The following is a 72,089-nucleotide window of genomic DNA, read 5'->3' as shown; positions in this document are numbered from 1 at the left end:
ACTCCATAAATATATACAATGATTAGATACCCATAATAATTAAAAATTTAAAAAATGCAAAATGTAAAACATATCCTTTGCTAAGTGGCTGCACAAAAAGAGGCTGAGTTTGAAATCTAGGTCCAGCCTGCCTATCCTTGCTCTAAAGTATTACACACTCTAAGTCAAGGTCAATTAGGAAAAAGAATAATCAATTTGTTTATAAAAGGTAAAGTCTCTGAAGATGTTTCCTTACCTCTTCCAATTCACTTCATTCCATCAGCCATCAAAGAAAATTTATATAGGTAATTTTTCTTTCAGAAATACTAAAAGTTTCTACTATAGATGATTAAGGCAGCTCCTCAAGAATACTTTCTATCCCTATATAGCATGTTCCTAAAGGATAAAATACAATAAGGATCCATGCAGCATCTCCTAGAAATAATGAGTGATCAGTCAATGATGTCCATGTAGTGTCCAGATGTGAATAGGAAAGAGTGTGTTGGTATCTAGGAAAGAAGTCAGGTGTTAGAGAGCTGTGCTTGAGCTTGGTAGGGAAAGAGAAAGAGGGATACCAAGAAAGTAGGGATGCTATGGAGTTATCTTGAGCCAAACTCCTGCATGGAAAGACCAGGCTCTTTTCTGCATTCTCCTTTTTACTCAGAGGCGATTCTCTGACAGCTTAATTAAGCTAGATAATTTGGTGCCCTTTAAGATGTTCCTTTTAAAATAATGAGTCTCCAAAGAGGAGGAATCCCCCTAACGGATTTTCCTAAGCCAAGTCCAACTAAAAACATATTTGGGAAAAATTTCCTGGGTTGGTAAACTGTGACAAAGTTAATGGGAAACTTTTCAGGTGATGATCATAGACTACTGCCATCTGGGACCATAGTAGATTCCCTCCCTATTATGTAGTTTTGTGGTTTCCTGATTCTAATGAGGTCTTATATTAGGAGTCCATGTTTTTATGGATATTGTATCTATAATGGAATATTATGTTTGCATTTATATTTATAATTTCAGGCCCCATGAAGTGGATGGCTTAATTTAATTATTATTCATTTGAGTGCATTTGCTTGCTGCCTTTGACATGAGCAAGCACATTATTTCTGGATACATTCCAGGTAAGTTGACAGAGAACCTTCAGCTTCTATTATAGTCAGGTTATAAGTCCAGTCACCAGTTTCTTGTGGGGATCCTAGTTTCTGTCTCCTGCCACTACTGGGGATGTTAACTCCTCATTCTCCTCAGGGATTGAAATCCTTAGCCCCACTGACTATTTTTGTTTTCAATACTGGATAGTCTTCTGATTTTAGTCATCAGTAATCACTGCAGCTTCAATTCCAGTCATCAGAAATTTTAATGTTATTATTATTTTTATTTCAGCATAATAAGGGGGTACAAATGTTAAGATTACATACATTGTTATTGCCTTCCCTCCCCCCTTGAGTCAGAGCTTCAAGTGTGTCTATGCCCCCGACAATGCACAATGAATTTATAATGTATATATAATGTATATATAAACCCATCCCCTCCCCCCCACCTGCCCAAAATGGTTTGTTTTTTAATAGCATTTTGGTTAGATTTTATAATTTGGCCTTTACATAGCAAAGGTTAGAGGTATGCCCTTTCCCTCCACACTGTTCGGTGCATCTCTCAGATGTGGATCTATCCCCCTACTCCCCAAATCTCTGGTGAACACCACCCTCTTTTGAGCACCATATTGAAAAACAGTCAGTACCAATGTGATGATGAGTACGTATGGAGCCCATCCCTCTGATCTTGTGTCACCTCAGTGTGGATAATGGGCTTAAGCTCAATCCAGGATAATATAAGCAGTGTTAGCTAGCTGTCATTTCTTAGAATTGAGTAATATTCCATTGTAAACATATACCAAATTTTAATTATCCAGTCATGAATTGATGGGCACTTGGGTTATTTCCATGTCCTTACAATAGTGAATTGTGCTGCTATAAACATTCAGGTGTAGATGTAGATGTCTTTATTATAGAATGTCTTATGCTCTTTGGGTAGATGTCTAATAATGCTATTGCTGGGTTGAATGATATTTCTATTTTTAGCTTTTTGAGGTATCTCCAAATTCTTTTCCACAATGGTTGCACTAATTTGCAGTCCCACCAGCAGTTTAAGAGTGTTCCTGTCTCTCTGCATTCTCGCCAGCATTTATTGCTTTGAGATTTCTTGATACGGGCCAATTTCACTGGAGTTAGATGATATCTCATTGTGGTTTTGATTTGCATTTCTCTGATGATTAGAGATGTTGAGCATTTTTTTAATGTTTGCTGGCCATTATTATGTCTTCTTTGAAAAGTGTCTGTTCATTTCCACTGCCCGTTTCTTGATGGGGTTGTTTGATTTTTTCTTGTTAAATCTTTTGAGTTCTAGATAGATTCTTGTTATCAGACAGACCTTTATCAGAGGAGTAGAGAGCAAATATTTTCTCCCATTCTGTAGGTTGTCTAGTCACTCTAATGATAATTTCTTAAGTTGAGCAGAAGCTTCTTAGTTTGATCAGATCCCATTTGTTTATTTTTGTTGCTGTGGTGATAGCTTTGGGGGTCTTCTTCAAAAATTCTTTGCCTAGACCAATGTCGGAGAGGGTTTTCCCAACATCTTCTTCTAGTATTCTTAGGGTTTCATGCCTTAGGTTTAAGGCTGTTATCCATCTTGAGTAAATTTTTGTGAGAGGTGAAAGGTAGGGATCCTGATTCATTCTTCTGCATGTAGATATCCAGTTTTCCCAGCACCATTTATTGAAGATAGATTCTTCTCCCCATTGTATATTTCTGTCTGCTTTATCAAAGATTAGGTTACCATATGCAGATGGTTTTATCTCTGGAATCTCAGACCAATTCCAAACATCAATGCTTCTGTTCTTATGCCAGTACCAAGATGATTTAATTATTATTTCTTTATAGTACAGCTTGAAGTCAGGAAGACTGATGCCTCCCAGTTTGTTCTTTTTCCTTAAGATTGCTTTGGCTATACACAGTTTTTCTGGTTCCATACAAAGTGAAGAATTATTTTTTCTAGATCTGTGAAGAATGATGGTAGTATTTTGATGGGGATTGCATTAATTCTGTAGATGACTTTAGGTGATACTGACATTTTAACAATATTGATTCTCCCAATCCATGAACAAGGTATGTTTTTCCATCTGTTTACATCTTATATAATTTCTTTTTTTAGCATTTCTTAGTTATCCTTGTATAAGTCTTTTGTATCTTTCATTAGATATATTCCTAGATATTTAATTTTCTTTGGGGCTATAGTAAAAGGAATTGCATTATTGATTTGAGCTTTGGCTTGACAGTTCTTGGCATATATAAATGCCTCTGATTTGTGTATATTGATTTTGTAACCTGAGACTTTACCAAATTTATTTATCAAATCTAGGAATCTCTTGGAGGAATCCATGGGGTTTAATGGATATTAATCTAGGTATGATATCATATCATCTGCGAAAAGCGAGAATTTGATCTCATCTGCACCCACTTGGATGCCCTTAATATCCCTTTCTTGCCTGATTGCTATAGCTAAGACGTTGAGGACTATGTTGAATAAAAGAGGAGATAGTGGGCCTCTTTGTCTAGTTCTGGTTTGAAGTGGGAATGGTTTCAATTTTTCCCCATTCAGTATGATATTGGCCATAGGTTTGTCATAAATGGATTTGATAATTTTAAGATAAGAATTGCCTATACCTATTTTGTTCAGAGTTTTTATCATAAAGTTGTGTTGGACTTTGTCAAATGCTTTTTCTGCATCTATTGAATGAATCATATCTTCTTTGTTCTTGTTTTTATTTATAAGGTGAATTGCATTTATGGATTTGCAAATGTTGAACCAACCTTGCATCCCTGGGAAAAAGCCCACCTGGTCATGGTGAATTATTTGTTTGATGTGCTGCTGAATTCTGTTTGCTAGAATTTTGTTGAGGATTTTTGCATCTATGTTCATGAGGGATATTGGTCTGTAATTTTCTTTTTTTATTGTGTCCTTTCCTGGTTTTGGTATCAAGGTAATATTGGCTTCGTAGAATGAGTTAGGAAGGCTACCATCTTTCTCAATGTGGTGGAATAATTTCTGTAGTATAGGTATGAGTTCATCTTTGTATGTTTGATAGAACTCTGAAGTGTAGCCATCTGGTCTGGGACTTTTCCGTTTGGGGAGGTTGTTAATTACTACTCCAATTTCTGCACTTGAGATTGGTCTATTCAGGAATTCTGTTACCTCCTGGGTGAACTTAGGGAGGTTGTATGAATCCAAGAATTTGTCCATTTTTTCCTCGTTATGTAGTTTTTGGGTATATAGATTTCTATAGAGGTCAAACATTATGTTTTGTATTTCTGTGGTGTCTGTTGTGACCGCTCCTTTTTTGTGTCTTATTGAGTTTATTAGAGTCCTTTCCCTTTGAGTTCTTGTTATTCTTGCCAGAGGGCTATCAATTTTGTTATCTTTTTGAAAAACCAGCTTCTGGTTTTGTTGATCTTCCATATAATTCTCTGTTCTCCATTTCATTTAGTTGTGCTTTGATCTTAGTTATTTATTTTCTTCTTCTAGGATTGGAATTGGTTTGCTCTTCTTTTTCTAATTCCTCGAGTCTATTTATTAAGTTGTCAGTATCTAATCTTCCTGTTTTTTGGATGTGAGCATTTATTGCTATTAGTTTTCCTCTCAGATATGCTTTTGCTATATCCCACAGGTTTTTATTTATTTTATTTATTTTTATTTCATCATATTACGGAGGTATAAATATTGTTAGGGTTACAAATATTGCTCGTGCCCCCTCCCTCCCCCCAAAATGTCCAATCCCCTGGTGGTGTGCATCGCACACATTATAGAAACATACATCCCTTTCCTCCTCCCCACTCCTGCCTGCCCACCACCTGCTAAAAAGTTTTGTTGTTTTTTTTTAACATTTTGATTACATTGTATATCTTTGCCGCTCCCTAAGAAGGGTTAGAGTTATGCCCTCCCCCTCCTGAATGTTCGTCCCATCCCTAAGATTGGGTCCCCCTCCCCACTGAATCTCTGGTGGGTATTGCCACCATTTGAAAATCGAAGTTTAAATCAGTCAGTACCAATTTGATGGTGAGTAGATGTGGAGCCCATTTTCCATGTCTTGTGTTGCCTCACTTTGGATAACAGGCTTAAGCTTAATCCAGGATAGCATAAATGGTGCTAGCTCATATACCACCCTGAATGCGCCTGATCTCATCTGATCCCACAGGTTTTGATAACATGTGGCTCCATTGTCATTTTGTTCAAAGAAACTTTTGATTTCCCTCTGAATTTCTTCCTTGACCCAATAGTTATTCAACAGTAAATTGTTTAGTTTCCATGACTTTGTGAAGTGGTGTGTATTTCTATTAGAATTAAACTCTAATTTTATACCAATATGATCAGAGGAGACACATGGTATTACTTTTATTTTCTTGAATTTTTTGAGATCTACTTTGTGGCCTAGTTTATGATCAATTTTGGAGAAGGATCCATGGGCTGCTGAGAAGAATGTAAATTCAACTTTATTTGGGTGGAATGTTCTGTAGAGATCTGTCAGTCCTTTATGTTCAAGAGCTTTGTTTAAGTCCCTTATTTCTTTACTTAATTTCTGTTTGGAGGATCTATCCAGTTCATTTAGTGGCATGTTGACATCCCCTGCTACTATGGCAGTATTGTTTAACGTGGTATTTAGTTCAGACAATGTTTGCTTCATGTAATTGGGTGCTCCTGCATTGGGTGCATAAATATTAAGAATTTTTAAATCTTCTTGTTGGATCTTCCCTTTCACCTTTATAAAGTGGCCATCTTTATCCTTTTTTACTTTTGCTATTTTAAAACTTATGTTGTCTGAGAGTAGTATAGATACCCCTGCTTTCTATTGACTTCCGTTTGCCTGGATGATAGTTTTCCATCCCTTGATCTTAGGACAGGAGGCATCTTTCTGGGTTAGATGTGTTTCCTGTAGACAGCAGGTACTAGGCTTGTGGAATTTTATCCACTCTGCCAATCTGTGCCTCTTTAGAGGACAGTTTAATCCATTTACATTTATTGAGAGGATTGAAGTTGGAGGAAGATTTCCATTCATATTGTTGGGTGAAGTCCTGTTGTTTTGTCTTAGTCCTTGAGCCATCATGAAGTTTGAGGTCTATTCTTTAATTCTTTGAGGATTTTACTTTGAGGAGTGTCTATTGCCTGTTCACTATGGAAGGCAGGTCTGAGAATTTCCTTTAGAGCTGGTCTGGTCTTTGCAAATTCCTTCAGTGATTGCTTACCTGAGAAGGACTTTATTTCACCCTCATAGATGAAGCTTAATTTTTCCAGATAAAGAATTTTAGGTTGGGTTTTATTCTGTTTTAGAAGATTAAGGATAGGCACCCATTCCCTCCTGGCTTGTAAGGTTTCAGATGAGAAGTCTGCTGTTAGTCTGATAGGCTTTGCTTTATAGGTTATTTGTTGTTTTTGCCTTGCTGTATGGAGGATTGCTTCTTTCACATTTACTTTGGTCAGCTTAATAACCACATGATAAGGTGATTGCCTATTCACATTGAGTCTCCCAGGAGTTCTGTGCACTTCTTGTATTTGGATATCAAGATTTTTGGCCAGGCCCGGCATATTTTCCTCCTGTATGCCATAAAATAAGTTTTCCAACCCTTGTGAATGTTCCTCTTCCCCATTCTGGAATCCCAATCAATCTGAGATTTTCCTTTTTTACATAATCCCACACTTATTGTAAGCTTTGGTCTTGTCTCTTGTTTCTGTGCTCCTTTTCTTCCTCTGATTTGTTTAACCCTTTGCACTCAGATGTCAAGTGTGACTCGACACAGTTAGCATCAGTTATAGAGATTAAAATTACCCTTGGAATGTATCAATAATTTGAAATATTAAAAAATCCAAATATATAAGTTTGTATGAAAAGAAACTCCAGTTTTTTATTCTACTGATGTGCTTTGTAAAATCTGGGGTATTTAAAAAATTAAATCCCGAGTAGAACAAAGGAATTGAGAAAAAAAGCAAGCAAGTGCAAAGGGTTAACATTACAGGCATAATCATTTATGCCTTTAACATTATAGGCATAATCTTCAAGCTCTGAGATTCTTTCCTCTGCATGATCTATCCTGTTTTTGAGGTTTTCCGCTATATTATGGAGTTCCTTGAATGTTTCCTTCATTGCCAGAATTTCTGATTGGTTTTTCTGAATTACTTTGATTTCTTTGGAGAGTTTTTCATTCATTTCCTGGATTGTTCTTGTGGTTTCTTTATGTTTCCTGGATTGTTTTTGTGGTTTCTTTCTATTTTCTCTTCAATTCCATTGAGTTTTCTAACAATCCATAGTAAGAATTCTTCCTCTGTTAGTTTAATCATATCATATAAGTTGGTGTCAGTTGATGGAGAATGAGTATTTTCTTTTGGAGGTGACTTTTCTCTCTGATCCTTCATGATTCCTGTTATCTTTTGCTGGTTCTTCCTCATCTGGATACTTTGTTGAGTACCAGAGGTGCTGGAACTCGATTATGAGCTGTGTTCTGGGGTTCCAAAGGAATGATCCTTGGAAAAGTTGAGGAATATATACTCTGGTCCTGTGTCATCTTAGAGGAGTTTGAGCCTTTTGGGTTATCTTTGACCTGATGTCTTCACCTTCTGTCCACAGAGTTTAGTGTGTTTGAGCCCCTTGTTAAGACACCCAGGCATTCATTCACTCTAATGAGATGGAGACTGGTTTCCACCACTAGGTTGAAATAGGAGGTACTATGTTAGGTTCTGAGTTTGCTCTTTCTTTTGTTATCTGTGGTTTGTGAGAAGGAGTCAGTTATCAATGTATCCTTGGATCTTTGTATTGCACTCTAAGCCTCCAAATACAGGTATCTCAGTCTAAAGAGAATGTCTTGCTACTCTCAAGGGTTCCTAGAATCTTCAGGAATAGCTGCCTCCTTTGCAATTCCACCTTGCTAAGACAGGCTGTGCTCTCTGGGCACATATCCCAAACAGCTGAATGCAACAGGAAACCACCAGGTTCAATCTTGCGAGACAGCCGCTGAACAAAACACTACTCTCCCCTTTCTGCCCCTTTAAACTCAGCCTCCAAGGCCAACAGCTGGGTTAGGGCAAAGGGGAGGTCTGAGACCACTTCCAGAGAAGGCCTCTGCAGTGTTTCCAAGCTACGGGGTGGTGGTGGCACACCCTGCCAGCGCTGACACAGAGGGTCCCCTGTTCGGTGGAAGACTGAGTTGGGTTTGGCCGGCTGGCTCCAAACATCCACTGCACTCCCTAATTTCCCTGCCCACAGAGACCCAGTAGTTTATGTGTGGGGATCTGCCCTCTGTCTACCCACCGCCAGCCAAAGCCTCAGTGATATCCAAGGCCAAGTCTCCTTTAAGGTAGAATTCCACCTTCCTGGACCTGGAAGCATCCTGATGTGAAATGCCAGATTCAGCACTCGTTTTTGTGGTATGGGGAGGCAGCCGCTGGGTTCGGGTTCTCCCCCACCCAGGACTGCCTCTGTAGAACACTGAAGAGAGTTCAAAATGTTGCCTTCTACCAGAAGCCTGATCAGTTCAGCCGGTTTAGGGTAGAGGGGATGCCTGATACTACTTCCAGCGTGGCCCACTGCAGCGTTTCCGAGCTATGGAGCAGTGGCAGTGATGTTGGGAAGCGGCTACTGGGGTCGGACCTTCCCCCACCCGCAACTGCTTCAGCGGAGCACTGTGGAGAATTCAAAATGCTGCCTGATCCAGACTCTACTCCACACCACTCATCTGCCCATGTTACCACTTCCCACCACTTCAGGCACTTCCCTACCTGCGTGGGTGTGGGGTTTGGTGGGGGGAGGGATCATCTCCCTGTGCAAGGCAGCAGCAATGCCTCCTCCGGCCAGCCCTTGGGGGTGGCAGATGCACAAACGTGCTCCCTCCCTATTGTATATTTTTGACTCCCCAAGTTTTGTGGAAGATTCTTTGGTTCACCTTTGATTATTATTTATGTTTTCCATATCCTGGTGTCTCTGCAGTCCTGTGAAGCTGATCCAGTGTAAGTGCAGATCACTCGTATGTGGCTGTCTGCCTTCTTCACTTCTCACTCCGAGAGCAGAGAGCCAGGAAGTCAGCCCTACTCCACCATTTTTCTCAATTTTCAGAAATGTTAATATTATTTTTGACTCAGGTGTTAAATAAAGTTTAAATTTTTCCCTATTGTTGCAGTGTGTTTAGAATGGAATTTGGAAGTTTTTATGTATGTTCATATTTTCCTGATAGAAGAAACTGATGCTAGAATCTTTCACTTCTGAAAAAAAATCATTAAATTAAATATTTTTCCCCAAAGAACATTGAGAAGTCTAACATATGCTTAAGTCTCCTCTCTCTCAAGAATATATTTGTTCAGTTTATCTTTCCGGCGATAATCTCAACTAAAACACTGCTACTCAAAATATGGCCCAAGGATGAGTGTTAATCTGGAAAATGTTTGTTGCTGCTTTGATAAAAGATATGCACAGAAATTGAGAATAAGTGTTTCAAAAGTTTTAGAGCAATTTGACATTCTTGTGCCACTCACACAGTGCTTTTCACACTCACGTTGTTGAATGGAATATAAACTAGTTCTGGTGTGGCTACACTTGGGTGTGATGAATCTCATTTAGCATGAGTTGTAAAGTAGTAATGAGTAGTAGAACACGTTAAGTTGTGTGATATTTTAAGGTTTGTCAAATATAATTCGAAATTATATGAATATGTAATAAAAAGGCATTTAAAAATTTTTATAATTTGTTTTTATAGTAACTTAATTTTTAACCAAACTTGCCTTTAAAAATTTATATTTTAACATTACACCTAAATTAGGAAAACAAAATCTAAAAAAAAATGTTTTTAACTTCTAAAACTGAAGTATAATTTACATACGGTAAAATGCAGTGTGTATTTCAATCACATTTGACAATTGCATAGACTCATGTAACCCACATCAAGCTTTCATTACCCTAGAAGGTTCCCCTGTGTCTCTTTCCAGCCAATACCTTTCTTGGAACCCAATACTTTTTTCTTTCTTTGTTTCTTTTCTTTTTTTAAAAATTGTGTGTTAGCTTTGATGGCTACTGAAATTCATGTAGATTGAATCCTATTGTATATACTCTTTTGTGTCTGGCTTCTTTCATTAAATTCATCCACATTATTGGGTACATCATCAGTTCACTCTTTCCATTGCTGAGCAGTATTTCATTGTACAAATAGACTGAAAATTCTTATCTGTTATTTTGTTGAAAAAAATTTGTTCTGACTAAACACTTAGGAGTCAAACTTTTGTGTTATAGAATTGATGTGTTTTTAACTTTATAAAAAATACTTAATTGTTTTCCAAAGTGGTTGCACCATTTTATACTCCTGAAATTTTTCATATGTTATTCTGAAATATAAAATTTTCAAAATATACTGAAAATGCCAAGAGCATAGTAGCTTGCTTCAGTTGACATATTGCCTTCTGCCTACATAGTTAAGTCTCCCTCTAGCTTCTTCTTTTAAGAACACTTGTGGCTATAAATGGCCCAACTGGATAACCCAGGACAATCTCCCAATATTAAAATTCTTAGTTTAATCACATCTTCAAAGTCCCTTGCAGGTTCCAGGTATTAGGACCTGTATATCTTTGGGGACTGTTATTCAACCTGCCACATTAGAGATACATTATGCAAACATTGATGTTGATACACATTTAAAAGTCATTTATAACTGGAATACTATTTGTCTCATAAGAGCTGACTTAAATTCATTAATATTCTTGTGATTAATGATATTTAGGATTTACGTCCAAAAAATGATTTTATGTTTTCTATCTGCCATGATTTTTAATTTACTAATTTTTCTACTTTCCATTTTTTAGATGTTACTATGGAATTTTTAGCCTGCTAGAAATTTCATGTGATCAATAAACAATATCCTTTTATTTCTTTCCTGAATTTATAACCAACTGACAAATATGTTACAGAGTTCAGAAAGGTGGAGATCAAAATCAGCCTTCTTATTAATAAAGCTAATTAATAAAGGAATAAGTAATTATAATACTTATTACTAATAAAGACATTTCACTAACTTAGCTTGGATCTGTAAGCAGATGTGCTTGGTAGTATTTTTTCCTCTGAATTTATACTCCTGTAACAGATACTGTTGGCATTTTACTCACATCCTCTTAGCGCACATTATCTCTGTGCATGCTAATACTTATTGATGAAATAATATGCACTCTTGGCCTGAGGGATGATTGTGGTTGAAAAAGCACTCTTAGTCCATGGGTAAACCAAACCAGGAATGCTGGGAGTTAGTTGTTCTGGTGACACAATCAATAAAGAACAGAGGGAAGATGAGAGGTAAATACTATAGATTTCTCACCCCTCAGGTGGTATTACTCTGAAATCCGTTTTATATAGTCTTTCATGAAATTCAGCAAGATAGATCTCCTGTTCTTGATTGATATAATCTACTATATAATTCAACACTATTGGTTTTCTGCTCTTCTCTGTCTCACTATCCCACACCCCTAACAGTTATTTCTGATATTACCTTTAAAATAAACCACTTTAGCTCAAACTCTTAACTCTGGGATTATTTATGAGGGAATGCAGTATAATTCACATTCCCAGGTTATAGGTTTCCCCTTTGCAGAAGCTGATTCTTCTATTTTATTGCTTCCATATAAAGAGAACATAACAGAAGTTACCCTTGCTGCAGATAATGAGAGCAAAAAGAGAAAAAGAAAATCATATGAACCAAGAATGCTCCATTCTCTTTTCCCAACTTCCCAATCAGATTTGTACTTCAGCACCTGTGAATAGTAAATTAACTTTCAATTCTTGTATATTTGAAGATGTCCCCATTTTGTCATCACAGTGTAACGATAGTTTATCTGGGTAGAGATATATGGATGGATATTTAATTTCCCTCAGATATTTGAAAGATATCAATCCACTCTCTGTTGACTTCATTGGTTTTTATGATAAGTCTGCTGTCAGTCTGATTATTACCACTTTGTATATTTCTCTCCAACATCTCAAAATATTTCCTTTTTCTTGATTTTCCAATTTCACAATATGATCAAATAAAGATTTTAAAAATGTGTCCTTCTCAGAAATTGGTGTGGTCCTTCAAGCAGAGGACTTATAAATTTCTTCAATTTACCAACCTCTTAGTCATTTTCAATTTTGATATTTATTTTCTTTTGTTCATGCTGTTCTTTCTTTCTGAAATTCTTGGTAGGTCTATATAAAAGCTTTACAATCTGTTTTGCTTGTTTCTTAAATTGTCTCATATTTTCCATCTCTTTTCTCTATATGGTATTTTTGAATATTTTTTTTTTTTTTTTTTTTTTTGAGACAGAGTCTCACTTTGTTGTCCAGGCTAGAGTGAGTGCCGTGGCGTCAGCCTAGCTCACAGCAACCTCAAACTCCTGGGCTTGAGTGATCCTTCTGCCTCAGCCTCCCGAGTAGCTGGGACTACAGGCATGTGCCACCATGCCCGGCTAATTTTATATATATATATCAGTTGGCCAATTAATTTCTTTCTATTTATAGTAGAGACGGGGTCTCGCTCTTGCTCAGGCTGGTTTTGAACTCCTGACCTTGAGCAATCCGCCCGCCTCGGCCTCCCAAGAGCTAGGATTACAGGCGTGAGCCACAGCGCCCGGCCTATTTTTGAATATTTTTAAAGTTTTAACATCTACATGCTAATTCTGAAATCACTTTTGTCTTATGATAACATATATCCAATTCGTTGAAAGATTTTGTGAAATTTTTGACAATATATGCTTTATTTTCAAGACATTTTAATTGTTTCCTTTTTATATTTCTTGTGCTAATTCATAACCAATTATTTTTTTTTCATTTATTTTCTTCTCTGGTTTTATTTTTTTCATAACTTATGATTATTTTAAACTTGTTTATTTTAAAGTTTTGTATTGCACTATGATTTATTTTCTCTTTGCATGCAATATTAATCTTCTGATTTAGTTCAGGGTCTGATTTATTCTGTTTATTGATTTTATTAGTTGTGTTTCATGGATAAGATTTCCTCATATTTAACATACCCCTATTTCTTTGAGAGCTCATCTCATTTTGGTGTTTTTGTTTTCTCTTCATTGGATAAGCCCTCTCTGTCAAGTTGTTTTGTGTTTTCAATGGCCAACATTTCTGATAGTCACAGATTATAAATTAATAAGTCAGAGTTTTATCAGCAGTGGTTTGACCTTGTTCTTTATCAAGTCAAGTGAAGGATTATTTCTCTTCTTTACTATAGGCATGAGGACTTGTTATGGGGACAAACCAAATGAATATTTAGAGATTTAATTTAGCTACATTCATGAGAAAGAATCATGTAGATTTTCTGTTTTTTTGCAGGGACTCTATCTCTGGCACTCACTGAAAATGCTTGTTCTTGTTTGCCCAGGGGCTCAATAGTTTGTTTTATTCCCAGAGCTCAGTGGGTTATAGGATCATCTCTCACTCACAATTGTGGTTTCCTGCACTTTTTGGACCATGGATATTTGTATATATAATTTGAGTCCAAGTGTGTGTTTTTAAATATATGGTACATAATTTCCATATGTTTAGAGCAGTGAAAGAAGATTTTTTTCTTACTTTCTTTTCAGATGATTAATGACCAACTTACTGATAGAATTTAATTTGGCTCTTATAGAAAATATTGAAATATCTCACAACAGATTACCTTGAATGGGTTCCAAATGTTCTAACTTCCCAATCAATAAGGTTTAACCTAATCAATAAGTTCAGAAGTGTTTGCTTGTACAATAATGCTGACATATGCATCCATGATTGAACTTGGATTGGAATAAACTCTACTTGATGGAGTCATTAAAAAATTTATGGAAATGATTTGGTATCATAAAAAGCAAATACTCTCATGATATAACTAGAATATTCTCACATGCCCACCTGTTTGCAATATCTTCTCTGCATTTTCCCGTCTCTGCTTTTTCACCCACCAGCTAATTTCTCAACAAATGATAGTCCCTTGAGAAAGCCACTGATAAAATGTGCATATGCTATTGCAAAGCAAGTCTGGCTCTTTCCTAAAACATTAGTGAGAACTAAAGAGGTAAAAACATTATATGGCATATATGTGTGTTTTGAAGACAAGTGTCATGAGAATATCACTAATTTCATTACTATTGAAAGATTTTTAAATTTGTACTTTAGTACTGCTGATGAGAAGGGCATGAAAGCCTTTCATTCTCAACATATTTCCTGGACATCGCAGAGAAGAATGAGAGGATTCTGTGGCCAAGGCCACAATTTTAAACATGGTTTGACAGACTGGATTAAACAAAGTCAGACAGATAAATCAGTCCTTGTTGCAGTTTCTCCATAAGATCTGTGGTTCAAAAAGGTGGTCCTAGGAAGTTGCATATGAATGCAGATTCAGGTAAAGAAGTTCAAGAATATTAAGAAGTAGAGAAAAAAAAGGGAGGCAGTTCTGGAGTGAGAGCGAGGCAGAGAGATGAGATGGTCCAGTTCACTCTCTATTACTTTTGCGAAATATATAATAAAAACACTTTATATTTATTTTTTTATAGTAGGCTAAGCATTGTACTAAGTGTCTAAAATTTACTATCTCATTAAATATCACCCCATCCCTATTAAGTAAGTACTATTATTATGCACATTTCACAGGCAGAGTAAATGAGGCACAGAGAGATTGATAGTTTGAACCCATATTGTCTCACACTGAGGCCTTTGATCTTAATCAATGCATTAGCACAATTTAAAAATACTTCTTCAGAGTGGATAATTCATGACTTAATTTTATTATAATTAGGGTATTATAATTTTAATCTTAAAATAGAGATGGCATTCTATTTCTGATTAAAAAGGCATCCAAAATTTTCTCTAACCTATTCATATTCCAAACACATGAATAGAACAGGCTTCGTGTGTGAAGGAGCTGCTCAGAGGAGTTAAAGACTAGAAATAATTAAAATTAAAAAATATTCTTAGACACTGGAGAGCCAATGAAATTTTGACATGGTCTGCAACCAATTTATAATTAATAGGCTAAGCACAATGAAGACTTCACTTTTCCAACAACCTTTTTGAATGCATTCTTGACTTCTTTGTTCCTCAGGCTGTAGACCAGAGGGTTCAGCATGGGAATGATCATGGTGTAGAACACAGATGTGATTTTGTCTGTGTCCATGGAGTGGATGGAATTTGGCTGTAAGTACATAAAGATGATTGTCACATAGAAGATAAACACAGTAGTAAGGTGAGATGCGCAGGTAGAGAAGGCCTTCTTCTGTCCCTCAGCTGAATGCATCCTCAAGATGGCAACAAAAATAAAAAGATAAGAGTTCAGGATAACCAAGAGAGTGAAAAAGACATTGAACGCTGCCAATGTGAAGAGGACAATCTCATTTGTGTAAATATCAGAGCAAGAAAGAGCCAAGAGTGGGGGAATGTCGCAGAAGAAGTGATTGACCACATTGGAATGACAGAAGGAGAGATGGAAAGTGAAGGAAACATGGATGGAAGATTGAAAGAGTCCACAAATGTAGGAGCCAGTGACTAGTACAACACACATAGTATTTGTCATGGTTGTGGTGTAATGCAGGGGTTTACACACTGCTGTATGACGGTCAAAAGCCATTGAGGCCAGGAGGAAACTTTCAATAGTGACAAAGGCTGCAAAGAAGAACATCTGGGCAGCACATGCATTGTACGATATGATCTTATCCCCTGGGAGAAACCCCACCATCACCTTGGGAGTGACAGCCGAGGCATAAACACAGTCCACCAGGGAGAGGTTACTGAGGAAAAAGTACATGGGAGTGTGGAGCCGGGAGTCCAGCAGAATCAACACAATGATCCCAAGGTTCCCAGCCAGAGTGATTAAATAAATGAGAGTGAAGATTATAAATAAAGGAACTTGAAGCTCTACGGCATCTGTTAACCCCACAAGAAGGAATTCTTTCACCTCTGAAATATTCTCCATCAAAGTTGGTTGGGATTTATCATGAGAGGTACCTATGACAAGATGAGAAAGCACACAATTATGATACTTGAACACTATCATGGGAACCGAAATGTGGCCAAGGTCCCTTGCTCGTGTGTCAGTTTCCTATCCAGTGCAAGAGTCTGTGTGCGAGAAGCTATCCAAATGCTGGGTGGCAGTGGGCTGTGTGAGGTCGTTCATCTGGAGGCGGTATGTTTGGGCACTGGAATATCTCTGCTGACCGTGACTGGGGCACATTTCAGCTTGCCTGGTGTGCAGTATATTATTCTATGACACTAAACCACACAGGGCTCTTTTTCCCTACTTGCCATATCTTGCAAACACTCTTGCTAAAATATACATAAAAAGTGTAATCAACAGAAAGCAAAATATAGGAAACATTTGATCATTCCTTGGCACGTGATGCCGACAAGATGTGTCACACGCATTTCCCGTCTCTGATAGACTCATCCCCAACCTGTTCTTAGTAGCTAACAATATGTGATGATTCAGGACTCTGCTCTGGGGACACCGATGCTTTTCTCTCTAATTTGTGAGGACCCTTAATTGGGTGCTTCCCTTTAAACATTGGCCTCAAGGAAAACACGTGATCTGTGGAGCACATTCTTACTGTTATTTTTATGTCTTTCGGTAACTCAAAAACTAAAGGAGCAGTTTTTCAAAATACTGAAACAAAGCTTTGGGTTTTTTTTTCTCCTTTTCACATCTTTTCTTTATTTTTCTCACAGGCTGATATTTTCACCTCTCCCCACCACTTATGTCTTTGCTTTATTTGTGGGGAGGGTGAATGGGAGAAGAGTTATTTTTGGCCTCCCCTAGAGAGAGAATCTGTGCCTTCAACCAAGCTGCAGACAGCCTGTCATACCTCAGGGTGTGACTGGTTGTGCTCATTGCCAGTGGTGGCTCCGGTGACAGCTGCCGTGGTTACAGTATGAGAAGCTCTCTCATATGACTCTCCATCTCCCTCATAGTCTATCCTACTCTTATGTGACAAGGAACTGAAAGTTTTCTGAAAACCATAAACCATACTAACATTTTAAAATTAGGCAATCTGAACCATTACGTTTCATAGACCACCTCGTCTCTTCTTGGTTGCTGCAGAATATTCAGCCAATAATATCCAATGTCCAAACTTTGATGTCCCTAAAATAAATAGCCTAACATGTGAGATCCCCAATAGATGTTGAAAGTGTTACAATCCCTGAAGTTCAGAAAAGGAGATACGATCTTTGCACTGCTACTCCTACAGCATATTCACAATAAAAGAAAATTAGGAAACATGGTCTCCCTTTTGAAAATGATCATCACCCCAACCACTTAGACAAGACATCTGATGGTAATAAACATGGAAATCTGTGTGCTGTAGAGCAACTTAGCAGAGTGAAGAAAGCAGTGAACAAGAAATCAGAAGACGACTGGCCAACAGTTTGTGGCATCACTCAGGGCTTTATTTTCCTTCTTTTAATTTGCATTTGCAAAATAAAAAAATCACTGGACCTTCTAGCACCCCTTCCAATTCTAACTGGCTATGATTGTATGTTTTCTTGATACTTACTTGTGTCCTAGGAGCAGACAAGTGAGGGTACAAAGAAGTGGGTATGGAAAAGCTTCGTGGCCAGACCATTGACCAAAAGTCCACATCCACACATCGAGGAAAGCATCACGCTGGGGAAACTCCTTCCCCATCTGTGGAGTTTTATGTTGTGGAACAGAGTCTGTGCTTGTGCTCTTGCAAGTATCAAGGCAGAGACAGAGACACGTCTCTGGGGAACCATGTAACATTACGCATGAGTGGATATCTCAGGAGGCTTCTGATTCCAGGTTGGTCCTCCCAGTCTGACCCTGATTGGAGACAGCAGAAGATAATGTTTGCATTTTGGCTGAGAGTGCATATGAAGATGTGGAGGAATGGAAGCTTGGAGGAAAGAACCTCTAGTCATCAAATCAGCAGTGCCACAGCCACGTTAGGCAACAAACAGAAAACCTCATGAAAATCTCTGGACTTCATGCAAGCTTTCTCATATCTAGCTTTTTTTTTTTTAGAAGGTCTAGAGATTTCCTCAGCAATATTTTTTCTTTCTGTTTTTCTAATTTTTTTAAAAATAAAATACCTGTTTGTCTTACCACCGTAGAACTGGTCTGAGGGTCTTTCCTCTTAGTTTGGAAGTAAAGGAATGGATTCATTCTTTCCTCTGCATAGACGCCTGGTCCCAAACTGCAAGGCAGGATTATGTCTTTTTTTAAATCAATGCAGTCAAGTGCTGCATGATCATGTGGCCTAGCTTCAGTCCTAGTCCTGCCACCTATTACAGTGTGACCTTGGATAAATTATTTAATCTCTTTAAACTTTAGTATATCATCTATAAAAAAGATTAATAATAATTGTGTATCTCTTATAGGAGAATCGTAAAGATTAAATGTGATAATGCATATCATATGACTAGCACATATTAAAAGCTCAATAAATTTAAATACTACTACTTCATTATAAGTAAAAAATTGATATGTGAAACAATAATAGGAGTGCTCAAACATGACATCTGCTCCCTCTATTTCCTTGTCTCCTTTCAGCTAGTTAGAACCACGAACTAGCTCTATACAGTGTACTGGTGAAGAAGCAGTATGTGTCATTTGGGGGTTGAAGTATAACAAAGGCCACGCATAACCATTCGTTTGCCTCTCCTCCTGATATGGTAACCAAAAAGGCTGCATGTTCTAGAGGACTTAGGTACAGGAGCAAAATCTCCATTGGCCTGGGTATTTGAGTGACCATGAGGAGAGAGACCTCCCCTTTCTTAGACAACCCATTATGCACACTCATTAGCAGAAATATGAAATAAATCTCTGTTATCTTAAATCATTGGAATTTTGTATTGATTTATTATGGCAATTTAACCTGGTCTACCTTGTCTAATCTAAACCAATGTATAATCAGCTATGTATATTTTGTTGACTATTTGTCTTTTTTTTCCTTTATTTCATTTCAGCATATTATGGGGGTACAAATGTTAAGGTTATGTACATTGCCCTTTCCCCTTTCCCCCCTCAAGTCAGAGCTTTAAGTGTGACCATCTCCCAGACAGTGCGCCTTGCACTCATTATGTATGTATATACCCATCATCTCCTCCCCCCCGACCTGCCCAACACCCGATAAATGTTATTCCTGTATACTCACTTAGGTATTGATCAGTTAATACCAATTTGCTGGTGAGTACATGTGGTGATTGTTTTTCCATTCTTGGGATACTTCCCTTAATAGAATGGGTTCCAGCTCTATCCAGGAAAACATAAAAGGTGCTATATCACCATTGTTTCTTATAGCCGAATAGTACTCCATGGTATACATATACCACATTTTATTAATCCACTCATGTATTGATGGGCACTTGGGGTGTTTCCACAACTTTGCAATTATGAAATTATGCTGCTATAAACATTCGTGTGCAGTTGTCTTTTTTATAGAGTGTCTTTTGTTCTTTTGTGTAGATGACCTGTAATGGGATTGCTGGTTGTCTATTCACTCTAATGATAATTTCTTTGGCTATGTAGGAGCTTTTTAATTTGATCAGGTCCTATTTATTTATTTTTGTTATTGTCATGATTGCCTTTGAGTTTTTCTTCATAAATTCTTTGCCTAGGCCAATGTCTATAAGAGTTTTTCCAAAATTTTCTTCTAGAATTCTTACAGTTTCATGCCTTAGATTTAAATCTGTTATCCACCATGAGTTGATTTTTGTGAGAGACAAAAGAGGTGTGGATCCTGTTTCAGTCTTCTACATGTGGCTATCCAATTTTCCCAGCACCATTTATTGAATAAGGGTTCTTTTCCCTGATGTATGTTTTGCCTACTTTGTCAAAGATTAGACAGCTATATGAGGATGGTTTTATATCTGGGTTCTCAGTTTTGTTCCATTGGTCTATGTCTCTGTTCTTGTGCCTGTCACATGCTGTTTTAGTCACTATAGCCTTGTAGTATAGCTTGAAGTTTGGTAAATTGATGCCTCCCAATTTGTTCTTTTTGCTTAAGATTGCTTTTGCTATATGGGATCTTCTCTGGTTCTATACAAAGATTTTTCTATATCTGTGAAAAATGATGTTGGTATTTTAACAGCGATTTCATTGAATCCATAGATCATTTTTGGGTAGTATAAACATTTTAACAATGTTGATTCTGCCAATTCAAGAGTATGGTATGATTTTCCACCTGTTTATGTCCTCTGCTATTTCTTTCCTCAATGTGTCATAGTTTTCCATGTAGAGGTTTTTCACTTCCTTAGCTAAACAGATTCCTAGCTATGTTTTTTGTTGTTGCCTATAGACTAAATACCCTATTGTGAAGGGTATTTAGTCTTTGATCTGGTTCTCAGTGAGACTGTTGTTGGCATATAGGAATGCTACTGATTTCTGTACATTGATTTTTTATCCTGAGACTTTGCTGAATTTGTTTATCAATTCCAGTAGATGCATGGTAGAATCTTTGGAATTTTTCTAGACATAAAATCATATTGTCAGCAAAAAGTGATAGTTTGACCTCTTTTACCCCCATTTGGATGCCCTTGATTTGCTTCTCTTGGCTGATTGCACTGGCTAGGACTTCCAGCACTATGTTGAATAGAAGCAGTGATAGAAGGCAACCATGTCTGGTTCTAGCTCTAAGTGGAAATGCTTTCAATTTTTCTCCATTCATTATCATGTTGGCTGTGGGTTTGTCATATATGATTCATATCATTTTTAGGTAAGTCTGTCTATGCCTATTTTGTTAAGTGTTCTTACATAAAAGGGTGTTGAATTTTGTCAAATGCTTTTTCTGCATCTATTGAGAGGATCATATGGTCTTTGTTTTTGCTTTTATTTATGCGGTGAATTACATATATAGATTTCTGTATGTTGAACCATCCCTGCATCTCTGTAATGAAGCCCACTTGGTTGTGATGGTTGTTTTTTTGATAAGCACCTGAATTCAGTTTGCTAGGATTTTGTTGAGAATTGTTGTATCTATATTCATAATGGATATTAGTCTGTAGTTTTCTTTTTTTGTTGCGTCCTTTCCTGGTTTTGGTATCAGGGTTATGTTGGCTTCATAAAATGTGTTGGGGAGGATTCCTTCCTTCTTGGTGTTGTGGAATAATTTCTACAGGATAGGCACCAGTTCTTCTTTGTAAGTCTGGTAAAATTGTAGTGTGAAACCATCTGGTTTGGAACTTTTCTTTTTGGGAAGGTTTTTTATTGCTGCTTCAATTTTGGTACCTAATGTTGGTATATTAAGGAAATCTATTTCTTTTTGATTGAGCCTAGGGAGGCTGTGAGTTTCTGAGAATTTGTCCATTTCCTGCACATTTTCAAGGTTACATGCATAAAGGTTTTTATAGTAGTCATAGATAATCTTTTGTATTTCTTTGGCATCAGTTGTAATTTCTCCTTTTTCATTCCTGATGGAGTTTATTAGAGTCCTTGCTGTCTGCTTCTCATTAATCTAGCAAGAGGCATGTCAATTTTGTTTATTTTTTCAATGAACCAACTTTTTGTTTTGTTAATCTTTTGTATAGTTTTTTTGTTGTTGTTGTTATCAATTTCATTTAGGTCTGCTCTGATCTTTGTTATTTCTTTTCTTCTGCTAGGTTTGGGGTCAGTTTGCTCATCCTTTTCCAGTTCTTTGAGATGATTCTTTGATTATATCATTTATTTGTGATATTTCTGTCTTTTGAAGGTAGGCATTTATGGATATAAATTTTCCTCTTAGCACTACTTTAGCTGTGCCCCACAGATTTTGATAACTTGTGTCTCCTCTATCATTTAGTTCAAGTATCTTTTGATTTCCATCATGATTTCCTCTTTAACCCAATAATTGTTCAGCAGAAGGTTGTTTAGTTTCCATGACTTTGTGTAGAGATGAGAGTTTCTGTTAGAATTGATTTCTAATTTTATTCCTCTGTGGTCTTAGAAGCTGCATGGTATAATTTCGATTTCTGAAATTTTTTAGATATGATTTGTGGCCTAGGATATAGTCAATCTTAGAGAATGTCCCATGAGCTGATGTGAAAAATGTATATTCAGTGGTTTTTGGGTAGAATATTCTATAAATGTCAGTCAGGCCCATTTGTTCTAGAGTTCTGTTTAAGACCATTGTTTCTTTCTTTATTTTCTTTTTGGAGGATCTGTTCTTTTCTGTCAGAGGGGTGTTGAAGTCTCCAGCTATTATGGTGCTGCTGTTTATCATTTTGTTTAGATCAAGTAGAATTTGCTTTATGAATTTGGGTGCACTTGAGTTAGGTGCATCAATATTTAGAATTGCTATGTCTTCTTGTTGAATTATACCCTTCACCATTATATAGTGACCATCTTTGTCTTTCATTATTTTTGTTGATTTGAAGACTAAGTTATCTGAAATCAGAACCACCATGACAGCTTTCTTTTGGCTTCTGTTTGCTTGAAATATTGTTTTCCAGCATTTCACCCTGAGTCTGAATGCATCCTTGTGGGTTAGATGTGTTTTCTAAAGACAGCAGACACTTGGCTTATGTATATGTATCCTTTTGGCTAGCCTATGTCTCTTTAGTGGGCAGTTCAAGCAATTCACATTTTGTGAGAGAATTGATAAGTGGGGCAGATTTCTGCTCATCCTATTGAGTTGAACTTTGTTGCTTTGTTTTCTCTCTTGAGCCATTGTGATATCTGGCCTTTGACATTTAGCTTTTGGGTGATTTTACATTGGTGAGTGTTTATGGTGGTGATCCATGTGTAACACTGTTTTGATTACTTCTTAGAGAGCAGGTCTTTTCTTGATGAATTCCTTCAGTCTTTGGTTGTCGAGAAAGTTTTTCTTTCTCCTTCATATATGAAGCTTAGTTTTGCAGGGTACAAGATTTTAGGTTGGGCATTATTCTGTTTCGGAAGAGTGAGAATGGGGCCCCAGTCTCTTCTTGCTTGTAAGATTTCAGGTGAGAAACATGCCATTATTCTTATGGGTTTTCCTTTATAGGTTACCTGCTTTTTTCACCTTACAACTCATAGGAGGGACTCTCTGGTGATTATTTTGGTCAGTCTGATGAATGCGTGTCATGGTGTCTTCCTGTCATTGATAAATCTCCCAGGAGTCCTTTGAGATTCTTGTAACTAGATATCTAGATTTTTAGCAAGGCCTGGGAAATTTTCCTCTATTATATGCTCAGATAGCATATCCAACTCTTGTGTATATTCTTTTTTCACCCTCATAGGATGCCTATGATTATCACATTAGGCCTTCTTACATAATTCCACATTCCTTGTAGGCTTTGCCCTCTTCTCTTATTTCTCTGCTCTATCTCTGCAGACTGACTAATTTAATTGAAAGGTATCGTCTTCAATCCCTGAGATTCTTTCTTATGTTTGATCTACCCCCACAATAACCTGGAAAATCAAAACCACAATGAGATATCACTTACCTCCAGTGAGAATGGCCTTTATCAAAATGTCCCCAAAACAATAATGTTGTCATGGATGTGGAGAGATAGGAACACTCCTACATTGCTGGTGGGACTGCAAACTAGTTTAGCCTCTGTGGAAAGCAATATGGAGATAACTGAAAGTGATATAAGTGGATCTACCATTTGATCCAGCAATCCCATTACTGGGCATCTACTCAAAAGAACAAAAGTCACTTTATGAAAAAGACACCTGTACTCGAGTGTTTATAGCAGCACAATTCACAATTGCAAAGATGTGGAAACAACCAAAGTGCCCATCAATACATGAGTGGATTAATAAAATGTGGCACATGTATACCATGGAGTACTATTTAGCTTTAAGAAACAATGGTGATATAGCACCTCTTGTATTTTCCTGGCTAGAGCTGGAACCCATTCCATTAAGTGAAGTATCCCAAGAATGGAAAAATAAGCACCACATGTACTCACCAGCAAATTGGTATTAACTGATCAACACCTAAGTAAACATATAGGAATAACATTTATCGGGTGTCAGGCAGGTGGAGGGGATGGGTGTATACATACATAATGAATGCGATGCGCACCATCTGGGGGATGGACACACTTGAAGCTCTGACTAGAGGGGGGCAAGGGAAATGTATGTAACCTTAACATTTGTACCCCCACAATATGCTGGAAAAAAGAAAAAGAAAACAAAGCCAATACAACTTAGGTAGATGGGCCAATAATAGCAAGGATGAGATTGTGTGATTATGGAGAAAAAGTTAAAATGAAGTTCAGATCTTGCTAATTCATTGAGGTCTCTTTGTAGTTTAAAGAAGGGTCATTTCACTCTCTCATTATTTTTATTTTTGTAATCTCCAGTGAGAAAGCAAGAGATAGTGAACACAATGAAATTATCATCTGATCAAGCAGAGCATCACCTATACTATATTTTGGAATATTATTTTTAGAAAGCTGTATGCTGATGTTTCATAAATATTGCTAAACCCTTTACTGTTGGAATTTTAGAGTGCCCCATCTTCACTTCAGTGTTTTAGAAAAATATTCAAACCTTCTATTTATATGCTCAAATAACTTATAGTAGGCATAGCTGCCCCACTATTTTTTCATGAATTACACTTTTCATTAAAAGTGTACATGGAATATGGAAACTTACCTTGCCTCTTGAAAACAAGTGACAGTTAATCCTGACTAGTGTGTTTGAAATCAGAAATTCCTCCATGGAATAATGCCAAAATGTGGTTGGAGAAGCTCTCCTGCAGGCAGTGAGTGGTCAAAAGATCATGAGAACTCTAAGGCAGGGAAAGATGGAGAAAAAGACACTAATACACATTTAGGTCATGTATCTACCATGTCTTCTTTCTGTGTCCTTGGAGGAGTCACTTACCACCTTCTTATTTGTGAAATAAAAATTATAAAATTATCTCTCCCACATAATTCATGGAATTATGCTTATAGGTAGCAAATAAAGAAGGTCTACTAAACAACTTGCTAAGAGGTTATTATTTTAAAGTCACTCACTATAATATCAGTCTTGGGGTGTTTTCCTAACCATGGTTGCAGACACATAGCAAATCTGTAGGTCAAAAGGACTTTTATACTAATAATTATTAACACCCAGGTGAATAAATGATGACCAAATAGGCCCAGCACATAGTTTGGTCACTCTAAAATAAAGTCACCTGAAGTCACATTGGATGCAAGAGGCTAATTTCAGAGGCTAATGTTAATGAAGCAACAGTGAATTAAGGAAACACTGAGTTCTCTGGGGATGTATTCCATAAGGACATCTATGACTTCTCTCATCCCACTTTTCTAGAGAAAAATCAATTTAACCACCTGTGGGGACTAAGCTGGGTATTTTTTTTAAGACACAGTCTTGCTCTGCTGCCTGGGCTAGAGTGCTGTGGCATCAGCCTAGCTCACAGCAACCTCCAACTCCTGGGCTCAAGCAATCCTTCTGCCTCAGCCTTCCTAGTAGCTGGGACTACAGGCATGCACCACCATATCCAGCTAATTTTTTCTATATATTTTTAGTTGGCTGATTATTTATTTTTCTATTTTTAGTAGAGGCAGCGTCTCACTCTTGCTCAGGCTGGTTTCAAACTCCTGACCTTGAGCAATCCTCCCGCCTTGGCCTCCCAGAGTGCTAGGATTATAGGCGTAAGCCACCGCACCCAACCTAAGCTGGGTATTTTGAGTGTGCTGTTTGTTTGTGTTGTTACTTTTTTTGTTTTTAAATTTTTAATTAATACATACTTTACAAGCAGTAATATGTACACTTTTTAGTGTCTAGCTCTAAAAATGTGGCCAAATATGTGTTCATATAACCATTCTAAACTCTTTTTGTCCATATAATTGTATCTTTTCAAAAATTTCCTTAACTAGAATCCTAGAATATGTAGTATTATGTTCTGGCACATTCACTTAGTATAATCTATTTGATGCCCATTCATATTGTTACCTGCATCAGTCCTGGCGTCTACCTTTTAAATGACAAATTATATTGAATAGATGTACATATTTATGAGATACAAAGTGGTGTTATAAAGTTTGAATACAACGTAAAACAGTTAAGTAAAACTAATTAATATATTCATCACCTCAACTATTTGACATTTTTTGTGATAAGATCATTTTAATTTTATACTTTCAAGTTTAAATGTACAGTACAAAAATATTAGCTATATTCACCACGCCACACACACACACACACACACACACACACACACACATGCACAACATTAGTTATGCATTCATTCCTTCATGGACACTTAGGTTGACTCCCTTACTTGACTATTGTCCACAGTACTGCAATGGACATGGGAGAGCAGAAATCTCTCTGGGAACTATGTCAAAGATTTTAAATCTTGGGGGTAAATACTCAGAAGTGGGATTCCTGGGTATATGGGTAATTCTATTTTTAGTTTTTTGAGGAAACTTCATACTGTTTTCTATAATGATTGTACTAATTTACATTGCTACCAGCAGTGTACAGGGTTTCTTTTTTGTCAATCCTTGCCAGCATTTATCTTTTGTGGGTTGATTTTTTCCAGTAGCCATTCTAACAGGTGTGAAGTAACATCTCAATGTGTTTTAACCTACATCTCTCTAATGATTCGTAATGTTGAACATTTTTTTTTCATTTTCTGTTAGCCATTGTATGTCTTCTTTTGAGAAATGCTATTAAGGTCTCTTATCCATTTCTTTTTTTTATTTCAGAATTTTATGGGGGTACATACATTTTAGTTACATAATTTGCTTTTGTACAGTTTGACTAGAAGTTGTAAATATGCTCTTCAGTCAGAGCAAAAATATGCTCTTACTATGCATTATACCTGTTAGGTGTGAATTTACCCATCCCCCCTTCCCCACTTGATTTCCCTTGAATTTTGCTTCCATATGTGCATATAAATGTTGATCAGTGAGTTCCAATTTAGTATTGAATATATGGTGTGTTTGTTTTTCCATTCTTTTTGTTTTTTAGAAGAAAGCATGGGTGATATTTTATTACTTGGAAATAGAGAAAACTCTTTCTTGACTTAAAATTCAGAAGTGATAAGCAAAAAGAGATAAATTTGTTCACATAAAAATAGAATTTTTTTTACATAAAAAATAAGTAAAGTCAAAAGACAAACACAAACTGGGGCATTATATGGCGATATTTGAAACTTAAATCACTTATAAAGTGTTACTATCCCTAATAGGTAGAGAGCCCTTAGAAATTTTTTTCAATTCTTGCAATACTTCACTTAGAAGAATGGTCTCTAGTTCTATCCAAGTTAATACAAGAGGATTAGTTCACCATTATTTTTTATGGCTGAGTAGTGCTCCATGATATACATATATCACATTTTATTAATCCACTCATGTATCATTGGGCACCTGGTTGTTTCCATATCTTTGGGCTCATTTATGCCCCTGTTTTACATGTGTGTTTCTACTGATATGTGGTAGAAGAAGTGCATGTAGAATGAGTAAAGGAATCAAACATGCTCAACTAGGTTTTTGACAAGTAAGACCCAAGAAATCTTATGATTCACCTTAGCCGTCTCAAATGGGTATTCTATTTCTAGATATAACGTTTTATTTTTCCCAGACAACATGCTTTTGAAGAGGTAAGAGTATCACTCTGGGAACTTAACTTCCATGTGGGCCTTAAAATGTGATTCAGGCCATGGAGACTATCTCAGGGGACTGAAACTAGGTTATTATGGTTACTACATTAAATTCACAATCCTAGAAATAACTCTGCCTTCTCAACCACCTTCATGAATGCATTCTTCACCTCCTTATTTCTCAGGCTATAAATCAAAGGGTTTAGCATGGGGATGACCATAGTGTAGAACACAGATGCCATTTTGTCTATGTCCATGGAATGACTGGAGCTGGGCTGTAAGTACATGAAGATAATAGTCCCATAGAAGATGGAGACTGCAGTGAGGTGAGAAGCACAGGTAGACAAAGCCTTCTGGTATCGTGCAGCTGAGTGCCCCTTTAGGATGGTGACAAATATGAATAGGTAGGATATCAAGATAACTAGGAGGGCAAAAGAGACATTGAAGCTGGCTACATAAACAAGAACCAGCTCATTCAGATGTCTATCAAAGTAAGACAGAGCCATGACTGCTGGTATATCACAGAAAAAGTGATGGACCACATTGGACTTACAGAAAGAGAGAGTGAATGTTTCCCCAATGTGGATGGAGGCATTCAGGAAACCACAGACATAGCGGCCTTTGACCAAACATGCACACACACTCGTTGTCATGGTGGAGGCGTAATGTAGGGGTTTACACACTACTGCATAGTGGTCGTAGGCCATTGCGGTCAAGAGTAAATTTTCCACACTGGCCAAAGGCTGCAAAAAAGAACATCTGAGCAGCACATGCGTTGTAGGAGATGACCTTGTCTCCTATAGGAAGCCCAGCCATGACTGTGGGAGTGACAGCTGAAGAGTAACAAAAGTCCACCAGAGACAGGTTACCAAGGAAAAAGTACATGGGAGTGTGGAGACAAGAGTCCCAGAGAGCCAAAATAACCATGCCCCGGTTTCCAGAAACACTGATGAAGTAGATGAGAGTGAACATGATCAAGAAGGGGACCTGTAGTTCTTGGGCATTGCTTAGTCCTAGAAGGATGAACTGTGTCACTTCTGTACCGTTCTCCGTCAGTGTCACTCAGGCATCAGAAGACATCCTGTAGCAACGAGAATGAAAGGACAAGAGTGTTAATAGAGGCTGTAGGATAGATATTGCACTGAAATAGAAATGTTCATATATCATGTGCATTATTTCATTATATTAATAATACATATTCAGGATTCTCCATATCCAAACTTGAGCTTAACCGCAAAATTTAGTGCAATAAGTATCTATAGAGTTACAAAAGTTAAATTAGAAAGATCTTCATGGATTATCTCACCAGTTTTTAAATTTTTATAATTGTAAACTGACATTTGGAAAATTTTATAAATTTGATTTTTCTGGGATTATGTCAATTCACATGACTTTTCTGGGATTATGTCAATTCAGTTTTTCCTGTCTTAGCGAAAGCTTATACTTCTGTTTCTCATCTGGGAGGATTCATCTAGATACTTTACATCTATTTTCATTGATTCCTATCAATAATATTTTGAGTTTGATTGGTTGATACTTTCATTCACAAGAGGCTGAGTAAATTATTCACGTTTACACAAGTGTTAATGGCAAGCTAAGCTTTGTACCCAAGCACAGTGGTTCCCAAGCATGGAGGTCATAATGGTTCATTAATCAAATTGTTTTAGCTCAATTTACAGTTGCTCATTGTCTCCATTGGCCCAAACTCAGTGCTGGGGGTTTCATAGTGAAGTAACTGAGAGATGTATGCACAGCAGATGTCTTAGGACAACTGGAGCAGTAGGAACACGTACAAACCACAAAGGCACTTCTGATATAGAGCTTGGGCTCTGGGAATAGCTGCATATTGGCCCTACCGTTCACTACCTTGGAGGCATTGGTCCTAACCTAACTCCCCTGAAGTTCATTTTATCCATCTGTAAAATGAAGATAGCAATGATATTTAACTCAAGATATTATTGAGAGAATTAAATGTGAACATGAATAAAAACACAATGGATAAATGCTGGATGATTAGCCAACCTGAGAAAGGTTAGCTATAATATTATTACTAAGATGGAATGATGGATTCTATCTTGATTTAGCAAATGTGTGTGGTGACAAGCGAAACTTCAGGTGTAGGTAAGTTTTGAAGTCTTGCAGCCTCCTTCTTCAATTTGCCTTTTCTCATGCAGTAGAATCACTGTAACTTTTTGTGCCCTCCAGTAATTCTTTCTCTGTTGTTGCTCTACCCACAACACTGGCTGCTCTAGCCCTACGTTGTTTTTTAATATGAAGCCTTTGGAAGGGTATCCATCCAATGCTAACTGCTAGTTCCTCCCATCTTCCTCATTAACCTTCAGCAACTTCACTTTACAAGCCAACCCCTTAAAGGCTTTATGTTTGCCAAGCTTAACCCACATGACCACTTTTAGCATACACTATGCTAACCCAATGTTAAGCATATACCATAACCAATGTTCAGAGCTTTATACATAAATGGATGTGCTTGTGTTATGTATTTGTGTGTAGCATAAGTTAGGTAGTAATATTATTTTTATTTTACTATTAAGGCAAATGGGGACTTCTGAATTTTTTGATGCTTTACAATTACACGGCTAGTATGAGGAAGATTAAAAATTAAAAGCCAGTTTAGACCTACTTGTCAGCCTGTGCTTTTAGCCATACCACTGTTAATGTGTACAGACGTGCTAGAAATAATAAGGATGAAATTATGGGAAACTTGTTAAAAAGAAGTTTAGAGTTTGCTAATTCTCTTTGGTACCTTTTGTAGATTAAGGAAGAGCCACTATACCCTTCCGTTTGTTCTTTACCTCCAACAAGAAGCTAATATATAGTGAACAAGATAAAGTTGCTGCATAATCACTTATACTATTTTTTGACTAATATTTTTTAAGGAGAGCAGCATAATGATGTTTCATACATATCAGCTAACTCCCTACTGATACTGATGGAAGTTTTGAAGTTTACACTCCCAGCTCCACTTCATTCTTTTAGAAAAATGTTGAAAACATCTATTTCTGTGCTCAAAAATAATAGTAGGTATAGCTGTGCCACTGCTTTTGCATGGATTAGTTTTCACTAAAAATGTATATTGAATATAGAAGCTTACCTTGCTCCTTGAAAACAAGAGACAGTCAACCATGAACAGTAAGTTTGATAGCAGAAATTATTTCCTGCACAAATTCTGTTAGAGAAGTTCTCTCTCAAGTAGTGGCCAATGGTTCCAAGGTCTCTAAACCAGGGAAAGATGGAGGAAAAGACACTAACACATGTTCAGATAATGAGTCTACCATGCATTCTTTCTGTATCCTTGGAAGAGTCAATTACCTCCTTCTTTAGTATATTATAAAATAAATAATAAAACTACCTCTCCCATATAATCCATGGAGTTGTGCTTGTTTTATTTATTTTTTATTTTTTAAAATTTTTAATTATTATGGTTATATAATAGTTGTATGTATTTATAGGGTACACATGATATTTTGATATAGGCACACAACGTGAATCACATCAGAGTAATTGTGGTATCTATCATCTCAAGCATTTACCATTTCTTTGTGTTAGGAACATTCCAATTCCACTCTTTTAGTTATTTTAAAGTATACTCTAACTTATTGTTGATTATAGCCACTTTGTTGTGCTATCAAATATTGTTCATTCTATCTAACTGTCAAACTATATTTTTGTACCCATTAACCATCCCTACACTAGCAAGTGAAAGAGTGCCTATAAAACAATTCATTTAGGAGTTATCATTTTCAAGTCATGCAATATAATTTTTAACTTGGGATGCTACCCTAGGTATGGCTGCAGGCTCACAGGAAATCCTAATATCTGGAGAGGGCCTGTGTATACAAATAACTGTTAACATTCAGATGAATAAAAATCGATCCAATGAGCTAGGATCAAAGTCGGGTACCTCTAAAAGGAAGTCACCTGGAGTCATGGTGGATTTCTGAAGCTAATGCATAGAGCCAGGAGTGAATTAAAGAGATATGGCACCCTCAGGGGATGTCCTCCATGAGAGCATCTACCACTCTTCTTCTTACTTTCCTTGAGAAGACACAATTAAATTGCCTGTGAGGACCAAATTGGCCATCGCAAGTGTGCACGTATGTTTTTCTATTACTTGTTATTTTGTATTTATTTTTCACTTTTAATTAATGTATAAGTTGCAAATAATATTAGGCACACATTTTGATATCTATTTCTAAGAATTTTGTTAAATATATAGTTGTGTAACCACTACCACAATCACCTAGTCTAATTTCATGAGCTTAAATTTGATCAACCCCTTCTCCCATCCACTGCTCTGGAAATTACTAGACTGTTTTTGTACAGACAATTTTGCCTTTGCAAGACTGTCCTTAACTAGAATCCTAAAACATACAGTCTTCTTTTCTGCCATTTTTTTACTTGATGTAATTCAGTTGAGGTCCTATAATTTTGTTACCTGCGTCATAGTGGAATTTTTTAAGTTGTGGGATGTCTCATAATGGGAACTTTACACATTGTGTTTTTTTTATTCCCAAGTTGAAGACCATTTGTGTCATTTCTAGTGTTTAGTGACTGTGAATAAAGCTGATATAAACATTGGCTAACATTTTTGTGTTAATACAGATTTTTATTTCATTTGGCCAAGTACCTGGAAGTTGGATTGTTTGGTCACATGGTAAATATGCTTGATTTGATGGAAATTCTCAAACTGTTTATGAAAGTAGCTCTATAATTTTTCTTTTTTTGAATGTGTATATATATATATATATATAGAATATATATATTGAATATATATATATATATATATATTGAATTTGTTATTGAAATATGGGGAAAAGTACACTTGTCCTAAGTATACCACTCCAGTTTTCACAAAGTGAACACACCTGAGAATGAGCACTCAGGTAAAGAAACACTGCCAACATTCCAGAAAATTCCTTCTCACCCCTTTGTCATCATTACTCATCCCCAACTCCCATCCCCACTAAGAGTGATCACTAGTTTTACCCAGTTTTAAGCTTTACATAAATGGAATCCAACAATGTATATGTGCTGTTGAATTCAGTTTGGTAGTATTTTGTTGAGGAATTTTGCATCTATGTTCTTAAGGAATTTTGGTCTATAGTCTTCTTTTTTGTTGTATCCTTTCCTGGCATTTGTATTAAGGTGATACTGGTTTCTTAGAATGAATTAGAATAATTCCTCCTTCTTGATTTTATGGAAATAGTTTCTGTGTAAGAAAGGTCCAAGTTCTTCCTTGTAGATCTGGTAGAACTTGGCTGCAAATCCTTCTGGGCCAGGCCTTTTTTTTGTTGTTGGTAGATTTTTTATTATTCCTTTAATGTTGCTGCTTGTTATTATTCTGTTCAGGATTTCTATTTGTTCCTTATTCAGGCTTGGGAGGTTGTGTGTTCCCAGGAATTCACCCATTTCCTCTACATTTTCTAATTTGTGTGCATAGATGTTTTCATAGCACTCACGGATGATATTTTATATTTCTGTGGTATCCGTTGTAATGTCTCCGTTTTCATTTCTGATTGAGATGATCGGAGTCTTTTCTCTTCTATTTCTGGTTTATCTGGCTGGTGGCCTTTGGATTTTGTTTATCTTTTCAAATAACCAACTTATTGTTTCATTGACCTTTTAATTTGGTTTTAGTTCCATTTTGTTTAGATCAGCTATAAACTTTGATCTCTCTTTTCTCCTGCTAGCTTTGGGTTTGATTTGTTCTTTTTCTAGTTCCTTGAGATGTGACATTAGGTTGTTATTCTATGATTTTTCTGTCTTTTTGATTAGACATTTAAAGCTATGAACTTTCCTTTTGATGTTCCCATAGATTTTTGAAAGCTTGTGTCCCCTTTGTCAATCAGTTCAAGGAATCTTTTGATTTCTATCTTAATTTCATCATTTACAGATGGATCGTTCAGCAGCAGATTGTTTAATTTCCATGACTTTGTGTATCTTTGAGTGTTTCTCTAGGAACTGATTTCTAGTTTTATTCTACTGTGGTCTGAGAAAATACATGGCATGATTTCAAATTTTTTTAATTTGATGAGAGCTGGTTTGTGGCCTAAGATATGATCAGTCTTGGAAAATGTCTCATGTGCTAATCAGAAAACTATATATTCAATACTTTTAAGGTAGAATGTTTTGTGAATGTCTGTTAGGTTTGTTTATTCTAGAGTCCTGTTTAATTCCAGTGTTCCTTTATTGATTTTCTGCTTCCGTGATCTGTCTAGTTCTGTCAGTGGGCTGGTTAAAGTCTCTGGCAATTATGATGTTACTATTCATTTCTTTGCTTAGATCTAGTATAATTTGATTTATTAATCTGGGAGCTCCTGTGTTAGGCACATATGTACTTAGAGATGTTCTTTTTGTTGAATTGCTCTCTTTGCCATTATAAAATGACCATCTTTGACTCTTTTTTTTATCATTGTTGATTTAAATTCTATTTTACCTGTTATGAGAATGGCTACACCTGCTCAATTTTGGTTTCTATTTGAATGGAATATATTCTTCTATCCCTGTTCCGGGAGTCTGTTTGAGTCCTTACAAGTTGAATGTGTTTGTTGGACACAGCATTTACCTGGGTTGTATTTTTTCATCCATTCAGCCAGTCCATGTCTTTTAAGTGGGGCATAAAAACTGTTCATATGCAGTGTTACTATGGATATGTGGGATACTGTTGCATTCATCATGTTGGATAATACCTTGTTGTTTTGTTTTTCCCTATTGCGCTATTGTTTTATAAAAAGTGTGAGCTTTACTTTTGGATGTTTTTATATTGGTGGGTATCTATTATTCTGTTCCATATACAATGCACTTCTGAGTATTTCCTGTAGAGTAGGTCTAGTAGTGACAGATTCCCTTAGTGTTTGCTTGTTTATAAAAGTCTTTATTTTTCCATCATTTATTAAACTTGTTTTTATAAGATATAAAATTCTTGGCCAGCAGTTGTTCTGTTTAAGAAGACTCAAAATGTGGCCCCAATCTCCTCTGGCTTGTAAGGTCTCTGCTGACAAGTCTAAAGTTAACCTGATGAGTTTTCCTTTGTAAGTTAGTTGTTGTTTTCATCTTGCAGCTTGTAAAATTTTTCCTTTCCTTTTAACTTTGGCTAGGTTGACAACTATGTGTCTTGGAGATGTCCTATTTGCTATGAATCTTCCCAGTGTTTGATGACCATCTCGTATCTGGACATCTGAATCTCTGGTGATACCAGGGAAGTTTTCCTCAATAATTTCCTCAAATAGATTTCCATGCTTTTTCTTCTTTTTATTCTTCTTTCTCAGAGAAACCTATAATTCACATATTGGTTTTCTTTACATAGGCCCATATGCCTCTGTGTTGTCGATTTATTCTTCCTTATTCTTTCTTCTGCATCTTTGACTGCTTGGCTTAGTTTGATAGCCTTATCTTCAAGCTCTGAGATTCCTTTTTCTGCTTGGTCTGTTGTGACAGCTTAAAAAATTTCCTAAGTGACTCTCTCTTTTCTTAAGTTCTGTTATATCCTTATATTGTCTAGCTCTTTAGCTACATTTTCATTTGTTTCATTCATGTTCCAAAATATTATTTTGGCTTCTTTGTGTTGGTTTTCAACTTTATTTTCAATTCCACTCATCTTATTTGCCATCTTATATTCTGAATTTCCTTTCTGACATTTTGACAGTTTCCTTTTGGTTGAGGTCGATTGCTGTAGATCTTTTGTGATCCGTTGGTGGTATTAGTCTAACTTGTTTTTTTCATGTTGCTAGAATTCTTTTGCTAGTTTCTTCTCATCTGAAACCTCATCTCTCTGCTCCAGCTAGATAGATTTGAGGTTCATTTTTACTCCTTTGTTGGGAACTCTCTGACTTAGGGAGAAGAGGGAGAGGTTCCTAGATGGTACTTTTGTGACCTCCTCTGGAAGATGTACCAGAAAGGAGAGGGGCAGATGCACTGAGAGCCTGTAATGAAGCTGTTTTGTGTTGTGTCCTTCCTCTGATTATCACAGTCCACGCCAGTGCTGGAGGATCTTCTTGTGGAGGGGTGGGTTGTGCTCTAGGCTGCTGTTGGAAGCTTGGGTGGAGAGCTGGGAAAGTACCTTTCCACACAGGCTGGCATTGTGGGAGATTGCTCTGCCCAGGTCTCCCTGCTACAGTGGCAGGGGGAGCTGGGCATGGCTATCTAGACAGTAGTCATGGGTGTCAGGGCTGTGGGTGTTTACTCCCTTCAGGACCAGGTGGGATGGCAGCTCACAGGAACATAAATACATGCTTCCTAGCTCTCTTGATAAAAAGCCCTAGAAGAAGTGAAACAGCAGTGCCAGCAGGCACACCCAAGATCCAAACCTTGGATTTAAAACACCATTCTCTATCAGAATAAAGGAGGGCTCTTTGTAGAAATAGTTGGTTCTGTGGCAGTGGTGAGGAAAATACAAGATGACCCTGGAGCGCTATGTAGTGCCCTAAAACTATAATAATTATATACTTAAAAAAAAAACAAGAAACCAAACCAAACAAACAAAAAACAAAGAATGAACTATGTCAAAGGGACATAAAAGCTAACTGAAAGAGCTTCAAAAGGTGAAAGTTGGAATAATTAGACCAAAATATAAGAAACCTGATATTGAATTATAAAATAAATAAATGAGAACACACTAATGCAAATAATGTTTGTGAATAAATACATGAGAGAGAAGAGATAAATCTGCTTACAAAAAAACTCCAAATAAGTTATTTAAACACTGACCTTACCAGGTGCTGTTCCCCAACTGCTGGAGTGTGAGGTGGAATTAATGACTTGTTTCTAAAGAATACAGTATAGAAAGGAGAAAAAAGGTAAGTCTGCATGGATAACTTAAGAAAATTTATCTAGGACCTGTATAATCATGTTAATACCATGAGTTATAAGTCATGTTGCTAGTGTATATCTTTGATATAATGTGATAAGAAGAGCAATTACTATCACTGGTATTACTTGCAACACTTACAGTCTCAATAAAATCATGAGAAAATCACAATTTCAATTTTAGACATTCTATGAAATATCTCACCAGTACTCCTCAAAATTTTCAAGGCCACTAAATGCAGGAAAGACAGACAACCTGCTATGAGCAAAAGAGACAAAGGAGATATGACAACTAAATGTAAGAAGAGAAAAAGAAGAATATTAGTGAAAAAAAATCCTAAGGAAATCTGAATAAAGTCTTAAGATGAGAAAATAACATGAGTCAATCATAGTTTTGTAATTTTGGCAAGTGTACCATGGTAATATAAGATTACGACTTAGGGGAAACCAGACAAGAATTTGTATTGGATTTTTGTGTTGGTTTTGTATGGCTGCTATAACAAAACAATGCATACTAGGAAACTTAACACAACATATATTTATTATTTCACTGTTTGGAGGCCAGGAGTCCAAAATCAGGGTTCCCCTGGCCTGAAATCCAGGGAAAGATTTGAAATTAGCAAGACATGGTTCCTATTTTATAGGCTGTAAGGGAGATTCTATTTCTTGCCTCTTCCATTTTATGGTGGCTGTAGGTATTCCGTGGCTCTGGTCGTATCACTTCAATCTTTGCTTCAGTGGTCACGTTGTAGACTCCTCTTCTGTCCATGGTCCTATCTCTCTGTCTCTTTATAATGATACATGGGATTGCCTTTAGGGCCCACACAGATAATCCATGATAATCTCTCAACCTTAAATTAATCATAGTTCTTTTAGGCAATATAAGGCAACATTAAAAAGTTGTGGGAATCATGATGTATAACGATTGTGCATTATAATAGCATATTGAATTTATTTTATGTTTGCCATTCTATATGGACATTTAGAATCATTTCAGTTAGTCACATAATTTATGTGTATGAAGTAATTTTTCAAATATAACTAAATATTAAACCTCAAATAATGTCACATTTGATGTCTTTTTATGATTCACTAAACAATGTTTACTTGATATGTTCTTTGTCACTAAATGAAATATGACATCCAAATAAAAATTATGAGCTGGCTTCAGATGATACACTTGATGAAGGGATTTCCAGGAAACTATTGTGTCCAAAAGTGGGGCGTATAAGCACTAAGCAACAATATAGATAAAACAGCAGAGCAGAAGATTAACTCTGCCTTTGAAATGTACTATATGTCTACCTAGAAGGTTTATGTTACAGATTATTTAGTATAATCACCAATCACTCAAAGATTCAAGACATTGATACAATTTTATTCATTCATTTTACAAATATTTATTGAGAATCTCCTATGAAACACTCTCATTTAGGTATTGCAGATCATTTTCGTGAACAAAACAGGTAATTCACTGTTCTCATGGCATTTACCTTCTAGCTGGAGTGGAGTAGACAACACACAACTGAGCAAATACACAGTAGCAGAGTGTGGATAAGGACTATGAAGGGCAATGCAAGGTGAGAGAGCAGCGCACACGGGGAGGGGGGAGTGATTATTTTATACAGGTGGTCAGGGAAGGACTCTATGACAGGGTAACATTTGAGCAAAGACCTGAATAAAGGGAAGGAGCATTCCACACAAGGAACAGCAAGTACGAAGGCCTTGGGGCTGGAGCATGGTTGGAGTTTTGAAAAAATAACAAGAAGATCAGTGTTAATAAAGAGGAGTAAAAAACAGAGAAAGTGACAAGAGATGATGCATCTCAAATCATATAAGAATGAAAGAGCAGTGTTAACCTTTTCAAAGCATTCAGAGAGACAAATATATATATATTTTTTGTTTCTCAGTACACTTTTTAAACAGTGTGAAGGTTAATAGTAATATACAAAGAAATTTACAATGTTTTAACTTTTACTCCATTTTTCTGGTACTCTGGGTATTTTATCTTTTTAAAAATTAAAGTATGAACATGTTGGATCTATGAAATGACTCAGTCAAGACACAAATATTAATTCATATGAGATGTTATATTTATGTATTCTGGATAAAATGTGCCAAAGGAAAGCACATACTTTCATTTAATAGTATATGTCTTTTTTTCCTAAAATCAAGACTCTTAGAACAGTGTCCAACTGAAGAAACAAAAATATTAAACATAAATGTATATTCTCATACCCAAATGAAGAATTTAAGTTGTTATTATTAAATATGAATATGAGTGTATTGGTCAGGGTTCTCCAAAGAAACAGAATTAGTAGTAATTAATTCTACTAATTACAGAATTATCTGTAATTAGTAGAAACAGAATTAGAGATAAATAATAGGAGATTTATTACGAGAATTGGCTTGTGTGATTATAGAGGCCAACAAGTCCCACAATATGCCATCTGTGAACTTGGGAAGCAAGAAAGCCAATGGCATTATTCAATCTGAGTTCAAAGGCCTGAGGAAGGTGGAGGAGGAGTGGGGACACTGGCATAGGCCCTGACGACTGAAGGCCTGAGAACCAGAAGCTGCAATGTCTTAGAACAGAGAAGATGGATGTCCCAGCTCTCTCAAAGCTCTCTCAAAAAGAGAGAATTTGCCCTTTTTCCACCTTTTTGTTCTATCTAAGCAAGCCCTCAATGGATTGGATGGTGGCCACCCACACTGGCGAGGGGAGATATTCTTTACTCAGTCTACTGATTAAAATATTAGTCTCTTCTGGAAACACCCTCACAGACACACTCAGAATAATGTTTTGCCAGATCTCTTGCTATCTCTTCCCCTAGTCAAATCGACACATAAAATTAACCATTTGGACTTTCCAGGTTATATTTAATCTTGGCAAATTTCCCATGTTCGTGTGTGTGTCCTCATGGGACACCTTCATGCACTTCTGTTTATGGGATTGTTTTTGCTCCTGTTTCACATGCGCTTGCCTTGACTAGTGGTGAAAACAAGTATGTATCATAATAGAATAAATGACTACATCAGTATCTTTAATAAGGTTTTTCACAAGCTAGCCCCAAGATCTCTTAGCCATTCTTGTTTAGGTATTATGTTTCTGGGCATAATGAAAAGAAAGTCTTTTCTCTAGACAATAGACTTTTGAAAAGGTAAGAGTATCATTTCAGATATTTAACTTCATTGTGGACCTTAAAATGTGATTTGAGTTATGGATAAGATCTGAGAGAAATGGAACTAAATTACAGTACATCCTACACTATTAAACTCACAAGCCTAGAGACAATTTTGCTTTCTCGACAACTTTCTTGAATGCACTCTTCACCTCCTTGTTTCTCAGGCTGTAGACCACAGGATTCAGCATGGGGATGACCATGGTATAGAACACAGATGCCATCTTGTCAGTGTCCATGGAGTGACTGGAGCTGGGCTGTAAGTACATGAAGATAATAGTCCCATAGAAGATGGAGACTGCAGTGAAGTGGGAAGCACAGGTAGACAAAGCCTTCTGATGGCCTGCACCTGAGTGCATCTTTAGGATGGTGATAAAAATGAATAGGTAGGATATCAAGATAACCAGGAGAGCAAAGAAGATATTGAAGCTCACAACATAAACAAGAACCAGCTCACTAATATGTCTATCAGAGCAAGAGAGAATCATCACTGCTGGAATGTCGCAGAAAAAGTGATGGACCTCATTGGCCTTACAGAAAGAGAGACTGAATGTGTCCCCAATGTGGATGGAGGCATTCACAAAACCACAGACATAGGAGCCTATGGCCAAACATACACACACACTCGTCGTCATGGTGGTGGTGTAATGTAGAGGTTTACACACTGCTGCATAGCGGTCGTAGGCCATTGATGCCAACAGGTAATTTTCCACAGTGGCAAAAGCTACAAAAAAGAACATCTGAGCAGCACATGCATTGTAGGAGATGACCTTGTCTCCTATAAGAAGCCCAGCCATGACTGTGGGAGTGACAGCTGAAGAGTAACAAAAGTCCACCAGAGACAGGTTACCAAGGAAAAAGTACATGGGAGTGTGGAGACGAGAGTCCAAGAAGATAAATACAGTCATGCCCAGGTTTCCAATGACAGTGATGATGTAGATGAGGAAGAACATTATAAAGAGGGGAACCTGTAGTTCTGGGGCATTGGTTAGTCCCAGGAGGATGAACTGTGTCACTTCTGTCTTGTTCTCCATCCGTGTTATGTGAGAATCACAAGATGCTGGTAGCAATGAGAAAAAAAGTGATAAATAAATTGAATTGAAATTGAGAAGTGTAAGTATTAATACAATATGTATTTTTTCATTGCAGCAATAGCTTGTACTTCAAGATTTTTCTGGAAAAAGCATGGCCTTGACAACCAATTTCAGTGCATTAATTATATTCAGAGTTACATACTGTTGAATCTGAAGAATATTAATAGATTACCTACCCAATTATTAAATTTTATAAATTTTCATGCTGAGATGTAGAAAATTTAATAACATGATCAAGATGACTTACCAAGGTGGATCCATCTGTCAATTCACTTTTCCTGAGTACAGTCAAAGCTGACACTTATATGTTGCTCATTTACCAACAGCTTCTCTAGATATTTTAGATGAATACTCATTGTTTATTTTCAGCAATAGTATGAGTTTGAATAGCTGTTGCATTCATTTAAGCTATAAAGCAGTAGAGATTGAGTAATTTATTCCCATTTAACAAGTTTTAAATGGAAAGCCATGCTTTGGACCCATGCCAACCTTTGCACTCATGCCGAATGCTTCTTAAGTCTAATGGTATAATCCCAACCTAAATCAAATTGAATTTAACTCAATTTACAATTACTCATTGTCTCCTTTGGTGCAAACGCAGTGTTCCAGGTTCACAGTTAAGCAAGTTAGTAATACATGCATAGTAGATGTGGTGAGATAACTGGAATGGTAGGAGGAAGTTCAATTAGCAGAGGCAGTTCTCAGAAAATCCACATCATCAGCTATAGCAGATATAGAGCTTGGGTTCTTAAAAGACATCCATATCAGTCCTACCGTTTACCACCTTGGAGTCATTGGTCCTAACCTGACTACCCTAAATATCATATTTCTATGTGCAAAATGGAAACAGTAATAAGAGCTACTTTGAAGTATTATTGTGAGAATTAAATAAGGTAATGTATTAAAAAACAATAAAATGCTAGGTCTTAAGTGCAGCATGATGAGTGATAGCTATAATATTATTATTAGGATGGGATGATGGTCTTTATGTTGGTTTGATAAAGATGGATGATGATCTGCAGGGCTTCAGGTGGGAGGTTTCCATCTCCAATTTGCTTTTCCTCAATACTAGGGCCACTGCGACTTTCCATGTTCTCCAGTGATTGATTCTCAGTCTGTTCTCTCTCCAAGCATATGATTGGCTGCTCTGGCAATTTCTTGTGAGCCATTATTTTCCTTAATTTATTCTTTGAAATCCATATTTTAGCTTGGGTAAAACAGTTCCTTTTTCTTAAACTCATTCTTTCTCTCATTAATGTGATTCCATAGCCAAATCAAACAGATCAAAGGTTGAAAGTTATTAGTTTATGGCTGTCTTTAGCTCATAGATGTGATTTGGTGGCAAGTTCCATGTTGTAAAATATTCTATTTCAATCTGTTCTTGCTTATGAATAGTATTTTAAATGTTTGTATCTGGATTGAAGCCTTTGGAAGGGTATGCATTCAATACTAACTACTATCCCCCACCATCTTCCTCCTGAATCTTTGGCAACTTCACTTCTGAAGACTTCCCTATGAAGACATTATATTTGCCAACCTTAATAAACATGATCACTTTTAATTTATTCTATGTTCCATAACCAATGACAAGAACTTTATATATAAATTGGGTGTGTATATTTTTGTGTGTGTGTGTGTGTGTGTAAGACAGGTAGTACTATTGTTCTTACTCTATTATTAAGAAAATTGAGAATTTGAAATTATGGTGATACTCCAAAATTATATAGCTAGTATGAGAAAGACTTAAGATTCTATACTTAAACCCATATTCAACTTAAAATTCTAAGCTTTTAGCCACATCACTGTCAAGATATATAGAAGTTCTAGTAATAATAAGAACAAGATTATGGAGAAATGGTTAAATGCAGTTCAGTGTTTGTTAATTCAAGACCCTTTTGTACTTCAAAGAAGGAATACTTCACTCTTCTTTTTTTGTTTGTTTGCTTTTTCACCACTAATGGGAAACAATTATATAGCAAAGAGGATGAAACTACTACCTAATCAATCAGAGTATTATCTATCATACTTTTTGTTCATATTTTGGGGGTAGGAAACATGATGTTTTATAAGAATCACGGACCTCCTTATGAAAGACATTTTGACAGTTTTACCCCAGGACCACCTCGGTGTTTTAGAAAAAATATTGAAAACATCTATTTCTGTTTTCAAATTACTTGTAGTAGGTATATCTGTCCAACTTCTTTTGCATGAATTACACTTCTCACTAAAAATGTTTATGCAATATAAAAGCTTACCTTATTTTTAGAAGAGGAGGAACAGTCAATGCAGAATAGTGGGTCTGAAATCAGAAAATTGGCCCTGAAATATTGCATAAGTATGATTAGAGGAGCTCACTCTTGGATAGTGGGCAAAAAGTTCCCAGCATCTTAGAAAAGAATGGAGGAAAGAACATTAACGTGGATCAAATTCTGAATCTAACATTAATTCTCTTTCTTTGCACTTAGAGAAGTTACTTACCTCCTGCTTATTTATAAAATAACCATGTTATAATTACCCCTATCACATAATTCACAGAACTGTATTTATGAAAACCAATATGGGAGGTACATAAAACATCTCACTAAGGGGTTATCATTTGAAAGTCAGTATAATTTTTATCTTGGGATAAAGTGGTTGACCATGGTTGAAAGCTCGTAACAAATCCTCAGATAAGAAGTCATGTGTGGACTAACAACAATATCATTCAGATGAATAAATGATAACCAAAAAGACTTGGCAACAGTGTGATTGCTCCAAAACAACGTCATATTGAGTCATATTGGGATTTCAGAGGCTCATATATGGAGATCTGGAGAGAATTATAACGATGCAGAGAGCTCTAGAGATTTCTCCTGTGAGAGTATACACAGAGCCTCATCTTATTTTACTAGACAAGAAGCAATTAAAAAGCCTGTGGGGGTCAAGCTTGTTATTTTTAATGTGCACACATATTTTTGTATTACTTGTTGTTTCTGTTTTTTTATTTTCTAATTAATGCATAATTTACATACAGTAATACACACACTTTTTAGTATATAGTTCTAAGAAATTTGTGAAATATATATCATGAAATCACTCTACGTATATATATGTATATATATATAATATATATATATCACCTGAATCACCTAAAAAATTTTATCTGACCCTACTTTTCTCTCACCCACCTCCCTGGCAACAATTAAACTATTTTTGCCTAAATCATTTTGTGTCTGCTAGAATATCCTCAAATATAATCCTAGAATATGCAGTCTTTAAGTCTGTATCTTTCACTTAGATTTGAGGGTCATATATATTATTACCTATGTAAAGGTGGAATCTTTTCTATTGTAGAAAAGTATTGCATTATGTAAACATCACAAGTTATATTTCCCATTCTGCAGCTGAGGAACATTCGTGTTGATTTTAGTGTTCGCTGATTAAGAATGAAGCTGATCTAAACATTTGCCTAAAGCTTTCTGGGTGAATATAGGTTTTCATGTCATTTGAGTAAATATGTAGAAGTTAGATTGATTTGTCATATGGTAAATATATGTTTACTTGAATAAAAAACTGCCAAACTGTTTTCTGAAGAAACTGTACAATTTTAATTCCCATCAAACTATTTTATTATTCAAACTGTTTCATTTCTTTATTGGCATTTGATGTTTTAAAGTTTATAAAATTTAATTTAATTTTGATTTTATTTTTCTCTAAGATATCCCAACAAGTCTCATTAGCAAGTATTTTTTTAAGCACTCACCTTACCATTTCAGTTCTAGCCTGGGAATGTTTTTTTCCAACAAAAGAGATAGATCAGTTCCTTCATTTGCATAGTTGCTTTTGAATGCACTCTCCCAAGCAGAATTATCAGTTATCAGTTTTTCAGTATAGGCAAGTGTCAAGGTTAAATGTTTTGTGCACCAACGTTGCTTCATCTCAAATTTGGGTAAGGGATTTAGCCTCTTTAAACTTTAGCTTCTCTTCTATAAGGAAGGAGAAGATATCTTGTCATTTTCATAAGATTTTTAAGAAGATAAGTACATGACATATATAAAAAGCATAGCACAATTTCTATCCCATTTCAGGTATCAGGTACTCTATCGGTTAAATATTAATATTTATTACTTATAAAATTTAATATTTCATGAGTCACAAAAACATTGCTACCCAAACAATCCTCCTGCTTCTCCACATATGCCTGTTCCATTTCAGCTAGGTAAGACATATGCTGGTTCTAGCTAATGAACTGTGGAAAGTATTGTAATATTGGTTGAAGCATACACACTATTCTCCCTTATCTTCTATGCTTATATAATAATCAATAGGTGCTAATCATACTAGTCCTAACCTAGAAGCCTTAAAAATGGTGTGGAGGTCAACTTAATTCATGACAATTGCCTGCCAGTCATATTATAAGAAGAAGGGAGTTTTGGTAATTCTTTTGATTTGGAATATGTACTCTTCTATTAAATTTAAAGACATGGTTACACACACACACAAAAAAAATCAATAGGCTTACTGTTCCAGAAGGTACAGCCATAAATTGTGATGCCTTCATCAGCAGGTGTTTTTGAGTGACCACACAGAGTCCTCTACATAGCCAGACAACCTGCAGAATGGACGTATAGTAGCATAAGAAAGAAACTGCAGATCTGTAGCATCTAAATAATGTCCCCTAAAATGTCAAATTCTAATACCTGGAAGTAGTAAATTTTACCTTATATGACAATGGCTTTGAAGTTGTGATCAAATTAAGGATAGTGACATCTGAGGTTAATCTGGATTATTTGGCAGGCTCTAAATGCAGCTACTGGTTCCATATACAGCAGAGGCAGGAAAATGGTAGATTAGAATATTTCAAGGGACTGTGAGTCCTGAAAAAGCAACTACAAGCTGTCAGAATCAACTTTGTTAGAACTCTGGAAAACAGTCAAAGATTTATAGAATCTTAGTGAATGCTAAATCAAGAAAAAGGTGGCATAACATGATGTTTAAAAATGTATTTGTCAAACTGCTAGGTGACCACAGGTAAATAAACACAGACATGAGAGACCACATATGACAAGGAACACATTCTTAAAAATATTTTAGAAATTTACTAAATAAACAAACTTACACAGAGAAAGCAAGAAAAGAAAAGAAACATGTGAAGAGGGAATAATTTGACTTCCAGAATTATAACACTACGATATTAAAAATGTCTAATTTTCAGTAAATATTAAGTGATGCAAAGGATGAAGAAACTATATCCCATTTACAGGAAAAAGGAAATTAACAGAAAGTGGCCTGAGGAAGCGCAAACATTATACATAGAAGATAAAAGTTTTAAATAAAATGCTTTAAATACACTCAAAGAGTATATGAAAAAAATGAATAAGGGACTAAAGAAAACCAGGACAATGATGTTTCAAAATATAGTGAATATCAATAAAGAGATAGAAATTATAAAAAGGAACCAGATAGAATTTCTGGAGTTAAAAAGTAAAATAAGTAAAATAAAATTCATCAGAGAGTTTTTTAAATTATTTGAGAGGGAAGAGGAAATAATCAGTGAATTTGAAGACAAATCAGTTGTAATAATCCAGTCCTAGGAGGAGAAAATAGAATAAGGAAAACTGAAAGGAGCTTACGAGATCTATTGCATGCTATCAAGTGTATCAATACAAGAACAAGCAGGAATGAGAGGTGAAAGAAGGAAAAGGCCATTAGAAATATTTGAAGAACTATAGCCAAAAATTTTCAAAATTTGATAAAATACATAAATCTTCCCTTCCAAAAACCTCACAAAAATCAAGAAGGATTAACATGAAGAAATCCTTACACATGTTATAATCAAACTATAAGTCAAACAATCATGAAATCTTTAAGAGATAAGCAACTTATCACATACAATGACTTCTCAATGACAGCAATAAATGGTTTCTTGCCTGAGACCATGGACTCCACAGGTAGTAAGATGACATGAAGTATTGAAAAAAACTCCCTGTCAACTAAGAACTCTGTGTCCAACAGAAGTAACCTTCAAATATGGTGGAAAAAATAAGACTTTCCTATATTAATGAAAGTTGAGAGAGTTGATCAATGATAAATTTGCCCTACAAGACAGTCTTATAGGGTTTTTTTAGACTAAAATGAAAGTACTCCAGATAATAACCAAAACTCACCCCACTTTCCTATGAAAAAAGCAATTAAACTGTCTGTGAGTAATTTAGCTGGATATGTTGAGTATGCACACATGCTTTTATGTTGCTTGTTGTTGTTTTTTTACTCTTCTAATTAATGTATCATTTATCAGTGGTAAGGTATACACTTTTAGTGTATATTTCACAATCACCTCTGTATTCACACTCCCAAGGAGACTTAGCACAGCTTCCTCAGTGAGGCATGTATAGTGGTTACAAATTTTTTCTGTGTACTCAGGTGACTTGGTCTCAAATTCAGCTAACTTATTTAATCCCTTCAAATTTAAAACTCTGTATGAGGGAGAAAATAATATGCTGTCATCCTTACAGGATTATCAGATGATGTATATATAATTTCTAGCACATATCAGGTGTTCCATAGTACTATTTTATCATTTGACAACCTTGATGTAGCAGGGTTTATAAAAATATTGCTCACACTTTCTGTCTACTTCCCCATGTGTGGCAGTTCCATTGTAACTCAGCAGAGACATACACTAATTCTAGTCAACAAACTGTGGGAAGAATGACTTTGGGTGGGTTGAAGCACATATACAACATTTCAGTTGTCTCTTCTCCTGCCGTGAAAACTGAGGAGGCTTAATGTTCCAGCTGGTGCAGCTATTGATGGTGAAGACTTCATTAGCTTGTGTCTTTTAATGATCACATGGAAGGAGCCCTCCCCATCCCAGCATGACCTGTGTGATGAACATGTACTCATACATGTCAAGCAAAATAGAATGGTGTCTTAAACAGCAGAACTTTATTTTCTCATAGTTTTGGAGTCTTAAAATCCCAAGATTAAGCGGTTGGACAAATTGGTTCCTGGAGAAGGCTTTCTGTCTGACTTGCAGATGGCCACCTTCTCAATGTGTCCTCACATGGTGGAGAGAGAGACACACACACAGAGAGAGAGAGAGAGAGAGAGAGAGAGAGACAGAGAGAGAGAGAGAGACAGAGAGAGAGAGAGAGACAGAGAGAGAGAGAGAGAGACAGAGAGAGAGATCTGGTATATCTTCTTCTTTTAAAATATCAGCTCTATTAGATTAAAGCCCCACACTTATGACCTTATATAACCTTAATTACTACTTTTGGGCCCTACCTTGAAATACAGATGCTGTTGGAAACCATTAAGCATACCAAAATATTCATAGTGGAAATGCCAGAATGAGAGAAGAGAGAAAGAAAAGGACAGAAACAACATTTTAAGAAATATGGTCAAAACCTTCCCAAATTTTGAAAATTCACATATATGTGGAAATTAAAGAACATACTCTTATACAATTAGTAGATTAAAGAAGACATATAAGAGGAAATATAAAATACTTTGAGATAAGTAACAATGAAAACACAAAAAACCAAAATTTGTGGGAGTTATCAAAAGCAATACTCAGATGGAAATTTGGGGCTATAAGTGTCTATGTTAAAAATAAATAAAGATCAAGATCTCAGATCAATAAAATAATTTTATACCTTAAGAGACTAGAAAGAAGTACAAACTAAATGCAAAGCTAGAAGGAAGGAAATAATAAGATTTAGAGAGGAGATAAGTGAAATAGATAATAGAAAAACAATAGAGAAATCAGCAAAACCAAAAGGTGATGCTTTGAGATCAACAAAAATGATAAACCTTTGTAAAATGACTATGACAAAGATAAGACACTGAAATCACTATAACAAGAGATAAAAATGGAAACATTACTATCAGTCATGCAGTAATAAAAAAAGATAATAGAATACCATGAACAGTACACCAATAAATTAGATAATCTAGATGAAATATACAAATTCTTAGAAATACACAACTATAAATAATGAATCAAGAAAAGTAGAAAATCTGACAGTCACCTAATAAGAGATGAGATTGAATAAAAAATAACCTCCCAAAGAATATGAGCACAGGAATGGTAAGCTTCAGTGGTGAATTCTGAAAACATTTTTTAAAAAATAGGGAACATTTCCTCTGTCATTCTATGAGGCCATCATTACCTTGGTGACCAAAGCAAGATGAAAACATCACAAGAAAAGAATCCTCATGGCAATGCAAATTAACCACAAAGAGATATTACATCACACCCATTAAAATGGTTTTCATCAAAATGGCAAAAGATAATAAGTGTTGGTGAGTATGTGGAGAAAAGGAAAGCCTTGTTTACTGTTGCTGGGAGTATAAATTAGTACAGCTGCTACGGAAAACAGTACAGAGGTTTCTCAAAAATTTAATTGGCACTATCCTATGATGCAGCAATTTCACTAATGAATGAATAACCAAAGGAAGTGGAATCAGTATGACAAAAATGTATCTGTACTCCCATGTTTAATGAGCATTATTCACAATAGTCAACACAGGATAACTGTTTAAATGTCCATAGATAGATGAATGGATAAAGAAATTATGGCACATATACACAATGGAATACTATTCAGCCTTAAAAATAAGAAAATACTGTCATTTGCAAGAACATGGGTGAATCTGGAGGACATTATGTTAATTGAAATCAGCCTGGCATAGAAAGACAAATACTGTATGAACTCACTTCTATGTGGAATCTAAAAAAGTCAAACTCACAGAAGCAGAGAGAAGAATGCAAATTACTAGGGACTGAAAATGGGGGAGGAGAATAAGGTGTCATTAGGAACCTCAGGAGTCATTAGGAGGAGTAAGTTCTAGAGTAAGTTCTAGGAGTAAGTTCTATTTTACCATGTGGTTACAAGAGTCTATAACAATATATTATACACTTAAAATTGCTGAGAGAATAATTTTAAATGCTCTCACCACCAAATAATAAGAAATATGTGAAGTAAAGGGTTAATTAGTTTGATTTAATCAAACCACAATGTATGCATATAGCAAAATATCCTATCATGCCCCATATATAGGTAATATCTCATTGTTGTTTTAATTTGCATTTCCCTGATGATTAGTAACATTGGACATTTTTTCATATGTTCATTTGCCATTAATCTATCTTCTTCAGAAAAACTTCTATTCATGTCTTTTGCCCATTTTATAGGGGGGTTGTTTGATTTTTACTTGCTGATTTGCTTAATTTCTTTGTAGATTCTAGTTATTAGCCCTTTATAAGATGTATAGCATGCAACTATATTCTCCCTTTCTGCAGGTTGTCTATTTGCTCTGTTGATTGTTTCCTTGGCTGTGCAAAAGCCTTTTAATTTAATCAAATCCCACTTATTTATTTTTGTTGTTGCTATGATTACTTTGGGGATCTTCTTCATGAATTATTTGCTTAGGCCAATGCCTATAAGAGTTTTTTCCAATATTTTCTTCTAGAATGCTTATGGTTTCATGCCTTAGGTTATATCTGTTATACATCATGCATTAATTTTTGTGAGTGGTATTCCACTTTGTATATGTACCACAATTTATTTATTTGTTCATCCATTGATGGAAACTTAGGTCTATTCCATATCTTAACTATTATGAATAATGCTGCAATAAAAATTGGAGTGTAGACATTTTTTCAATATACTGTTTTCCCTTCTTTTGGATATACCCAATAGTGAGATTGCTGGGTCATATGGCATATCTATTTTCAGTTTTTTGAAGAACCTTGCATACTGTTCTCCATAGTGATTGCACTAATTTACATTCCCACCAACAGTATATGAGGGTTCCCCTTTTTTCACATTGAGGGTGTAATATTTAAGATGATACATAAAGAAAGAACAATACAGGCAAACAGGCCAAGATGGCCAGTGTCCTGCAGTGTGAATGTGCTTCTTGTGTTTAAGAAATGAATAAAGATTAATGTTGCTAGACCATGCACAGCAAGGAGAACTTTGGTAGAAAATGATGAAAGAGGTGGCACAAGAGAGGTCATGCACCTGCTGTAGGCCACAGTTAGATTTATTCCAAGTATAATCGGAATCTAAATTTGAGGAATAAAACTAAAAGTTTAGTTTTGTACGTGTTGTTTTTGAGAAGTCAGTGAAAAGTTCAATAAAACCATAAAAACAGAAGCAACCAAGATGGGGCATTGAATATCCATATTCACAGCATGAGAGTAGGATAAAAGTCAACAGTGAAAACCTGAAGAATGTCTAGTGAGGTTGCAGAAAAAACAGGTAAGCCATGGATGTTTATAGAAGCTTTATTCATAACTGCCAAAACTTGGAAGCAATCAAAATATCCTTCAGTAAGTAAATGGATAAAGGGTGATATACCCAGATATTAGAATATTATTCAGTGTTAAAAAGATATGAGCTATAAAGCCATGAAAAGACATGGAGAAAACAATTCATATTACCAAATGAAAGAAACCAATAAGAAAAGGCTACATTATAGTTGAAATCATACAGGCTACTGTATGATTTCAACTATATGACAAAACTACAGAGACAGAAAAAGATCAGTAGTTTTCAGGGATTGGGGAGAAGAAGGAATGAATAGGCTGAGCACAGAGGATTTTTAGGGCATTGAAAGTACCCTATATGATGTTATAATGATGAATACATGTCATCATATGTTTGTCCAAACCCATAGAACTTACAACACCAAGAGTAAATCCTAATGTAAACTATGATCTTTGGGTGATAATGATATATCATTGTAGGTTCATCCTTTGTAACAAACGTACCATTGTGGTAGAAGATATTGACCATGGGGGAGGCTATGAGTATGTGGGGGCAGAATGGGAAATTTATGTACCTTCCTCTCAATTTTAATGTGAACCTAAAACTGCTCTAAAAATATTCTACTCAAAAATCAAAATAAAAATAAATTTAGACTATAATACCCAATTAATTATTTACATTATTTAAATTAAAAACTAGCTACACTCCATTTACCTCTGACAAAGTTTTCAGTGTAATGTCTATGTGCCCCAAAAGGTTATATACATGTACTTTTGTTCATGGGGTTGTTGCTGCTCCTGTTTCACATGTATGTTTGCATTAGAATGTGGTAAGGAAAATGTAAGTGGAACAAGTGAATAAATGAAATATCGTTATCAAGGTTTGACAAGCAAGTCCTAAAACTTATAACAATTCCTTTAAGCCTTCTTCATTCAGGCATTACATTTCTGAGAATATTTTATTACTAGACTATGGACTTCTGAAGAGGTAAGCATATCACCTCAGGAATTTAAATGCATTATGGGTTTTTAAATATCTTAGTAACTCATCTCATGAAGAAGATATGAGATGAATGAAACATTATTGTGCATACTGCAATGTTAAATTCCCAATCATAGAGAAAGTTTTGCTTTCTCAACAACTTTCTTGAATGCCCTCTTGACTTCGTTGTTCCTCAGGCTGTAGACAACAGGGTTTAGCATGGGGATGACCACAGCATAGAACACAGATGCAATTTTGTCTGTGTCCATGGAGTGACTGGAGCTGGGCTGTAAGTACATGAAGATGACTGTCCCATAGAAGATGCAGACTGCAGTGAGGTGAGAAGCACAGGTGGACAAAGCCTTCTGGTGTCCCTGAGTTGAGTGCATCTTTGAGACGGTGATAAATACAAACATGTAGGAGATCAAAATAACCAACAGAGCAAAAACAACATTAAAGCTTGACATAAAAACCAGAACCACCTCACTAATGTGTTTATCAGAGCAAGACAGGGCCATGACTGCTGGAACATCACAGAAAAAGTGATGGACCAGGCTGGATTTACAGAAAGAGAGACTGAATATGTCCCCAATGTGGAAGGAAGCATTTAGGAAACCACAGATGTAGGAGCCTATGGCCAGCTGAGCACACACACTCGTCGTCATGGTGGTGGTGTAATGTAGTGGTTTACACACTGCCGCGTAGCGGTCATAGGCCATTGATGCCAACAGGTAATTTTCCACAGTGGCAAAAGCTACAAAAAAGAACATTTGAGCAGCACATGTGTTGTAGGAGATGAACTTGTCTCCTATGAGGAGCCCAGCCATGACCTTGGGAGTGACAGCTGAGGAGTATCCAAAGTCTGCTAGAGACAAGCTACTGAGGAAAAAGTACATGGGAGTGTGGAGACGAGAGTCCAACAGGATCAACACCATCATCCCCAGGTTCCCAATCAGAGTTAAGAGGTAAATGAGAGTGAGTAATATAAAGAGGAGGACCTGGAGTTCCGGGGCATTGGTTAGTCCTAGAAGAATGAACTGTGTCACTTCTGTACAATTCTCCATCAGTGTCAATGTGAATGAGGAGATGTCCTTCAGCAATGAGATATAAAGGATTAGAGTGATAAACAAAAAAGAGGTTTAGAATTATATAAATCTCATACACATTATTTAATGATAGCAAAAAATTTTAGTTTAAAATTGTATAGATCTACAGCATAGGCCTGACAACAATATTTAGTGTATTATCTACAGTTATAATCTGTTGAATTTAAAGTATCTTTATGAATAATCTTCCAAGTTTTGATTTTATAAATTTATAAACCAATATGTAAAATATTTCATGACTTGTCCAAGGTGACTTATCTGGAATGCATTTATCTGTTAATTCAATTTTCCCTAGTCTAGAAAAAGAATATTTTCTATGTTACTCACACACTAGGAACTGCTCTAGAGAATTCACATGTATATTTATTGATTCCTTTCAACAATATTAACTGAGGTTGGTTACTTATTATATTTATTTAAATTATGAAACACATAAGATTAAATGACTTATTTATATTTACACAGGTATTAATTGTCAAGCCAATCTTTGGGCCAAGGAGACAAATTCTCAAGTCCAGTGGTCTTAATTGGATATAAATCAAATTGAAAGGGAAGCAATTTATAATTACTCATTGTCTTCATTGGTACAAAGTCAGTGACTGAGGTTTCACAGTGAAGAAACAGAGATACATGCACATTAGCAGTCTTAGGATAAATGAGGCAGTAGGGGAATGTACAACCCTGCAAAGGAAATTCTGGGGGAAGACAGAGCATCAGGTACAGAGCTTGGGCTCTAGGGAAAGGTGTATATCAGCCCTACCATTTACTACCTAGGCAGTCTTGGTCCCAACTTTACTTCCCTGAACCTCATTTATTCTAACTGAAAAATAAAAATATTAATGAGACCTGCTTCCAGGTATTGTTTTTGAAAATTATTTTAAAAACCACAAACAAAATTCTGATGAATGCTAGTTATAAGAGTATTACTGGGATAGAATCATGGTCTCTGTGTTAGTTTGATAAAGGGGGCTTCATATCTGTAGGGCTTCATATTTTGGGTAAACTTTGAAGTTATATAGTCTCGCTCTTCAGTTTGTCTTTTTTCATACGCTAGGACGTTTGAGATGTTCTGTACCCTCTAGTAATTCTATATTCCACCCATATGATTGGGTTCTCTAGCTATTCCACATAAGCCATTCTTTTGTTTAATTTCTTCCTTAAAATTTATATTGTAGATTGGCTTGAAAGAGTCTTCTATTATTAAACTGATTCTTTCCATTATTATTGTCATCCCTTGGTTGAATACAGATATTTAGAGTTTAAAATGCATCACCTGTGGGTTACATTTAGTCTGCAAACCTGTTTGGTGGCAAGCTCTATGCTGCAAAATTATTTGAATCAGGTCTTGTGCACGAACAGTGTATTAAATTAAAAAGGGCATTTATATTCTGCTAACTACTATTGCCTGCCATCTTTCCACACTACAGCCTATAAGTTTGGCTTATAAGTATTACAGCAATCATAAGTATTATGGTTGTGAACTTTAACATACATAAACACTTTTAGGATATATTTTGTTCTGCAGCTAATTCTAAAGTTTTTCATATAAATGTGTGTATGTGTGTGTTTGTGTGTATTTGTGTGGTACAAGTTAATATTATTTTGTTTTGTTTTGTTTTACCATTAGGGGAATTAGAGATTTGAAAAGTTATGTAATATTGTACAATTACACAACTAGTATCAAGAATATTCAAGATTTAATAAATGAGACCTGATCAAATTAAAAAGCTTCTGCATAGCCAAAGAAACTGTCACAAGAGCAAACAGACAACCCACAGAATGGGAGAAAATTTTTGCAAGCTACACATCCAATAAAGGGCTGATAACTAGAATCTATTTAGGACTCAGGAAAATCAGCAAGGAAAAAATCAAACAACCTTATCAAAAAGTGGGCAAAGGACATGAACAGAAACTTTGCAAAAGAAGACAGAATAATCACCAACAAACATATGAAAAAAATGCTCAACATCTCTAATCATCAGGGAAATGCAAATCAAAACCACGATGAGATATCACTTATCTCCAGTGAGAATGGCCAAAACAATAAATGTTGGCATGGATGTGGAGAGATAGGAACACTCCTACACTGCGGGTGGGACTGCAAACTACTTCAACCTCTGTGGAAATCAATATGGAAATACCTTAAAGCTATACAAGTGGATCTACCACTTGATCCAGCAATCCCACAGCTGGGCATCTATCCAAAAGTCACTCTATAAAAAAACAAATCTGCTCTCAAATGTTTATAGTAGCACAATTCACAATTGCAAAGCTGTGGAAACAACCCAAATGCCCATCAATAAGTGAGTGGATTAATAAAATATGGTATATGTATACCATGGAGTACTATTCAGCTATAAGAAACAACAGTGATATAGAACCTCTTGTATTTTCCTGGCTAGAGCTGGAACCCATTCTATTAAGTGAAGTATCTCAAGAATGGAAAAATAACCACATGTACTCACCAGCAAATTGGTATTAACTGATCAACACCTAAGTGGACATATAGGAATAACATTTATCAGGTGTCGGGCAGCTGGGTGGGGAGGGAATCAAAATCTTTGCTTTTTGCTACCTCACAATCCATATGTTTAGAAAAATGTTAAAATGTGGTTTGATTCTTGTCAATTCATTTCATTCTTTTTGTAGTTTAAAGAACTGTTGATTCACACTTCTGCTATTTTTGTTTGTTAGTTTGTTTGTTAGTTTTATCTCCAGTAGGAGCTTGATAGTGAATAAGACAAAATTACCACCTACTCAATCAGAGCATTATCTTAATTTTTGTTCATCTTCTTTAGGGAAGCAGTATGATACTTCATAAGTATCACTAAAGTCCCTATTAATGGAAGTTTTGACATCTATACCCCAACTTCATCTTACTGTTTTAGAAAAAAAATGTTTAAAGCACATATTTCTGTGCTCAAGAAGCATAGTATAATATGTAGAATTGTCCCACTACTTTTGCATGAATTATCCTATTTACTAAAACTGTATATGAAATATAGACACTTACCTTGTTGCTGGAACAGAATCCTGAATAATGTGTCTAAAATCAGAAGTTCAGTCATGAAATAAGGCTTAAATGCTCTTAGAGACACTCTCTCACATGTAGTTGTCAAAAGGTTCCAAGCTCTTTAAGACAAGGAAAGATGGAGGGAAAAACACTACCATGCATCTAAGTCCCTGAGTTTGGGTTCTGAATCTACCACTAAGTCTTACTTGGAGGGGCCACTTACCTCCTTTTTATTTATAAAACAAACAAACACAATAAAATTACCTCTCCTACATAATTCACAGAATTTCATCTGTAAATAGCAGATAAGGGAAGGTCTTTAATAAAACCAACCGGTTAAGGGGTTATCATTTTAAGGTCATTCAATATAATTTTAATCTTGATGTGATTTCCTTGGCAATTGGTTGCAGACTTAGCAAATCTCAGGTCTGGAGAAGGCCTGTAGGTACTGACAGCTGTATGCATTTGGAAAAATAAAGTGGCCCAGTACACACTCTTGTCTCTTAAAATGATATCATAGAGTCTTAGGATTTCACAGGCTAATGAAAGAGAATTAGGAGGGGTTTATAGAGATAGGAAGCCCTCAGGGGACACCCCACATGAGGGCATCTATAGCTCCTCATCCCACTTCTCTATGAAAGAAGCAATTAAACTGTCTGTGGGGAATTTAGCTGGATATGTTGAGTATGCACACATGATTTTGTATTGCTTATTGTTGCCTTTTTATCTTCTAATTAAAGTATAACTTACCAACAGTAAGGTCCATGATTTTAGTGTGTATATCTAAGGATTTGGTGGAATGTGCATGGTTATATAACCAGAACCACAATTAATATATTATTTTAAAAAATGGTTAACTAACACATCTTGTATTATCCTGGTTGGAGCTAGAGCCCATACTTTAAAGTGAAGCATCATAAGAATGGATAAACAAGCACCACATGTATTCACCATCAATTGGTACTAACTGATCAACACTTAGGTGCACACATGGAAGTAATATTGATCCGGTGCCGGGCAGGTGGGAGGGGGGTGGAAGGGATGAGTAAATTCATAACTAAGGGGCAAGGACCTCACTCTCTGGGGATTGGGCATGCGTGTAGCTCTGGCTTGGGTGATGCAAAGGCAATATATATAACCAAAATGTTTGTGACTAAAATGAATTCAGCAACACATTAAAAGGATCATACACCATAATGCAGTGAGATTTAACCCTGGGATGCAAGGATGGTTCAGCCTACATGGATCAATAAATGTGATACACCCCATTAACAAAATAAAGAACAAAAACAATGTGATAATCTCAATAGATTCATAAAAAGCATTTGACAAAATTTAGCATTGTTTCATAATAAAAATTCTCAACAAATTAGATATAGAAATATTTTACCTCAATACAATGAAAGCCATACATGACAAACCCATAGCTAATATCATATTCAATGGGGAAAAGTTAAAAGTTTTTTCTCTCAGATCAGGAAAAAGACAAGCATGTATGCTCTTGCCATTTCTATTCAACATAGTATCAGAAGTCCTAGCCAGAGCAATTAGGCAAGGGAAAGAAATTAAACACATCTAAATTAAAAAGAAAGAAATTAAATTGTCCCTGTTTTCAGATGACAAGTTCTTATATATAGAAAACCCTAATGATCCTACCAAAAACTGCTAAGTGACCAAGGTCACTACCAGCTGGCCTGTCCAGAACCCCAGACTAGAATCCAGAAGTAAACCACATGTATACAGTCAACTAATATTCAACAAGGGCACCAAGAATATGCAATAGGGAAAGGACACAGTCTCTTCAGTAAATGGTGCTAGGAAAACTGTATGTCCACATGCAAAAGAATGATATTGGGCCCTCATTTTATACCACTTACAAAAATAGCTCAAAATGTATTTAAGAATTAAATATAAGGTGAAACCACACAACTCCTAGAAGAAAATGTAGGGGAAAATCTCCTTGACATTGGTCTTGGAAATGACTTTTGGGGTACAACTCCAAAAGCACAGGCAACAAAAGCAGAATTGGACAATTAAGAGTATAGCAAACTAAATATCTTCTGCATAACAAAAGAAACAATCAACAAAATGAAAAGACAAGCTATGAAATTAGAGAAAATATTTGCAAACTATATATCTTACAAAGGGTTAATATCTGTAATATACAAGTAACTCATATAACTCAATAGCAAAAAAGCAAACAATCTAAGAAATGGGCAAAAGACCTAAATAGACACTTCTCTAAAGAAAACATAGACGTGGCAGAGAGGTACTTTCAAATGTGCTCAATATCACTAATCATCAGAGTAAGGCAAATCAAAACTGCAATTAAATATCACCTCACACCTGTTAGAAGGACTATTATCAAAAATATGAAAGATAGCTGTTGGTGAAGATGTGGAAAAAAGGGAACCCTAGCACGCTATTGGTGGAAATGTAAATTGGTACAGCCATTATAAAAAACAATATGGAGGTTCTTCAAAAATAAAAAACTAGAGCTACCATAGGATCCAGCAATCTCTCTTCCGGGTAATAATGCAGAAATTAAATCAGTACTTCAAAGAGATATCTGCACTGTCACATTCATTACAGTACTATTCCCAATAGCCAAGACATGATAACTGCCTAAGTGTCCATCGATGGTGATGATATATTGTGATATAGTATTATTAATATTATATATTATGTATCATTCATATATATATGTTATATATGTTATTCAGGCTTAGAAAGAGAAAATAACCTGCCATTTGTGACAACATGGATGAAACCGGAGGACCTTATGCTAAATGAAATAAGCCAGACACAAAGAAAAATATCGCATGATCTGTCATATGTGAAATCTAAAAAAGTCAAACTCATACAAACAAACAACAAAAAGTGGTTTCCAGAGGCTGAGAGTGGGGTAGGGGAAATGGGGAGAAGTTTATCAAGAGATACAAACTTTTAGTTATAACCTGAACTAGAAATCCAATATATAGCATGGGTGGTAATGGATGTGTTCATTCATTGATTGTGATAATTGTTATGATTATCTACTAATCATTATGCATATTCAAATCACTACATTGTACACATTAAATATATGCAATATTTATTTGTCAATTAAATATTTTAAAATAAAAAAATCAATTCTTGGGAAAAAAAGTTCAGGGGTTTTGTTCAGATAATGGAGCTCTTTTATATCATGATTGTAGTAGTGGTTACACGACCATATAAATTTGACCAGCCTCTTATAAATTTACACTAAAAGCTATGGATATTACGCTTTGTAAATTATACTTTAATTAGAAAATGAAAAACAACAATATAAAATCATGTGTACACTATCAACATATCCAGATTGATTGCTTCTTTCTTGAAAAAGTGCGATGAGAGCTTAGATGCCCTCCTGGGAAGCATCCCCAGAGAGCTCTCAATACTTCCTGTTGATTCCCCTGCATCCTCCTCTGAAATCTCAATATAACTTCATGTGACACAATATTAGCGAAACTGGACTGTGTGCTGGGCTCCTCTTGCTGTCATTTGTGCATCTGAATGGTAACAGTTGTTAATATATGCAGATTTGCCCCTTTCCCCATCTGTAACCTGAACATTTGCTATGAGCCTACAATCATGGCCAGAGAAAACACTCCTAGGTGGAAATTATATTGACTGACTTTAAATGATAACACCTCAGCAAAGTGTTTATAGAACTTCTCTCATTTGCTATTCATAGACACAATTCTGTGAAATGCATGGGAGAGGTAATTTTGTTTATTTTACAAATAGGAAGATGAGTCACTCCTCCAAGGGCACAATAAGAATTAAGGATGGACTCAGGATTTGTACTCAAGTTTCTGACTCCATCTGAGTGTTCTTTCCTCCATCTTCACCTGCCTTGCAGATCTGGAAACTTGTTTTTCAGGAAAATATAAGAGTACAAACATTTTGGTTACCTTTTGACCAGTACCTGATGGAGAGTATCTTTGATGGCATTCCATGGCTGAATTTCTGATTTCAGACTCATGATTCAGGATTGACTGTCCTTTTTTTTCCCCCCACAACAAGGTAAGCTTCTCTATTGCATATACACATTTAGTGAAAAGTGTAATTCATGCAAAAGCAGTGAGGCAGCTATATTTATTATGAGTTATTTCAGCATAGAAATATATGTGTTGGACATTTTTCTAAAATAGTGAATTAAGGCTGGACATAAATGTCAAAACTTCCATCAGCAGACAGCTTAGTGGTACTTATGAAACATCATGACGCTGCTTTTCTAAAACAGGATCAACAACAGAAAAAGGAAAGGTGATGCTCTGATGAAGTGTTAATTGCACCTTCTTGACCTTTCACTGAAGGGTGGGAGAGAGGGAGGGGGGGAGAGAGAGAGAGAGAGAGGAGAGAGAGAGAGAATGTGAAATAACCATTCTTTAAACTACAGAAAGTATTAACTGAATTAGTGAGCTCCATACTCCACCATAACCTGTTCCCCATAACTTCACCCTAATTATTACCAGTATATCTACAAATGCTGACAGTGAGGTGGCTAAAAGCACAGGCTTTTTGAATTGTTCACAGATGTGTTTGAATCTTGTCTTTTTAGTCTTCCTTATACTAACTGTATAATTGTAGAGCTTTATATGCCTTCTTAAATTCTCAGATCTCTAAATGATAAAAAAGAGAATAATAGCACTACCTACCTTACAACATTATTGTAAGGATTAAATTTAAAAAATTAAATGAAAAAATATGCATATATAGACATATACACATACATTATTTGTCTGTATAGGTCTTATTATTGGCTATAAAACACAGAATTGTACAAGTGGCAATGAGTGTCAAAGGTTAGAAAACACCATGACTTTGGGGGTTAGGCTTGTAAAGTGAAGATGTGAAAGAATTAGGGTGATGGTCAAGAATGCTGATAAGCAGATATTAGATGTCTCTCTCAAGGCCTAGAATTCAAATACAAAGATTTAAAACGCTGTCCTTATACAAAAATGTATTTAAATAAAAAATTTAAAAAGTGGAGTTCACTCCCCCAACAGATCTGCCAGCTAAAGGAAGGTGACAAACTAGGTGCTTTTAACCATTGATCTCAGCGATTCAACTATGGGATGACAGTCATGACAGAAAAAAATGAGATTAAGAAAGGAACTCTTTCAACCTAAGCTAGAATATAGATTTTAAGGAGAAATTAAGCAAAAGAATGGCTCACAAGGAAAGACTATCATAGCCACTCATGCCGGCAAAGGACAGACTGGGAAACACTGGAGGGCACAGGAAATCTTAGTGGACCAATTGCTTGAGAAAAAACAAATGAAAGAGAGAGGCTGTGAGACTTCAGAACTCACCCACACCTGAGCCCTACATGTTACCACCCACCTTTCTCAAACACAAACATAGGCCATCATTCTAGCCTAATAATATTACACCTAACACTAATCATGCTAAATACTCAACATTTTAATCATTGTTTTTTTATGCAATATTTCATATAATTCTCACAATAATAGCTTGAGGAAGGTTTCATTAATATTTTTCATTTCGTAGATGGAGAAAATTAGGTTCAGGTAGTTATGTTAGGACTAATGACTCTTAGGTAGTACATGGTAGAGGCAATGTGCACCTCTCCCTGCTGCCCAAGCTCTACTCTCAGTGCTGTGCTTTCCCATCATTAGCTCTGCTGGTTGTACATGCCCCTATTGTCCCAGCTACACTAAGTCATCTATTACACATATATTTATCAGTTAATTCACTGGGAAACCCCAAACACTGAGTTTGGACCTGTGGAGACAATGGTGACTATACATTGAGTTAAATTCCATTTTATTTAAATTCATTTAAAGACCAATAGACTTGGGAACCACTCAACCTGGTATAAAACTTGAATTTGGCACTAATAATTTTTTAAACATAAATACATTAATGAATCTCTGTGCTTCATAAGTTAAAAGGAGGTAACAACTAGTAAACCCCATAGGGCTGTTAAGAGGAATAAATAAATATATAAATAAATAAATATAATATATATATAAATATATATATCATTTATATATATATAAATAAATAAATATCCATGTAAACTGTCTAAATAGTTCCATGAACAACAGAAAAGTATAAGCATTTACTAGGCTCAGGAAAACTGAATTGACAGCCATATCCATTGCAGACATGTCATCTTAGTTAAGACTACGTTTCTACATCTTAGTTTATAAATTTGTAAAATTGAGAAGTTGAGAGATGATTTGTGAACATCATTCTGCTTCAATAATGTGTAACTCTATGGATAATTTATGCATTAAATATAATTGTGAAGCCCATACTTTAGATCTGGGGAATATTGAAGTACAAGTTATTACTATAATGAAATAATGTATATATAGTTATATCTTTTAATTTCACCTAAATCTCTTTTTTCATTTATCATTTTGTTCCTTTATTTTTTTGTTGCTATAGGGTACCTCATGATTTGGAAATACCATCTATGGAGAACAGCACAGAAGTGACTGAGTTTATCCTTCTAGGTCTAACCAATGCCCCAGAACTACAAGTCCCTCTCTTTATAATATTCACTTTTATTTATCTCATCAATATGGTTGGGAACCTGGGGATGATCCTATTGATTCTCTTAGACTCTCATCTCTACACTCCCATGTATTTTTTCCTTGGTAACCTGTCTCTGGTGGACTTTTGCTACTCTACAGCTGTCACTCCCAAGGTCATGGCTGGGCTTCTTATAGGAGACAAGGTCATCTCCTACAACGCATGTGCTGCTCAAATGTTCTTTTTTGGAGCCTTTGCCACTGTGGAAAATTTCCTCTTGGCATCAATGGCCTATGACCGCTTTGCAGCGGTGTGCAAACCTCTACATTACACCACCACCATGACGACGAGTGTGTGTGCATGTCTGGCCACAGGCTGCTATGTCTACAGTTTCCTGAATGCCTCCATCCACATTGGAAACACGTTCAGTCTCTCTTTCTGTATGTCCAATCGGGTCCATCACTTTTTCTGTGATCTTCCAGCAGTCCTGGCCCTATCTTGCTCTGACAGACAGGTTACTGAGCTAATTCTTGTTTTCATGGCAGGTTTCAACATCTTTTTGGCTCTTCTTGTTATCTTGATTTCCTACTTGCTCATATTTAGCACCATTCTGAAAATGCATTCATCTGCAGGATACCAAAAGGCTTTGTCCACCTGTGCTTCTCACCTCACTACAGTCTCTATCTTCTATGGAACAGTCATCTTTATGTACTTACAGCCCAGCTCCAGTCACTCCATGGACATAGACAAAATCGCATCTGTGTTCTACACCATGGTCATCCCTATGCTGAACCCTCTGGTCTACAGTCTGAGGAACAAAGAGGTCAAGTGTGCATTCAAGAAAGTGGTTGAGAAGGCAAAATTGTCTTTAGGATTGACTTTTTAAAGTTGTAGGATTCATAGTGACCTTGTTTCACTCCTATCAGATATTCTGCATGAAATGACTCACACTTTAAGGCCCACACTGCCCTTAAATTATTGAGGTGATGCTTTTTCCTCTTAAAAGTCTGTCACCTGGTAGAAAGAAACCATTATGTCCAGATATGTAATATCTAAATGAGAATGGCCAAATGAGACTTTCAGCATTTTGGAATCCTCTTTCTCAAAAACCTTATTAATAATATTTGATTTATTCACATTCCCATTTTGTCTACCATTTGCCTAGGCAAGCTTATGTATAAACAGGGCACACACAAACCCATGAGTAGAAGAGCATGCAAACATTGTATAAGTGCACATGCACACAGAAGTGGGAAATATGTTAAAGGAGATAGATGGCATGTGATTACCTGTTTTTTCTTTGTTTGTTTGATACAGAGTCTCACTCTGTTGCCTGGGCTAGAGTGCATTGGCATCAACCTAGCTCACAGCAACCTCAAACTCCTGGGCTCAAGTGATCCTTCTGCCTCAGCCTCCCGAGTAGCTGGGACTACAGGCATGTGCCTCCATGCCCAGCTAATTTTTTCTATATATGTTTTTAGTTGTCCAGCTAATTTCTTTCTATTTTTTTTTTAGTAGAGATGGGGTCTTGTTCTTGCTCAGGCTGGTCTTGAACTCCTGAGCTCGAACAATCTGCATGCCTTGGCCTCCCGGAGTGCCAGGATTATAGGCGTGAGCCAGCCTGTGATTACCTTCTAATAAAAAAGTTAAAATAATCAATTGAGGTATCATAATATAAATTTTTTCTGGTATTATTTATTTCTCTAGTCTAAAAAATATTCTAAGAGTCCAAAATGAAGAAAAATGTGATATGTATTTTTAATAATGGTGTATGCTTTTTGATGGTATATTTTATTCAGAGCATATAAGTGTACCATTTTAAGGAATTAATATTTCTATCTATAATAAGTCATTTGGTAGATACACTGTGGTCATATGATCATTTTCAAAAGCAAAAAGGCCAGAGTACAGGAAAAGGGGATGGATAAATAATAAGGGAATTTCTCAATTTTTCTGTATATGACTACCTATTATCACATTTGGCAAAAAAAAAAAATACACTCACTAATGATGTTATCAATTTTTTCCTCTGGAAATGCAATGAAAATCACAGGCAACAAAATCAAAAATAGTCAAATGGAACTACATCAAACTTAAAACTTCTGTGCTGCAAAGTAAACAATCAACAAAATAAAAAGGCAACTTAGAGAATGGTAGAAAATATTTTCTGACTATATATCTGACAAGGGTTTAATATTCAAAATATATAAGGAACTCATGCAATTCAATAGGAAGAAAAAAAAAACCAAATAATCTGATTTAAAAATGGGCCAAGGATCTAAATAGACATTTCTCCAAAGAAAACATACACATGGCCAATAGGTATATAAAAAGATGGCAAAATGCCAGTCAAAATCATAATAAAATAACACTTCACACCTGTTAGGATGGCCACTATCCAAAAAATGGAAAATAGCAAATATTGGTAAGAATGTGGAAGAACTGGAAATCTTGTGCACCACTGGTGGAAATGTAAAATGGTGCAGCGCTATGGATAAGAGTATGGAGGTTTCTCAAAAAAATTAAAAACAAAATTATCATATAACCCATCAATCGCACTTCTGGGTATATATCTAAAAGAATTGAAATCAGGGTTTTGAAGAGGTATCTGCATTCCTATGTTTATTCCATCATTACTCACAATAGCCAATATATGGAAACAACATAAATGTGCATCAATAGATGAGTGGATAAAGAAAATGTGACATATACATACAATAGAATACTATTAATCCTTAATAATGAAGAAAATCCTGTCTTTTGTGATATAGATGAACCTGTGGACATTATGCTAAGTGAAATACGCAAGTCACAAAAAGCCAAATACTGCATGATTCCTGTATATTTGAAGTAGTCAGACTCATGAAATCAGGAAGTAGAATGGTGGTTGCCGAAGGATGGAGGCAGGAGGAGGCGGGGAAATGTTGTTTGATGTGTATAGAGTTTTAGTCACGCAGGATGGGGGAGGGGACTTCTGGAGATCTGCTGCACAAAAATGTGCATGTGGTTGTCAAATTGTACTGTACACTTGGAAATTGATGTGATAGTAAATTTTACATTATGCATGTTTTTGGCCACACACAAACAAAATCCAACTACAGAGGAAATTGTGTTAAATGTAAATAAACTAAATATGCTAAATAAAATACTGAAATAAATAGACAAATCAAAACCCAAAAATGTACTTATTAAAGGGGGCATACTTTAAGGAACTACAAATATGAAAGTATAAAGATGGAAAAGATATATTATGAATATACCAACAAATGAATACTAGTATTAATATCCTGATAGCAGACAAAGTAGTCTTTAAGAAAAAAGCATCTTTGATTTGATTTTCGGCTTGACTGTTATTGGCATATAGGAATGCCACTGATTTGTGCACATTAATTTTGTATCCTGAGACTTTAATGAATTCATTTATCAATTCCAGGAGCCTCTTGGTTGAATCCTTGGGATTTTCTAGATGTAATATTATATCGTCAAGAAAGAGTGGGAATTTGACCTCTTCTGCCTCCATTTGGACACCCTTAATTCCCCTCTCTTGTCTGATTGCTCTGGCAAGGACTTCCAGTACCATGTTGAATAGAAGTGGAGATAGTGGGGCAGCAAACACATAAAAAATGCTCAACATCTCTAATCATTAGGGCAATGCAAATCAAAACCACAATGAGATATCACGTAACTCTTTTATACATTAATTTATTTGACATCTGATTTCCAAACAATGCATTCAGTAAATTTATATATTTACTGAGGTTTACTACATAGATATCAAGCCCTGGGAATGCAATGGAAAAACAATACTGATAATATCTTATGCTTATAGAGTTTAGAATTTTGTGGGCGCATGAGACAAGAAAATGACTTCATATAGAAATAATTTTAAAACTTTATTAGTGCTATAAAAATGATCAGGGAGTTGTGATAGAAACTAATAAAGAAACATACTTTCAATACAGATGTCTAAGAGGATGGACAAATTAGTCAGGCTTCTATTCAAGAAAGCAGAACCACTGTTAGGGAATAGAAAATTACTTGGGGAACTAGTTCTTTAAGAATTCTGGAAGGAACTACAAAAACTGAAGATCTAAATATGGATGCACTAAATACCCTGACTTGAACATTACACATTATATGAATGCAACAAAATATCACATATACCCCATAAATACGTACAAATACTATATCAGTAAAAAAATTTTTTAATTAAAAAATAAAGTGGAAGTTTAAGCCTCAGAGAAAATAAGTTCACCAATCTGCTGAAAGACCAGTGAGGTAAACAAGTTGGAGTTTTTAAATGTGTGTGTGTGTGTGTATGTGTATATGTATATGTATATATGCATAGATATACAGAGAGAGGGACAGAGAGAGACAGAGAGAGAAAATATACATATAGTATGTATATATTTATTGCATATAAATATATGTGCATATATAGTGTATATATAAGGGCTATCCAGAAAGTATCAACCCATTGTTAACATAGTAATACAACAAGAACATATTACATGGCTGAATACTTCCCAGAAAGTCCTTGTACAGTGTGTGTGTGTGTGTGAGTGTGTGTATAGTATATGTATATTTGCATATATATTTGTTATATAAGTGTATATATAATGTGTGTGTTATATATAAATATATACATGTTTACCACCATACTCTTCTGAAGTATTAATACTGGAGAATGGATGAGATTCTTTCACTTTCATGACTTTAAATACTATTTACATGCTGATAACTCCCAAATTTATATTTCCATTCCACTGCTTAACTTTTACTGGTGGTATCCAAGAGTCGTCTCAAGCATTTTATTCCCAAAATAAAACTCATGGTCACCTCCCACCCCACACCTTCTACTATAAGAGTCTTCCACATCTCACATAGTGGTCATTGTTTTTTTTTAAATTTCAGAATATTATGGGGGTTCAAACATAAATTGCTTTTATACAGTTTGAGTCAAAGTTATAAGAGTGCCCATCCCCCAGATAGTATTATTGTACCTGGTGTCAATTTACCATCCCCTCCCCCACACCTGCTTGATTTCCAATGACTGTTATTTCTATATATGCACATAAGTGTTGATTGATTAGTTCCAATTTAATGGTGAGTACATGTAGTGTTTGTTTTTCCATTCTGGTGGTACATCACTTAGAAGAATGTTCTCCAGTTCCATCCAGATTAATACAAAAGATATTATTCACCACTTTTATGGCTGAGCAGTACTTCATGGTATGCATATATCACATTTTATTAATTCACTCATGTATTGATGGCCACTGAATTGTTTCCAAATCTTTGTAATTGTAATTGTTCTGCTATAAACATTTGAGTGCAGGTGTCTTTTTCATAGAATGTCTTTTATTCCTTTGGGTAAATACCTAGTAGTAGAATTGCTGGATCAAATGGCAGTTCTACTTTAAGGTCTTTGAGGTATCTCCATATTACTTTCCACAGAGGATGTACTAGTTCACGCAGTCCTGCCAACAGTGTATGAGTTTTCCTATCTCCGCATCCATGCCAGCATTTGTTGTTTTGAGACTTTTTAATAAAGGCCATTCTCCCAGGTGTTAAGTGATATCTCATTGTGGTTTTGATTTAAATTTCCCTGATGATTAGAGATGTTGAGCATTTTTTCATATGTTTCTTGGCCATTAATCTATCTTCTTTTGAAAACTTTCTGTTCATGTCTTTTGTTCACTTTTTAATGGGGTTCTTTGAATTTTTCTTGCTGATTTGCTGGAGTTCTTTGTCATTTTATCCTTCTGGTTGCTTAGGTAACTAGGCTACTATTTTTTTCACACCACATCCAATACATTAGCAAATCATATAATCTCTATTTTTCAAATACAATAAATAATCTAGGCAATTTGGAGTCTACCTTATTTATAAAATATTACATATATGATATTACATATGATTTGGAGGAAGTGGAAAATAAATAAGCAAATGTATAATTTTAGAGATTTATTTAAATTCTAGGAAGAAGATAGAGAAGAGTAAGTGTGGGGCGCGGTGTCAACGCCATTACAAGTTGGCGCCTGTTTCCGGCTTTGCCTAGAGCAGCTAACAAGTTCAGCGCAGGCACAATTGTCGGTTGCCCTGTGGCACGAGAATGCAAACAAAGGGTCCTGATATGGGCTAATGCTTTGGGGGCTCGACAGTTGAGCGGCCTATCGCAGCTTAGGGGTTGTACTTCTGGGGTATATAGTGGCCTGCGCGCTGCCGGGCTGGGTCTTCCGCATCATGTAAGTCTAAAGGGAACCCCATTAAAGCACGGTCAGAAGAACTCCTGTTGCCGCGTCTTCCTTGCTGGCGAGGCGGGCGCGACAAGTGGTGCCGAAACCCGGGACCTCGTGCAACTTTGAAGCACCAGCGGAGACGACCTCGACAGAGGTGAGTTCAGAACTGACGTGTGGGACGGCCAAAACTCCCCTGCTTCCAAAAAATGGGTAATATTCTGCTGCGGCACTTTTTGTGGCCTATTATCATGAAATGCCTGTATGATGAGACTTCAGGCCCGCGCGTAGCAGCTAGCCAAAGTGCACTGAGTGACTTGCAAGAAGCAAGCTCAGAGAGAAGCAGTAAGGGAAGGACCGCGGTAAAAGGTGGAAAAAAGAAATATAGAGCTCAAAAAAGGAAAATGCAGGGAGGGAAAGCGCAGCCCGACCTGCAAAGGGAGAGAAAGAAGAAAAGGGAGAAAAAGAAGAAAAGGGAGAGAAAGAAGAAAAGGGAGAGAAAGAAATGTAAAGGTACCAGGAATAAAAATAACAAAGGAAAGGACAGGACAGAAGACAGAGGAGATAGCCTTTTTCTGTCAGAATTTAAGAAATTAAATATTTCTGAGAATGATTCCTCTTCTTCCTCTTCTCTTACTTCTTCAAGTTCAGGGGAGGAGGCGGGGGAGGAACTAGAAAAGAAAGAGGAACCGGTTTTTCTGGAAGCGGCAGGTTGTGAGCGGTACCGCCCACCTCCGCATGCCCCGCCTTGGGAAGGGCTGGGTTTTTCTTTGGGGCCGCTCGCCGCCGCTGGGGATCCTCTGCCCATACCCTGGAAAACAGGAGCCAGTGTGGGTACCTCAGTGGCCCTTACCCTCTGAAAAGTTACTCGCGGCCCATAATCTAGTGCAAGAGCAGCTTACTCTTGGGCATCTTGAACCCTCTCATTCTCCTTGGAATACTCCTATTTTTGTGATTAAGAAAAGGTCTGGTAAATGGAGACTGTTGCATGACCTTAGAGCAATTAATGCCCAGATGCAGCTTATGGGGCCTGTTCAAAGAGGACTGCCCCTTCTCTCAGCTTTGCCTAAACATTGGAGTCTAATTATCTTGGACATTAAAGACTGTTTTTTCTCTATTCCCTTGCACCCTCAAGATAAAAGCAGATTTGCATTCACGCTTCCTTCCATAAACCATGAGCAGCCTGATGCAAGATATCAATGGCAGGTTTTGCCTCAGGGCATGGCTAACAGTCCCACTATGTGCCAACTTTATGTGGCCTCAGCTATCCAGCCGGTTAGGCAGAAGTTTTCAAAGGTAAGAATTATACATTATATGGATGATATTCTCTTGTGTCATTGTGATGATAGCGTACTTCGCCAAGCTTATGCGTCCCTTCAGGCTCACTTAAAGGAAAAAGGCTTGCTGGTCGCTCCAGAAAAGGTGCAAGAGGGAGAAGTAGGTGCGTTTCTTGGTAGTAGCATTCTCCCTGACAAAATTGTGCCTCAAAGACTGTCCATCCGAAGAGATGCTTTGAGGACCTTAAACGATTTTCAAAAACTGCTAGGGGATATCAATTGGCTTCGACCTTTCCTATGTCTTACCACAGCAGAACTGAAGCCATTATTTCAGATTCTAGAGGGAGACTCACACATCACGTCTCCTAGAACTTTGACTCCTGAGGCCCTAAAGGCTCTTCATAAGGTAGAAGAAGCCATTCAAAAGGCGCAACTAGTGCGCATTCAACACCATGATCCTTTCTCCCTCTGTGTACTCCCTTCTCCTACGCTCCCTACGGCAGTGCTTTGGCAAGATGGTCCCCTTTTATGGGTGCATCCTCAAGCCTCTCCAGGAAAGGTGATTGGCCATTATCCTACCTGTGTGGCCGAGATAGCTTTAAAGGGTATTAGTTTGGCTGTGTCCCATTTTGGACGTCACCCTGATAGCCTGATTTGTCCATATACTGCCAATCAGGTAAACACCTTATGTGCCAATCTTGATACATGGGCCATATTGAAATGCACCTTCCCAGGGAGCATTGACAACCATTATCCCAGACATGCCTTACTGCAGTTTGCAATAAAAAACGAGCTTATTTTCCCAAGAGTAACTTCATTGTTACCTTTGGTTAATGCCTTGGATGTGTATACCGATGGCTCTAAGACGGGTATTGGGAGCTATGTCATTCAGGACAAGGTGTATACCAAACAGTTTAACTATTCTTCTCCTCAGCTAGTAGAGTGTGCCGTAGTCGGTCTGGTTCTCAGTACCATCACTGAACCTATCAACATCATCTCAGACTCCTTTTATGTGGTCAACGCAGTTAAACAGTTAGAGAACTCCTTTCACATTCTTGCCAAGAGTACAGTCTTTTCTGTATTTACAGAAATTAGGAATACTATTCAAAATAGGAAAAACCCATTTTCCATTCAGCATATCAGAGCTCATTCCTTGTTACCTGGACCTATGGCTGCGGGAAATGCTATGGCAGATCGCGCCACTCGCGCCCTCTGGGTGTCTGATGGCTACGCCGCCGCCATAGACTTTCATAAACTTTATCATGTGCCAGCTGAAACCTTACGACTTAAGTTCAACATCACACGTGCAGATGCTCGTGAGATTGTACTGCAATGTCCAAATTGTGCTCCTTATCGCACTGTTGTTCATACGGGCGTGAATCCTAGGGGTTTGCGTCCTCTACAACTGTGGCAAATGGATGTAACTCATGTCCCATCCTTTGGGAAGCTTCAGTATGTTCACGTGTCTGTTGACACGTGCTCAGGCGTCCTTCATGCCACGCCTCTGGCTGGAGAAAAGGCAAGTTACGTTATCATTCACTGCCTAAAAGCTTGGGCAGCCTGGGGCAAGCCCCGGGTTATTAAGACAGATAATGGCCCAGCTTATACCTCAAAATCTTTTCAGCAGTTTTGCACTCGCTTGGGTGTGGAGCACCGTACCGGTCTTCCCTACAACCCTCAAGCGCAAGGCATCGTGGAACGTGCTCACGGCACGCTCAAAATGTACTTACAAAAACAAAAAGGGGGAGATGCCCTACAGCTAGGGCTATCACCCAAAGGACACCTTTCCTTTGCTCTCTTTACTTTAAATTTTTTAAATTTAGATGTCAAAGGACGTTCGGCAGCAGACAGGCATGTCATGCCTGCTCCGCCACAAAAAGAATTAGTGAAGTGGAAAGATGTGTTGTCTAATCTATGGAAAGGCCCGGATCCAGTGTTAATGAGATCCAGGGGAGCTATTTGTATTTTTCCACAGGACCAGGACAATCCCATCTGGGTGCCCACGCGGCTGACCAGAAAGGTGCAGCAG

At 36.4% G+C, this 72,089-nt stretch overlaps 5 protein-coding genes across 5 annotated transcripts; 1 reads left to right on the top strand and 4 right to left on the bottom strand.

Moving 5' to 3' along the window:
• Positions 1-15,038: 15,038 nt before the first annotated feature.
• Positions 15,039-15,983, bottom strand: LOC105863112 (olfactory receptor 5B12-like). Its single transcript, XM_012749866.2, has one exon. It carries the CDS (start codon positions 15,981-15,983, stop codon positions 15,039-15,041), a length of 945 nt encoding a protein of 314 aa, XP_012605320.2.
• An 11,679-nt stretch (positions 15,984-27,662) lies between these two features.
• LOC105863113 (olfactory receptor 5B3-like) lies at positions 27,663-37,144 on the bottom strand. Its single transcript, XM_076001369.1, is given in 4 exon segments — positions 27,663-28,286; positions 28,288-28,610; positions 36,282-36,333; positions 37,046-37,144. Coding segments are annotated over 4 exon segments (1,098 nt in total).
• A 2,508-nt stretch (positions 37,145-39,652) lies between these two features.
• On the bottom strand, positions 39,653-40,594 carry LOC105863164 (olfactory receptor 5B3). The gene has a single exon (XM_012749977.2). It carries the CDS (start codon positions 40,589-40,591, stop codon positions 39,653-39,655), a length of 939 nt encoding a protein of 312 aa, XP_012605431.2. The 5' UTR covers positions 40,592-40,594.
• Positions 40,595-52,022: 11,428 nt separating this feature from the next.
• Positions 52,023-52,958, bottom strand: LOC105863168 (olfactory receptor 5B2). Its single transcript, XM_012749983.3, has one exon. It carries the CDS (start codon positions 52,953-52,955, stop codon positions 52,023-52,025), a length of 933 nt encoding a protein of 310 aa, XP_012605437.2. The 5' UTR covers positions 52,956-52,958.
• A 9,524-nt stretch (positions 52,959-62,482) lies between these two features.
• LOC105863114 (olfactory receptor 5B3-like) lies at positions 62,483-63,430 on the top strand. Its single transcript, XM_012749867.3, has one exon. It carries the CDS (start codon positions 62,486-62,488, stop codon positions 63,428-63,430), a length of 945 nt encoding a protein of 314 aa, XP_012605321.2. The 5' UTR covers positions 62,483-62,485.
• The last annotated feature ends 8,659 nt before the right edge of the window (positions 63,431-72,089 follow it).

The sequence above is a fragment of the Microcebus murinus genome, chromosome 4, assembly GCF_040939455.1.
Source record: "Microcebus murinus isolate Inina chromosome 4, M.murinus_Inina_mat1.0, whole genome shotgun sequence".
NCBI lineage: Eukaryota > Metazoa > Chordata > Mammalia > Primates > Cheirogaleidae > Microcebus > Microcebus murinus.
Note: the sequence above shows the minus strand (reverse complement) of the source record. Positions and strands in the feature narration are given on the sequence as shown.

Bases quoted from the DNA above. Each gene is read 5' to 3' on its own strand.
- LOC105863112 (XM_012749866.2), bottom strand. From the start codon at position 15,983: ATGGAGAATATTTCAGAGGTGAAAGAATTCCTTCTTGTGGGGTTAACA.
- LOC105863164 (XM_012749977.2), bottom strand. From the start codon at position 40,591: ATGGAGAACAAGACAGAAGTGACACAGTTCATCCTCCTGGGACTAACC.
- LOC105863168 (XM_012749983.3), bottom strand. From the start codon at position 52,955: ATGGAGAATTGTACAGAAGTGACACAGTTCATTCTTCTAGGACTAACC.
- LOC105863114 (XM_012749867.3), top strand. From the start codon at position 62,486: ATGGAGAACAGCACAGAAGTGACTGAGTTTATCCTTCTAGGTCTAACC.